This window comes from Hypanus sabinus, chromosome 6 (genome assembly GCF_030144855.1).
Source record: "Hypanus sabinus isolate sHypSab1 chromosome 6, sHypSab1.hap1, whole genome shotgun sequence".
Classification (NCBI taxonomy): domain Eukaryota; kingdom Metazoa; phylum Chordata; class Chondrichthyes; order Myliobatiformes; family Dasyatidae; genus Hypanus; species Hypanus sabinus.
Window position 1 is genome coordinate 117,721,689 of NC_082711.1, and position 72,089 is coordinate 117,793,777.

Genomic DNA, 72,089 nt, shown 5'->3' on the forward strand with positions numbered 1-72,089 from the left:
GAGGGATCTCAGTCCATCACGGATATCAGCTTCTTCTCCATGGACACTGTCGAGAATTAATGTTGCAGCTATATAGGACCCTAGTCAGACCAACATTGGAGTGCTGTGCTTAGTTCTGGTCACCTCACTACAGGAAGGATGTGAAAGCTATAGGAAGGATGCAGAGGAGATTTACAAAGATGTTGCCTTGGATTCTGAAGCATGCCTTACGAGAATGGGTTGAGTGAACTTACCTTTTCTCCATGAAGCGACGGAGGATGAGAGGTGATCTGATAGAAGTGTTTAAGATGATGAGAGGCATTGATCATGTGGATAGTTAGAGGCAGTTTCCCAGGGTGGAAATGGCTAACAAGAGAGGGCGCAGTTTCAAGGTGCTTGGAAGGAGGTACAGAGGGGATGTCAGGGATAGATTGTTTATGCAGTGTAGTGCGTGCGTGGGTTGGTCTGTCAGCGCCATAGTCGCAAATAATCCAAACAGAAATAACCCTTCACAGGAGTGAGAGGAGGAATTCGTAAACTTACTCGAGCTTCTCAGTTGTATAAAAAAAGACAATATTATAGATGTTAATTGATGGAGAGGTTATACAAATCTAGAACTAATGATCGTTAATCAGGAGGTTCTGACGGAATCAATGTCGATGTCTTCTGGAATCAGATTCGGCAGATATTTTAAGTCATTGAACAGTTATCAGTACAAAAGGCGACGTTTACCATGCCTGTACGCAAAATTCACAAATTCAGATTTTGTTTTTCACTGACACTCACCAATATCACCGGATAAAGTAATCTTATACCTCTGATCCCAGTGCACGTGCCCTTCAATATCTGGCCTTTTGAATAAATTATTATTACTGTATTTGTTTCATTTTACATATGCGCAGTTCATTCTTGTGCACACTAGAATGCGCAAGTTGGTTATGGTTATTATTCTTTCATAGGTTTTTTTAGTACGACCGCAAGAAAATCAATCTCAGGGAAATATATGTCAACATAAACGTACTTTTCAAAGCATGTCCTGGATTGTTAGGTACTCCACCGTCACGTGAAATCGCATGATACTCAAGATCCGACCAGATTCATCATTATACTGATTAGGAAAAACTATCGTGGGGCTTGAGACCACAATTCTTTAATCTTTAGCTTGATCACTCAGAAGCTGAAGACCAACATGCTAACTAACCATTGCGGCACAGAGCTCACAGGATCACTCTTCAGTGCAGAGAGATAAATCCGTTGAAGTAAGAAACATCGCATTTTTGAAACACGCACATTTTTCTCCGCTTTCCCTCGTTCTTTAACTGAAAAAGATACAAAACTGATACAACGATTCTCCTCTTCCTATGGCACCAGTTCCTAAATAGCATTTCACAAACAGTTGGACGGTAAGAATTTCGGATGATGCAATACAATTTTCAGTTTGTTCAGAAGGTTTCACACGGCTTTCGCCTCCTATAGAGGGCGTAACGATCTTCATCTTCCCCAGCACTCGTACCGTTCCGGGGAGAATTCCTTGAGCAGCTTACCTTGCGAGCACAGTGCCTGCTGTTGCCTGCAACACGTTGCCACGTTGCCGGCAGATTCAAGATTTGTTGCAAATTCCGCAGGGGCTAAAACAAAATTTGAAATACAATCAATTAGTCACTGCCAATGGTCCACCGTCTTTTGTGTTGCTGTATTTGCCCTTTTCACATGATATCCCCGTTCAAACACTGAATAGAATAACATTGCCTTTTTTCATTTTTTTGTTAATTTCTACATAAATGAATTCAGAGTGCAGTAAGATATATATTCAGATTCAGTTTATTGTCATTTAGAAACCACAAATGCAATGCAGTTGAAAAATGAGACAACGTTCGCAGGAATTATATCACAAAAAAGCACACGACAAAACAGACCACACAAGAAAAACCACATAACGTTTGGTAATCCTCATTCCAGAGTCCGGGAGGCTGCTGCGTATCAATATCGCGCTACCATCTTAGCACGTTCCCCAGAAAGGAACTTCAGACCCATCAGACAAAACAAGACTACCCAGACACACCAAGTCAAGAGACCAGCACTACCACCCAACAAACCAAAAACCTACACAAATCAACATAGTTATTATTAACATTTGGTTGCAACAGTGCAGACAATACCATAATTGATAAAAGACTGACAAATATCACATAATTATAATATAGTGACAACAGTGCAGACAATACCATAACTGATAAAAGACTACTGACAAAAAACACATAATTTAACATATAGTTCCAACAGTGCAAAGCAATACCGTAATCTGATAAAGAGCAGACTATGGCACAGTAAAAAAAAAAAGTCTCGAAGTCCCGACAGCCCATAATCTCACGCAGACGGTAGAAGGAAGAAAAACTCTTCCTGCCATGAACCTCCAGCGCCGCAAGCTTGCCGATGCAGCACCCTGGAAACACCCGATCACAGCCTACTCTGAGTCCATCAGAAAACTTCGAGCCTCCGACCAGCCCTCCGACACCGAGCACCGAGCACCATCTCTGCCGAGCGCTTCGACACCAGCCCCGCCCGCCAAGCAACAGGCAAAGCCGAGAATTCGGGGCCTTCCTCCCGGAGATTTTCCGATCGCACTGCAGCAGCGGCAGCGAAACAGGCATTTCAAGAGTTTCACCAGATCTTCCTCCGTGCTTCACCCGTCCGTCTCCATCAAATCACGATTGTACACGGCTCCCTACTTGACAAATTACAGATATTCATTCCGAAGTGGCCGCTGCGCGCTGCTGCGTCGCGCCGTCATCATAGTGTTAAAAGTCCAAAAAGGATAAAATATTATCAAATACATTATATCTGAATCACACTTAGAATCTCATTACCCATATTAATGTGAATTAAATTAATTCGTGATATTGAAATGTGATAATTTTATTATACAATACAAAATTATAATCCCACTACCAAGACCGAATCTGTTAGGTAAAAAAAGAAAAAAGGAAAATAATCCTTATCATATAATGAAATATGTTATTAGCCAACATTTGTGCTTTAACAGCAAATCAAAGGTATTGAAAACAGTTTTAAAAATGGTCCCCACAATGTCTGAAGTCTTACTAGATTCAGAAACTGAACAACGGGTCATCTCTAAATTTAAACATGAAATAACATCATGTAACCATTGAGCGTGAGTAGGCAGAATGACATCCTTTCATTTAAGCAAGAGCGCCCTCCTAGCTATGAGAGAAATAAAAGCTAAAATGTGCAAATCAGATGTCTCCAAGATAAAATCTTTTCCTCTAACAATACCGGATAAGGCAGTCAAAGGGTTAGGCTTAAAACTTACTTTGAAAAGTACAGAGAAAGTCCGGAATACTTCCTTCCAATATTTTTCAAGACTCGGACAAGCCAAAGCATATGAATTAGTTACGTTTCTCCATTGTTACATCTATCACAATAGGCAGATATATCCGAATAAAAACGACATAGTTTATCCTTGGTCATGTGAGCCCTATGGACCACTTTAAATTGTAGGAGGGAATGGCCGGCACGTAACGATGCAGTGTTAACCAATTTAAAAATTCCATTCCAAGTTCTTTCAGAAACTGAAATCTGTAAATCTTGTTCCCAGAGATTTTTAGTTTTGTCTGTAGGCGCATTTCTCATTCCCAGCAGAATGCCATAAATTTTGGATATTGAACCACTTTGAAAAGGTTTCAAGTTAGAAATTACATCTAATAAGTTCTTATCGGGACTTCTAGGAAATATATACATATATGTAATTGAGATCTCAGTAAGTCTCTAATTTGTTGATATCACAAAAAGTGCGTTTTTGATAAGCAATATTTAGCTGATAATTTCTCAAACGAAAAGAGACTTCCTCCAAAAAACAGATCCTGGAAGCAGTTAATACCCATTCTATCCTATTCTTTAAAACTGGATCGGTAATACGTTTTTTAAAAAAATAGAAAAAAATGGGACTTGAAAGAGAAAATGTCAATAAACCAAAGAAATTACTAAATTGTACCCAGATCTTCAAAGTATGTTTAACTACAAAATTGTAAGTTAGTTTACTTAAAGATAAAGGAAGTGAGGATCCAAGAAGAGAAATGATAGAAAATGGATTAAAAGAACTAGCTTCTAAAGAAACTCACACCGGACAGTCCTCATGATTAATGCAGAATGTCCAAAACATAACATTTCATAGAAACATAGAAAATAGGTGCAGGAGTAGGCCATTCGGCCCTTCGAGCCTGCACCGCCATTCAGTGTGATAATGGCTGATCATCCAACTCAGAACCCTGTACCTGCTTTCTCTCCATACCCTCTGATCCCTTTAGCCACAAGGGCCATATCTAACTCCCTCTTAAATATAGCCAATAAACTGTCCGCAACTGTTTCCTGTGGCAGCGAATTCCACAGATTCACCACTCTCTGTGTGAAGAAGTTTTTCCTCATCTCAGTCCTAAAAGGCTTCCCCTCTATTCTTAAACTGTGACCCCTCGTTCTGGACTCCCGCAACATCTGAAACAATCTTCCTGCATCTAGCCTGTCCAATCCCTTTAGAATGTTATACGTTTCAATAAGATCCTCCCTCAATCTTCTAAATTCCAGCGAGTATAAGCATAGTCGATCCAGTATTTCTTCATATGAAAGTCCTGCCATCCCAAGAATCAATCTGGTGAAAGAGGCCTGGGAAGGAGGGAAGATATAAAAAGAACGCGGCCTTTAGCAGCGGGCAGCTTCGTTTGCGGGCAGCGGAGTGAGCCGGAGCAGTGTGTAGGGTTTGGGCTCAGAGGGCTTAGGCGGAAGAGGGCACAGTAGACTTATCTTTTAGTTCTCCTTGTTATTTTCAGTTATTCGGAAAGTATAAGTGTAAAGGCAGCTTGTTGTCCTCGGTGTCGGATGTGGGAGATCCTGGTGTCTCCGAGCCTCCCGGACGTCCACATCTGCGCCAGGTGCGCCGAACTGCAGCTTCTGAGGGATCGAGTTAGGGAACTGGAGCTGCAGCTCGATTACCTTCGCCTGGTCAAGGAGAGTGAGGAGGTGATAGAGAGGAGTTACAGGCAGGTGGTCACTCCGGGACCACGGGAGGCAGATAGGTGGGTCACGGTCAGGAAGGGGAAGAGGCAGGTACCAGAGAGTACCCCAGTGCCTGTACCCCTTGACAATAAGTACTCATGTTTGAGTACTGTTAGGGGGAAAGCCTAACTGGAGGAAGTGACAGTGGCCGGGCCTCCGGCACAGAGGACGGCCCTGTAGCTCAGAAGGGTAGGGATAGAAGAAAGAGGACCATAGTAATAGGGGACTCGATAGTCAGGGGTTCAGACAGGCGGTTCTGTGGAGGTGATCGGGATCCTCGGATGGTAGTTTGCCTCCCTGGTGCCAGTGTTCGGGACGGTTCTGTTTGCGTCCAAGATATCCTGAAGTGGGAGGGTGAGGAGCCAGAGGTCGTGGTACATGTAGGTACCAATGACATAGGTAGAAAAGGGGAAGAGGTCCTGAAACGAGAGTACAGGGAGTTAGGAAGGCAGTTAAGAAGAAGGACCGCAAAGGTAGTAATCTCGGGATTCCTGCCTGTTCCACGCGACAGTGAGAGTAGGAATGGAATTAGGTGGAGGATGAATGCGTGGCTGAGGGATTGGAGCAGGGGGCAGGGATTAAATTTTCTGGATCATTGGGACCTCTTCTGGGGCAGGCGTGACCTGTTCAAGAAGGACGGGTTACACTTGAATCCAGGGGGGATCAATATCCTAGCGGGGAGGTTTGCTAGGGCTACAGGGCAGACTTTAAACTAGTAAGATGAGGGGGGCGGGAATCAATTTGAGGAAACTATGGGAGAGGAGGTTAGTTCACCAGTAGAGCAAGTAAGTAGACAGTGTGTGAGGGAGGAAAGGCAGGTGATGGAGAAGATTTAGGGAAGAAGAAAGAAAAGGAGAATAAATTTGAATGCATTGTTAGGGATGAAAAGAGAGGAAGAGGTGGAGAGAATCTTAAATGTATCTATTTTAGTGCTAGGAGCATTGTAAGAAAGGTGGATGAGCTTAAAGCGTGGAATGATACCTGGAATTATGATGTTGTAGCTATTAGTGAAACATGGTTGCAGGAAGGGTGTGATTGGCAAGTAAATATTCCTGGATTTAGTTGCTTCAGGTGTGATAGAGTAGGAGGGGCCAGAGGAGGAGGTGTTGCATTGCTTGTCCGAGAAAATCTTATGGCGGTGCTTTGGAAGGATAGATTAGAGAACTCCTCTAGGGAGACTATTTGGGTGGAATTGAGGAATGGGAAAGGTGTAGTAACACTGATAGGATTGTATTATAGGCCAGCTAATGAGGAGCGTGAGTTGGAAGAGCAAATGTGTAAGGAGATAGCAGATACTTGTAGTAAACACAAGTTGGTGATTGTGGGAGATTTTAATTTTCCACACGTAGATTGGGAAGCTCATTCTGTAAAAGGGCTGGATGGCTTAGACTTTGTGAAATGTGTGCAGTATAGTTTTTTGCAACAATACATAGAAGTACAGACTAGAGATGGGGCAGTGTTGGATCTCCTGTTAGGGAATGCGATAGGTCAACTGACTGATGTATGTGTTGGGGAGCACTTCGGGTCCAGTGATCTCAATAGCATTAGCTTCAATATAATTATGGAGAAGGACAAGACTGGACCTGGAGTTGAGATTTTTGATTGGAGAAAAGCTAACTTTGGGGAGATGTGAAGGGATTTAGAGAGAGTGGATTAGGTCAAGTTATTTTATGGGAAGGATGTAATAGAGAAATGGAGGTCATTTAAGGGTGAAATTATGAAGTTACAGAATTTTTATGTTCCTGTTAGGTTGAAAGGAAAGGTTAAAGGTTTGAAAGCACCATCGTTTTCAAGGGATATTAGAAACTTGGTTCGGAAAAAGAGGGATGTCTACAATAGATATAGGCAGCATGGAGTAAAGGAATTTCTCGAGGAATATAAAGAATGTAAAAGGAATCTTAAGAAAGAGATTAGAAAAGCTAAAAGAAGATACGAGGTTGGTTTGTCAAATAAGGTGAAAGTAAATCCGAAAGGTTTCTACAGTTATATTAAAAGCAAAAGGATAGTGAGGGATAAAATTGGGACCTTAGAGAATCAGTGTGGTCAGCTATGTGTGGAGCAGAGGGAGATGGGAGAGATTTTGAACGATTTCTTCCCTTCGGTATTCACTAAGGAGAAGGATATTGAATTGTGTAAGGCGTGGGAAACAAGTAAGGAAGTTATAGACCCTATGACAATTAAAGAGGTGGGAGTACTGTCGCGTTTAAGAAATTTAGAAGTGGATAAACCTCCGGGTCCTGACAGGATATTCCCCAGGACCTTGAGGAAAGTTTGTGTAGAGATAGCAGGAGCTCTGACGGAGATCTTTCAGATGTCATTAGAAACGTGGATTGTGCCGGAGAATTGGCGTATTGCTCATGTGGTACCTTTGTTTAAAAATGGTTCCAGTAAGCCTAGCAATTATATACCTGTCAGTTTGACATCAGTGGTGGGTAAGTTAATAGAAAATATTCTTAGAGAGAGTATTTATAATTATCTGGATAGACAGGATCTGATTAGGAGTAGCCAGCATGGATTTGTGCATGGAAGGTCATGTTTGACAATCCTTATTGAATTTTTTGAAGAGGTTACGAAGAATATTGACCAGGGTAAGGCAGTGGATGTAGTCTATATGGACTTCAGCAAGGCCTTTGACAAAGTTCCACATGGAAGGTTAGTTAAGAAGGTTCAGTCGTTAGGTATTAATGCTGGAGTAATAAAATGGATTCAACAGTGGCTAGATGGGAGATGCCAGAGAGTAGTGGTGGATAATTGTTTATCGGGATGGAGGCCAGTGACTAGCGGGGTGCCTCAGGGATCTGTTTTGGGCCCAATGTTGTTTGTAATATACATAAATGATCTGGATGATGGGGTGGTAAATTGGATTAGTAAATATGCCGGTGATACTAAGGTAGGAGGTGTTGTGGATAATGAGGTGGGTTTTAAAAGCTTGCAGGGAGATTTATGCCGTTTAGAAGAATGGGCTGAACGTTGGCAAATGGAGTTTAATGCTGAGAAGTGTGAGGTTCTACATTTTGGCAAGAATAGTCCAAATAGAACATACAGGGTAAATGGTAGGGCATTGAGGAATGCAGTGGAACAGAGAGATCTAGGAATAACAGTGCATAGTTCCCTGAAGATGGAGTCTCATGTAGATAGGGTGGTGAAGAAGGCTTTTGGAACGCTGGCCTTTATAAATCAAAGCATTGAGTACAGGAGTTGGGATGTAATGTTGAAATTGTACAAGGCATTGGTAAGGCCAAATTTCGTCACCGAATTACAGGAAAGATATCAATAAATTAGAGAGAGTGCAGAGACGATTTACTAGGATGTTACCTGGGTTTCAGCACTTAAGTTACAGAGAAAGGTTGAACAAGTGAGGTCTCTATTCATTGGAGCGTAGAAGGTTGAGGCGGGATTTGATCGAGGTATTTAAAATTTTGAGAGGGATAGATAGAGTTGACGTGAATAGGCTGTTTCCATTGAGAGTAGGGGAGATTCAAAAGAGAGGACATGATTTGAGAGTTAGGGGGCAAAAGTTTAAGGGAAACACGAGGGGGTATTTCTTTACTCAGAGAGTGATAGCTGTGTGGAATGAGCTTCCTGTAGAAGTAGTAGAGGCCAGTTCAGTTGTGTCATTTAAGGTAAAAATGGATAGGTATATGGACAGGAAAGGAGTGGAGGGTTATGGGCTGAGTGCGGGTAGGTAGGACTAGGTGATATTAAGAGTTCGTCACGGACTAGGAAGGCCGAGATGGCTTGTTTCCGTGATGTGATTGTTATATGGTTATATGGTTTTATACCATTTTGCCATTTATCATACCGCCTGCTGTACCTGCATGCCGACTGTCAATGACTTGTGTACAATGACACCCAGGTCTCGTTGCACCTCCCCTTTTCCTAATCGGCCACCATTCAGATAATAATCTGTTTTTCTGTTCTTGCAATCAAAGTAGATAACCTCACATTTATCCACATTAAATTGCATCTGCCATAAATTTGCTCACTCACGTAACCTATCCACGTCACCCTGCATCCTCTTTGCATCCTCCTCACAGCTGACACCGCCGCCCAGCTTCGTGTCAAACTTGGAGATGCTGCATTGAATTCCCTCGTCTAAATCATTAATATATGTTGTAAACAACTGAGGTCGCACCACTGAGCCTTGTGGTACCCCACTAGTCACCGCCTGCCAATCTGAAAAGGTCCCGTTTATTCCCACTCTTTGTTTACCAACCAATTCTCTATCCGTATCAATACCATATCCCCAATACCGTGTGCATTAAGTTTGCACACTAATCTCCTGTGTGGGACCTTGTCAAAAGCCTTTTGAAAATACAAATATACCAAATCCACTGGTTCTCCCCTATCTACGCTACTAGTTACATCCTCAGAAAATTCGATAAGATTCGTCAGACATGATTTTCCTTTTACAAATTCATGTTGATTTTGTCGGATGATTTCTCCTCTTTCCAAATGAGCTGTTATCTCATCTTTGATAACCGACTCTAGCGTTTTCCCCAACACCGAGGACAGGCTAACGAGTTATAATTCCCCGCTTTCTCTCTCCCTCCTTTTTTTTTAAAAAGTGGGGTTACATTAGCCACACTCCAATCCTCAGGAACTAATCCAGGATATAAGGAGTTTTGAAAATTTATCACAAATGCATCCATTATTTCTTGGGCTACTTCCTTAAGCACTCTGGGATGTAGACCATCTGGCCCTAGAGATTTCTCTGCCTTTAATGACTTCAGTTTACCTAACACCACTTACCTACTAACATGTATTTCCCTTAGTTCCTCCAAATCACTAGACCCTCGGTCCCCTACTATTTCCAGAAGATTTCTGTCTCCTTAGTGAAGACAGAACAAAAGTGTTTATTCAATTGGTCTGCCATGTCCTGGTTCCCCATGATCAATTCACCTGTAAGGGAATTGACTGTAAGGGACCTACATTTGTCTTAACCAATTTTCTTCTTTTCACATATCTACGAAAGCCTTTACAGTCAGTTTTTATGTTCTCTGCCAGCTTTCTCTCATAATCTTTTTTCCCTTTGTCCTCCTCTGCTGGACTCTGGATTTCTCCCAGTCCTCAGGGGTGCCGCCTTTTCTGGCTAATTTGTATGTTTCTTCCTTGGAATTCATACTATCCCTAATTTCCCTTGTCAGCCACGGGAGCACTACCTTTCCTGGTTTATTATTTTGCTAAACTGGGATGAACACTTGCTGTAGTTCATCCATGCGATCTTTAAATGTTTGCCATTGCATATCCACTGTCAACCCTTTAAGTATCATTTGCCAGTCTATCTTAGATAATTCACGTCTCATACCTTCAAAGTTACCCTTCTCTAAGTTCAGAAACTTTGTTTCTGAATTAACTATGTCAGTCTCCATCTTAATGAATAATTCCACCATATTATGGTCACTTTACCCAAGGGGCCTCGCTGAACAAGATTGTTAACTCAGCCTTCCTCATTGCTCAATACCCAATCTAGGATGGCCTGCTCTCTAGTTGGTTCCTCGATATGTTGGTTCAGAAATCCATCCCGTATACATTCCGAGAAATCCTCTTCCTCTGCACCCTTACGAATTTGGTTCACCCAGTCTATACGTAGATTGAAGTCACCCATTATAACTACTGTTCCTTTATTGCACGCATTTCTAATATTCCTGTTTAATGTCATCCCCAACCTCACTACTACTGTTAGGTGGCCTGTACACAACTCCCACCGGCGTTTTCTGCCCCTTAGCATTATGCACCTCTACCCATATCGATTCCACATCCTCCAGGCTAATGTCCTTCCTTTCTATTGCGTTAATCTCCTCTCTAACCAACAACGCTACCCCACCTCCTTCTCTTTCCTGTCTTTCCCTCCTGAATATTGAATATCCCTGGATGTTGAGCTCCCATCCTTGGTCACCCTGGAGCCATGTCTCTGATCCCAACTATATTATATTCATTAATAACTATCTGCACATTTAATTCATCCAACTTGTTACCTTTTGTATATTGACTGCCCAGTAATTAAACCTAAAATTTGGTAAACCTAAAACTCCATTCTTTTTAGCTTTTTGAAGATGAACTTTATTTAGTCGAGAATGTTTGTTTTTTCCATATATATGAAGATAGTATAGAATCAATAGAATCAAAAATGGATTTAGGAATAAAAGCCGTTAAGGCCTGTAAAAGGTATAAAAATTTAGGTAAGATATTCACTTTAATAGAATTATTTCGGACAATCAACGATAAAGAGATGGGCGACCAATTTGATAGTGCCCTTTTTACATAATTCAGCAGGGCAAGAAAGTTTTCTTTAAGTAGGTGTATATAATTCTTAGTAATTGTTACACCAAAATAGGTAAATTTATTCTTACAATTTTCAAAGGAAGGCTAGTATTAATTGTTACCAAATTATTCAAAGGAAAAAGTTCACTCTTATGTAAATTCGGTTTATACCTTGAAAACTGGCTAAAACAGGAGTCTGAAGAAAGCGCAGGAGATAACAAAGTCTACACATTAGAAATAAAAAACCAATAGGTTATCAACATAGAGCGAAATTTTGTGGGTAGTACCTCTCCTTAAAATACCAGTGATATCACTAGATTCTCGAAAAGCAATGGCTAAGTGTTCAAAGGGCTAAGGGCTCAAAGGGCCCAAAGAGTCAAATAACCCTAAGGGTTCTAAGAGCAAAGGGCTGAAAGGACAGCCTTGTCTGGTTCCACGCTGAAGTTTAAATGGTTTGGAATTCTGAAAATTAGTAAAAACCCGAGCAGAGGGTTATAAATAAAGTAATTTAATCCATTGAATGAAATCGGGCCCAAAATTATTTTTTTCTAAGTTTTAAATAAATAATTCTATTCAACCCGATCAAAAGCCTTCTCACAAAATGCTGGTAGAACACAGCAGGACAGGTAGCATCCATAGGGAGAAGCCCTGTCGACGTTTCGGGCCGAGACCCTTCGACAGGACTAACTGAAAGGAAAGATAGTAAGACTATCTGTCCTGAAGAAGGGCAAGGGGCAAGGGGGTTACTGGTGAGCTTTGTGTGCTCACGGCAAGGGTGTGGTTTTTGCTCACAGCGTAGACAAAGGACTGACTGGTGGGGAGCTATCGTGTGTTTAACCCTGGCCTGTGTTGATAGCTCACTGTGGAAAACCGGCATTCCACTTCCCGTGGTCACAAGTGGTGACTTTAACTAAGTTTTGGAAGCAGGAGGACGACGTGGAGGATTGGCATCTGCATCAGCATAGGAAATACAAACCAACTCTCTATCTCTCTCTGTCTCTCCAATTCCACCCAAATCAAATTCTAGAACTGAACTGATTACTTATCATATCACTGTAAGGCTGTATCGCCTAACCACTTGAGCTGGGAAGCTTGGGAACTTTATTCACTCACTTATATATGCATATACTCTGCTAATATGTTTAACTTATCTTATTTTATATTATTTTATTCACGTAGTTACTAATAAAATGGAGTTTATAACGGAAGACAGACTGCAGGTGTTTCCATTTCTGCTGGTTCTTTTTAACTCGTTACGGGGTACGTAACAACATTAAGTAAGGAAATTGGTTTGTATGAAGAGCATTCAGTTGGGTTCTTTTTCTTTTTAAGGATAAGCGAAGTAGAAACTTCATAAAAAGACTGTGGCAACCTACCCAAGTTAAAGGAATCCGAAAAGACGAAACATAAATGGGGTATGAACAGTGAGGAAGCAGTCTTACAAAATTCTCCAGAAAATGCATCTGAACTCCGAGCCTTCCCTGAGTGCAATGAACGTACAACCTCGGAAATTTCCTGATAAGAAATAGGTTGATCTATTTTCCGTTATCAAAAGGAAGTGTAGGAATGTTTAATTGGTCTAAAAATATTCATTACAGTATTATCTTTAGGAGAGTCAGAACTATAAAGTTTAGAATAAAATTCTCTAAAGGTGTAATTTATTTCTAAATGTTCAGTTGCCCTATCACCGTTATCTTTACAAATGTCCTTAACATGGGATCCGCCGTGAATTTGCTGTTTGGATTCAGAAGTGGCTTACACATAGATGACAGAGGATAATATCTGAAGGCTGTTATTCGAGCTAAAGGTCTGTAATTATTGGGGTTCTGCCGAACCTTTGCTGCCTCTGATGTATATAAATGACCCGGATGAAAATGTAGATGGGTGAATGAGTAAGATTCTGCATGATACCAAGACTTGAGAGCTGTTGATTGTGTAGAAGACTGACAAAGAACATATCTATTAACTTTATATGTGGGCAGAGAAATGACAGATAGACCGTAATCCAGATAACTGAGGGCTGTGTCAACTTGGTAGGACAAATACAAGCAGACATCATACTGTTAAGGGCAATGCCCTCAACAGTGTTACTGAGCAGAGAGAGATCTTGGGGTCCGTTGATTGTACCATGAAGATGGACACATAGGTTGATAGTGTGGTTAAAGAAGGCTTATGGAAAATGCTTAATTTTATTATCGAGACATTGAATTAAAAATTCAAGAGGTTATGTTGCAAATTTATGAATCTGGTTAAGCCACATCTGGAACATTGCATGCAATTCTGGTCGCCTCACTGTGGGAAGTGTGTTGAGGTTTTGGAGGTTTATCAGGGTGCTGCCTCGTTTAGCAGGAATGCGTTATCACGAGTAGCTGGACAAGAGTGGATTGTTCCCTTGGAGCGGCGGAGGCCGAGAGGAGGTATGATTGAGGATTATAACATTATGAGAAGCATTGATGGTTGGATGCCTGGAATGTCCTGCCTGGGTTGTGGTACAGGCAAATACATGAGAGGATTTTTTGGGACATTTAGATAAGCATGTGGACATGAGGGAGATGGAGGTATATGGATATTGTGCAGACAGGAGGGAATAATTTTTGTTTTAATTTACATTTGAGCATGTTCGGCACAACATCGTGTTCTGTTCCTGTGCTGCACTGTTTTGTTTCTCTGTTTCTATGTAACGCCATTAGGAAGACAGTGTCTAATTTATAACGTTCTTCATAAAGAACAGTGGTTACTCTATGTAAACAAAATAATATGCTTTCACTGAAGACTGCCCAGATGAGATTATGTTTGGGCAATTGCTGGGATACCCCATGTGAAGTATAATAGAACGTTTATTACACAGATCAGACTGCAGCCTATTGACAAACCTATCACCGCAGTCTTCACCGTGCAATTCTTTGTACTCAGCACTGTCCCCTCTAAGCTGCCAGTATGCATGGCCGCGCAGTAACTGAATTGATCCCGGCAATAACGACAGACGGAGAAAAAAAGATAAGGAAATGAGACAGATTTCCTTTATTGTAATATATTGCATTATTCATACTTATTAGCTGATTTTTCAGCTTTCATTCTAAATATCCGCAGTATGCGTTTTACAAAACCGAAGGATATTAAAGAGCCACACAGTTTTCAGGTCGTGTAAAATTTCATGCTTAGAGAAAAGGTTGCTTCGAGCAGTTATAAATAAAATACAGGCGACGTTGGTAAACGGCCTCTGGCAACAATTTGCGGCCAATTGTTCAAAGATTAATGTAACGGTGAGCCAGATCGAGCAGTCAGTAGCTGCACGAACCTGGACAAAGGTTGTGCTGTCCACGGGGGCGATACTGAGAACGCTGCATGGAACGCAATACAGTGCATTTAACGCAGTATAACCTATGTTATGATAATAAATAGGTCCGCCACTGCTGTGGCTAGCAAATTAAAAGTGGTGCAGGTGGAGAAACGACAAATTCTTCGCGAAAATTTCCCCGAATATCACAATGTAGTCATTAATTAGAAGCATTTATTATATTGATTCTTCAGAAATAAACCCCCAGGGAACTTACAAAAACGGAAGAATTGAAAATTCTTTATTGAAAATTTCCGCAAATATCACAATGTACAGTCATTAAATAGTAGCATTTATTTCATTTATTCTTCTGAGTGAAACCCCCGTGGAACTTCCAAAAATTGCAGAATTCGTAGTTACATTTTTCTAATGATCCAACCACCAGAACCCTCCGAACCGAAAATTGCAGAGATTAAAGGGAAGTGTGAGAAAATCCTCCGGTTTCCATAAGTTCTAAAAATTGAAATTTTATTTTATTCACTGTTCCGGCGATTGAAACAATCAAACCAGAAGTGTGTAATCTGCAATGTCCCATTGGATTGTACAAGTTTTGATAAGTTTACCTCTTATTCGGCTAAAATCCCGCTCCCTCCAAACATCGACTAATTTCATGACTTGTTAGTGATAGGTGAAGGTTATCATACCAGCAAATAGCTCGTGTATTTCTTGTCTCCAATGCCTATAACGACTTTATTAGCGGGAGGACCAGCCTTGTGGACAATAATACAGCTCCTATGGGGGGCACCACGGCACACCATCGGTTTTAGTACCTCAATCAAATGTAGTGTCAATATGGTAACAGGGGGAGACAAGTTTGCAATTCCAGATTGGCACGACATAGTTTAAGTACATTTGTATCACGTTTAGAGACGATGAAACGGAACTATTCAATTCCATAAATCCACACTGACAACGGCGCAAAATAATCTTTGGACTCTGCTACTGTGATCACATGAGTTCCAAAATTATAATGCTTCGTAATGGTTATTGGGGTTATTTATCAGTTCGATTATGATCCAAATTCAATGAAATACCGTAGCAACAGACGCTCGCAGTGATGTATGACAACTATGGTGAAGTCTTCCATTCCAATAGATAGAGATGGGGAAAGGAAAAGCAAAAACACCAGAAAGGGAGACGATGAGTGAGAAAGATGATAGAAACTGCTCAACCAAAGGATAAAACATGGGAAATGTTGGAATGATACGGATGTAATAGGAGAGGAAGAAATGCAGAAAGAGAAATGAGGTGGCGGTGAGATCACCTGCGCCATTTTTCCCAATTTGGATGTGCCAAATATGGACATTGGTTTTTGTTTTGTAGCACAGGTAAGCAGTGCCCTTCACACGAAGGCAATTCACAGTGGCCAGTGGCCAGTTTACCTCACCTGCGCGTATTTCGGTTTTTGGCAGGTAGCTGCAGTAACCGGAAGATATGCATTTGGTGCACAATAGCAGGAAAGCACAAATGCATCGCCTGGAGCCAATATTGAACCCACAAGGCAACGCCATTACCAGCTGCATCACTTTCAAAGCCTTCATCTTAAACCATGTATCGAAAAGGCGAACAGTAAATGAATGAGCCATAGTGTTAAAACCCCGGATTGAGCCGGAGACCTTTAGATCTTCAGTCAGCTGGAAAAATGGGCTGAGAGATGGCAGATGGAGTTTAATACAGACAGGTGTGAGGTATTGAACTTTGGAAAGAAAAAACAAAAGTAGAACATGAAAGGTAAATGGTAGGGCTCTGAGGACTGCAGTGGAACAAAGGGATCTGGGAGTACAGATTCAAAATTCCGTAAAGATGGCGTCACAGGTAGATAGGGTAGTAAAGAGAGCTTTTGACACATTGGCCTTTATTAGTCAAAGTATTGAGTATAAGAGTTGGAGTGTTATGGTGAGGTTGTATAAGGCATTTGTGAGGCCTAATTTGGAGTATTGTGTGCGGTTCGGGTCACCGAATTACAGGAAGGGTATCAAAAAGGTTGAAAGAGAGCAGAGAAGGTTTACAAGGATGTTGCCGGGACTTGAGAAACTGAGTTACAGAGAAAGGTTGAATAGATTAGGACCTTATTCCCTGGAGCGTAGAAGAATCTGGGGAGACTTGATAGAGGTATTTAAAATTCTGATGGATATAGATAAAGTGAATGCAAGCAGGCTTTTTTCCACTGAGGCTAGGGGAGAAAAAATCCAGTGGATATGGGTTAAGGGTGAAGGGGAAAAGTTTAAAGGGAACATGAGGTGGGGGGGGGCTTCTTCACACAGAGGGAGGCGAGTGTGTGGAATGGGCTGCCAGATGAAGTGGTAAATGCGGGCTCATTTTTTGCATTTAAGAAAAACCTGGACATGTACGTGAATGAAAGGGGTTTGGAGGGATATGGCCCAGGTGGAGGTCTGTGGGAGTAGGCAGAAGAATGGTTTGGCGCTGCTAAGAAGGGCCAAAAGGCCTGTTTCTGTGCTGTAATGTTCTATGATTCTATGGTTTTAACGTTAATCCAACTGACCCTTGTCAGATAACTTTGGAAAAATATTTCCTGTCGTTACCTGCGATCCTCGTGTACGTTGTCGTAGACAATCTGATAATGCGAGAACTGTCGATCGAGTTTTCATGAGCCAGAAAGCTCCCACCTGTCGCCTTCCAAATAATTCTCCGAATTATTTATAGTGTATGCTCTTTTTATTTATTTTCCGGGTGTTTCAGTCCTGCTCCTTACATTAACGTTGTAGCATGAGTAACCGGATCCCAACAAGGTGTCGCAGCCCGAAGTCCTGTGCAGTGACAGGAGTTCCCAAAACTCTCTTTCTGCAGAGTGAGATGACCAGACGACCGAAATTAATAAGATAGCTTACTAAATGAAGAGCAGAGGTCTTGGAACGAACATGAGGTCGAAATTTAGAATCAACAGCTTTACCACATTCTCCAACTCTTAGAAGGCAAGTGCTGAACTGAAAACCGCAACTTTATCCGCATTACTTGGAAAAGTTCACAGATGGCAACAGCCTAGAGAGCCGGATCTCAGAAAGAGACAAGGCGAAGAGATTGGTGAGCCCAGTTACATGCGGCAGACAACCAATTTCTCATCAATGTCATCATACCCAAAGACCTGGGTTCAGGAAGCGAGACGAAAAAAATGCCCCTGTATCTGCCATTGGTTCTGAGATGGACAGCTTTGACAGCTTTAACTTTCTTGGTGTAAATAACATCGATAGGTTGTCATACAAAAGCTGTTCAAAGCAACATCCTTAAGCAACACCAATGCGCCAACTTCCTCAGCAAGGAAAATTCAGCATGTCATGTCGACACGTACCAATTTTGAACTGCAAAAGCTAGGATGTTGGCTCTTGGGAGGATGCGCAGCTTGGTATGTAATCTACTCTGATCAAGACCGAAAGACATTGCAGAGAGATGTGGAGGGATCTCAGTCCACCACGGGTATTAGCTTCTTCTCTATTGATACTGTCGAAACTTCCCACTCCCTTCGTAAAGCAGTCAGCATAATTAAGGCCCTTCCCTCTTTGACACTCTCTGTTCTGCACGTGCTTCGAGCAGAAACTACAATAACTTGAAGACACGAAGCACGGGGCTTAGTAGCACCTCTTGCCCCGTTAAACGATCTCCTCACCTTTCAAGTTGAACTCTTGAACTCGTGTTTTTATAGATGACCTGTATGAGGAAGTGGGGGGATGGGTTAGTAAATTTCCTGATGACACCAAGGTTGGAAGTGTTATGGATAGTGTGGAGAGATGTCATAGGTTACAGCGGGACATCGATAGGATGCTAAACTGGACTGAGAACTTCCCGAAGGAATTCAACCCAGATAAGTGTGAAGTGGTTCAATTTGATAGGTCAAATATGATGACAGAATATACCTTTAATTGTCAGACTTGGCAGTGTGGAGGATCAGGGGAATTTTGAGGTCCGTGTCCATAGGACACTTAAAGCTGCTGCGCGGTTTAACTGTGTGGTTAACAAGGCATACAGTACATTGGCCTTCATCAGCAGTGGGCTGAGTTCGAGAGCGGAGAGGTAATGTTACAGCTATATAGATCCCTGGTTAGACCTAACTTGGAGTACTTTACTCAGTTCTGATCGCCTCACTACAGGAAGGATTTGAAAACTTTAGAAAGGGTGCAGAGGAGATTTACAAGGCCGTTGCCTTGAATTGGGGAGCAAGCCTTACGAGAATGGGTTGAGTGAACTTACCTTTTCTCCATGGAGCGACGGAGGATGAGAGGTGATCTGATAGAGGTATTTAAGATGATGAGAGGCATTGATCATGTGGTTAGTTAGAGGCATTTTCCCAGGGTGGAAATGGCTAACACGAGAGGGCGCAGGTTTTTGGTGCTTGGTGCTTGGAAGGTGCTTGGAAGGAGGTACGGAGGGGATGTCAGGGATAGGTTGTTTATGCAGTGTGGTGAGTGCGTGGAATGGTCTGTCGGCGCCATAGACACAAATATTCCAAACAGAAATAACCCTGCACAGGAGTGAGAGGGGGAATTCTTAAACTTACTCAAGCTTCTCAGTTGCATAGAAGTAAGATAATATCATAGACGGTAATTGATGGAGAGGTTGTGCATCTCTAGAACAAATGACCATTAATCAGGAGGTCCTAACGGATACAATGTCGATGGATTCCAGAGTCAGATTCGTCCAACGGTTTAAGTCATTGTACAGTTATCAGTATATACGTAACTCTGTTTTTACCACGCATATACGCACCATTCATAAATTCAGATATTTTTCCCCTGACACTCACTAATATCATCGCAAAAGTAATCGTATATATCTGACTCCAGTGCTCGTGCCCTTCAATCTGTGGCCTTTCAATTACGCTACGCCTTTCCCAACATGCTGCAAGTTACAACCCATCAGCCGGGAAAAGCATTTCACTTAACCTGCCAAAATGCTCCTGAAGTGTCCGAGCGCCATCCTGCCTGCACACATTAACATGTAGCCGAGCGTCATCAGCAAAGTTAGACACTTTTATCCCTTCATACTGTTTTGAAGTAAACGGACTTCAATACAATTCTCATAGTAGATAACAATGTCCAGCTATCCCAAACCATCAGCATGTTCTTATCTCGGATCTCTCTATATAAGGAAAGCGGAAGCAATCATTCCGATTCAATGAACATTATTTGAGATGTTAATGTGGCACAAAGTTCTTTATCCAGCGTTTCGCAACCTGAGACTTGAATTCAAGCCAGTAATCAGGCAGGGCTCTGTGATGCCGGTGATACTGTTTAACTGGCGATTGACTGGTTGTTGCGGCAAACAACGAAAGTTAAGCAGCGAGGCATTAGGTGGAGTCAATTTTGTATTTTTGAAGATCTTGACATTGCGGATGACCTCGTATTAGTAATGCATGGACACCAGCAGATGCAAATGCACCTGTGTGCCTTTGGAGGACAAGCTGACCCAGAGTCAGCCAGAGGAAGACTAAGACAACACCTTCAAGTCGAGGTATAAGGCAGCGACATACCCAACACTAGCAAATTGACCGAACTGAGCAGCATCTTTTGGCAGGATGGTGGGACCATGGACGACATCCAAGGCACACTCAGAAAAGCTAGACACGTCTTCCGATTAATGAGCAACATATGGAGATCAACTAAACATATGTCCACAACAAGGTCAAGCTGTACCAGAGATGAGCTCTGTCCACATTCTTGTAGGTGTCAGAATGCTGGCACATGACAGAGAGCTGTCTTGCCAAGCTGCCGTAATTCCACATCACGAGGCTCCGGAAGTTTATTCGTATCTTCTGGTCATGAAAGCTCTCTAAGCACGCCCTGCTATTTCTATGTCATCAAAAGCAGATGACCACAATCATCTTGAGGAAACGTTGGAGATGGATTGAGCACGTGATGAGAAGAGAGGAGTACATCATCATCCGGACTGCAATTCATTGGATCCCTGGAGGGCAGAGGAGACATGGAAGACCAAAGACATCTTGGCGCCATAAATGAACGGCAGGATATGGTCCGTGAACCACACCTGGGACAGAATAGAGGAAGCGGCCAATGGTATTGTGCGGCAAAAAATAGGTGTTCCAGAAGAAGTTCTTCTACCCAATCATTCGCCTTTATCTCTTTTGTTGAAAAGTACCGAACAGATAGATATAGCAGAGTTAGTTGGGTTCTTTTTTTCCTTTTTTCCCCAGGTCTGTCCAGTCTGGTTAGCTGGACTATTTCTTATATCTATGTCCTCAAATGTTTAGGTGCCTTCAAGTCTGACTCTTAAATGGACATTCCCCAGTTTCAACACTGGAATTTATTTTTAGACCAAGTACATTGGTTTTTCCCCTCGAGCTAGAGAGCCACGGCGAACACAGTATTGCTTGAAATCCACCTATAACGTTAATCAAAACGTGTTTAATCTGAAAAGGTAACAATTGCGTCTAGATTTCGGAAGAAAGGGAGAGGTAAATCCAGCGTCACGGAGCATTCATTTTGGGCAACACAACATTAAGTGGCCTTGCACACTTCCACACAGCTTATGAGGATTCACGGATCGTGGATCCTCCACTACGTTTCGGTTGAGTTCGGACTTGGAGCAATGTCGTGAAAACGAGTGAGCTGTGGAGAGAGTAGGAAGCCATACTATGTATGGAAACTATATCGGGATAAGTGTCTAAATACGGTCCAATGTGTTTTATCTCATTTACGCAGTCTCATTTTGACATATGCTGGTCAAAGCGCCTGTCTAGTAAACAGGAGATCCTGGGTTCAACTTCCAGCGGAGCCTTTACTTTATGGGACGAATTATCATGTTTGAGAATAAACTGCATTACAAATTACACTGCTCCTGTAATCGCAAAGAACAATGTCACAAAAAAGAATGCAACAATAACACAGTGCACATACTAAATATATTTCTCGAAAACTTTGCAGTTCTGATGTTGTCTGCCGGGCAAGATACGCGATGACGCATCAAACAGGCAACGTTTCTGGGAAGCTTGTTTAACTTTTTTATAGCATTTTTGGCAGTTCAGTGTTGGATTATGGTAACAAACGTTTCCAAAACGCTGTCATCACGTTCTTTATGAACTTCCCGTAGTATTAATGAGAAATGTTTTCACATCGCGTTGCAAAGATCTTTCCTTTCGAATTAGGACCAGTTCCCTGTATATTTCAAGAAACCGAAAAGATGTCGTAAAAGAAAGGAGCGAGAATACGTACAGCTGTTCAATACTCTTACACCCGCAATGTTCGTTAAATAGAGACCACGAACCCCATGTGTCCTCTGCACCACACCCCCCACGCCCAGTCTGGAGTGTTCTGTGACGCCGCAGTGTTATTAATGACCCAGGCAGCAATACTGGACCCTTGACATAATGATTTTTGGTTGTTACAGTTTTATAATGGAAAACATTCCGGAATTCACTTTAATACTGCAACAAAATATATATACACATGATGGCAGTGGTGGGATTCGAACCATGGCTCCTTGGCGACTGAAGCCTTAATCCAGCGCCTTAGTCCGCTCGGCCACGTATTTTTATTCTGCCGGGTGTCAAATAATCATACGCCAGATGTTAGTGCAAGGACGCTAATTATCACGAATATTGTCACTGTGTAACTACGCCCATTAGCTTTTAATGTTCATCGAATGCGAAGAGTAACATCACGGTTATCCACCTATGATGTCACGTTCAGTGATTTTTACAGGCCTACACAATATCTGCAAGGTTTTCATTCAGATGGAGCAGCCCCAGCGTCCGCAGTCGAACGCTGCAAATTAGAACGCTCACACCTGCAACCGTTCTAGAATATCTACACTTAACCCTTGTTTTATGATTCAGTACTGAGATGTAATTGTTCCGCAGTAGAAATTGTTTCATCAGCACTCTTTTTCCAATTGCCTTTTAAGAGATTTTTTTCAATCAGGGTTTATGTGTGGACTAGATACCCTGCAAACTGGTTTCTTGTGTGTGCTGTGGGGCAACAGAATCCGAGTTGAAGAGTACCGTTGTTTCCTGAAATATAAGAAACTCAAACATCTTTGCGCATGTGCAGGGAGTGGAGTTCACATTTCTATCAGTCGGTTACGTCCTGGTGGATATAATTTTCTGCGGAACTCCTAATGTCCACCAACCTTGTAACATATCGTTTTACTTTACTTAATATTTTACTTATTGTCTGTGAATAATCGACTACGCTGACCGCATTCATATTTTAGCCGATCAATTCTATGGACCACGGCAGACGACTATCATCTAATCGGGGTGTTACCATCATGCTCTTGAACCACAGGAGATAACTTCATTCAACTTCACTTGCTCCATCATTGAAGTGTTTCCACAAGCTACGGGCTCAATTTCAAGGACTCCTCATCTTAAATATTGATATTTATTGATTATTTGTTTATGATGATTAGCTTCATTTTTCAAGTGCACAGATCATTAGACTTGTGCACACTTGAACAGGTAAGTTGGCGCGGTTCTTCATTGATTGTATTCTGGTTATCATTCAATCATGGACATTAAGTATGCCCGCAAGAAAATCAATCTCAGGGCTATAAACTTCAAAATTTGACTCGACTTTTCAAGCAATGCCCTGGATTGCTAGGTACTGCACCGGCCACGTGAGGTCACGTGACACTCAAAATCTGGCCAGGTTTATCATTGTTATGAATGAGGAAAAAACACTGCCTCTTGTAGACTTGAAACCACAACACTTTAACCTTTAATTTGATCACTCAGGAGCTGAAGGCCAACTTGCTAATCACTGAGGCACCGAGCTCACAGAAATACTCTTTATTATGGTAAGATAAAATTGTTGAAGAAACAAATTGCATTTTTGAAACACACACATTTTCGCTGTTCTCTCTTGTTCCTACTCTGACAAAGATACAAAGCCAGTTCGCACGGTTCGCCTCATGTTATGGCAACAATTCTTTCATTGCATTTCACAAACAGTGGAACGGTAAGGACTTCAGATGACGCAGCATTTTTTTTCAGTTGGTTCAGAAGGAGTTCTACGGATTTCCACGCCTATTGAGGGCGTCAATGTCCTGATTTTCTCCAGCACTACTACCGTTCCAGGGAAGATTACGTGAGCAGCTTATCTTGGGAGCACAGTGCCTGCTGTTGCTTGCAATAGCTTCCTGCTCATTGACGATAGATTCGAGATTTTTACAAATTCCGCAGGAACTAAAATAAAAATTGAAACAGAATCAGTTCCCCACTGCTAATGGTCTACAGTATCTTGATTTGCAGTATTTCCCCTTTTCACATGAAATCCTAGTTAAACCTCTGAATAGAATGACATTCTCAAATCCTTCGATAAACCAGTCATCCTAGCGCAAACAGTCTTGTGGTGCTTGAGATCAAGGGAGACGTTGCTTGTGTGATGGGCAAACCAAGTTTGAAGCGGGGTCCAAAATTGACCCGATAAACTGTGCTGCTATTGAAAGAGAGAGGGAGAGGCGTCCAGTGCCAATGAAAGAGAGAGAGAGAGACACACAAAATATAATGCTATGGTTCCTCGGCTGATTGCTTACCTTTTCTCCAAGGACACTTCTGCCTGCTTGTTAAGATTCCTGCAGAGACAGCAGGACGGAGCCGGTTGATGGACAGCCGGTGTCCAGCATGTGGAGATAAAAAGCAGGTCTTCTAAGACATAGACAGACACACCACGGGACACTGAGCGAGCTTTGTGCACCCACGTGAAGGAGGGTTTAGGAGGATCGGTTCGAGGAAATCGATCAGTGGCTCACGTTGTGAAAAGGTGCCACCGGTGGGGAACTATTTGTGCGTCCTTCTTTGCCTGTGTGATAGTTCCACCACTGAAGAACAGTCGTATGTATCCTGGTCATAGTCGGTCACCATTACAGGACTTCGGAAGACAACGGGAAAGTCGACGGCATCACCTCTGAGCAGCTCTCTCTCTCGCTCCAACGATACTCAAGCAACTACCTCGACCTGAACTGAACCGAACACTTCATCATCGTAAGACTGGTGAAAGAGCCAGGTTTTGTTTCCTATTTCCACACTTCTGTATGTATCATTGCTAACCTGTTTCATATATCTGCATTTTATAGTACTGTATTGCTTAGTTTACTAATAAACACTATTAGTCACTAGTAATAACAGACTCCATTGTTTTTTCCATTTCTGCTGGATTTTAACCCGGTCACGGGGTACGTGACACTTGTCATGAGTAAGTGTCAGAGTGACGAAATAAAAATTGACAGGGTTTACCAGCCATTTTGCAGAACTCAAGATTGTTCGTGCAATGAGGCACTTTGCAATTAATGTGTGTGATTTGAACATAGAGATGATTATCGGCGCGGCTATATTGTAAGTTGGGAGCCGAGACTGTTCAAGAGACTTCAGAAGGCGAAAGAGGCAGTTAAAATAGGATTCTGATTTGCCTCCATCTCTATTGCAGAGAAGTATTCTCTAATCCTCCAAGAAGTATACGTCCTTGTAGTAGGGTTTGGAGGCTTGCGTGTCTCAATGAATCGAAGAGCTATGTTGGCAGAGACAGGACGTTGTGCTCTCGCTGTTGGTCGTGTCACCCAGGTTAACAGCACAAAGTGTAGAGATCTGACCAGGAGTGGTCCAAGAGACTTACTTCCATATCTGTGCGCGGTACCTCCATGGTTGAATGCTGCCAAAATCAGCGAGGAAGGTAATGGCACGGTTATGGAAGTCTGCACAACGCCAAGGCCAAGTCAAAAATTGCCTTTTTGACTGCTGGAGAAAATTGTTGGCATCAGGATATAAGACTACTTGGAAACGCGTGGCCTAAACAGGGAGAGCCAGCACTGGTTTCTCCGTGGCTTGTGTTTTTTAACAAGGTAAAGAGAGAGACTGATGAAGGTGGAGCAGTGGATGTTGTCTACATAGAATTTAGTGTTTGACAAAGTGCCTCATGGGAGGCTAATCCTAAAGAATAGAATGCATGGGATCCCCGGTGAATTGGCTGTTTGGATTCAGAAAGTGCTTGCATATAGATGACAGGGGGTGGTAGCTGAATGGTGTTATTTGAGTTGGAGGTCTGTAATTACTACATAATAAACAATATGAAGTTCACCTCTTTTACCACTTGCTGCATCTCCCTACGAGCGGTTTTCATTTCAGGCAACCTCATATCCTTCTGTAGTCCAATGAAGTGATATTTAACTTTATTTGTGTAATATCTGCCTATTGCATTCTCTTCCAGTACGGTATGATGTCATCAGGTTATTTATTAAACTCACTTTACAAAGTTTGAGTTCATTTTTTCAAACAGCATTTTGAGCCATGTAATATCATTTTTGAACTCCAAACGAGTGTTGTGTATTCAGCAAACTCAGGAGAGATTTCGATTTGCTCCGCCACCAGATGGTTGTCTGGAACCGACGGCACAATACAGGAATTCAGCCCACAAAGCTGTGCCAAACATGCCCATATCTTGGAAATTACCCAAGGTTACCCAAGGTCACCCATAGCCATTAATTTCTCTGAGCTCCATGCACCTGTCCAGTAGTCTCTTAAAAGACCCTATCTTATCCACCTCCACCACCGTCGCCGGCAGCCCATTCCGCGCACTCACCACTCTCTGCGTAAGAACCTTAACCCCTATGATCTCTTCTGCGTCTACTTCCCATTTCAGCACTGGGAAAAAGTTTCTGACTGTCCACAGATCATTATTGATAGATAAATAATATATGCTATTCAAGTGAAAATAATAATACATAGAAACAGCCAACAGCATATTCTTCGTGCTTAATAAAGACTCATTTAATTCTATTTGATTCTAGCACATTTCCCATATACCATTAGGTTAGATCTTGTCAAAGGCAATGTCAAAAGCTAATTGCTGGAGACATATTTGCAATTCAGGACTGGCACCGACCTAGTTTAAGTATATTTGTAACAAGTTTGTAACAAGTTTAGAGAGGATGAAACGGAACTATTTAATTCCATAAATCCATATTGATAACGGCACAAAATAATCTTTGAACACTGGTGGCACGGGTCTCTATTACTGTGATCACACACGCTCTAAATGTATAATATTTCATAATGTCTATTTGTGTTATTTATGCATTTCGATCAATATCCAAATTCAGTGGAATTCCATAGCAACAGACGCTCGCAGTGATATATGATAACTATGTTGAAGTCTTCCATCCCAATAGATAGGATTTGCGGCAAGGAAAAAAAGAAAGCGCTACAAAGAGAAATGATGGGTGAGTGAGATGAGAGAAATTGATCAACAGATGGTTAAAAAATGTGAAGTGTTGGAATAAGGATATGGAAGTAATACGTGGGGAAGAAATGCAGCGCCGTATTTAGTGTTATTATTTGTTGTTTGTTTTGTAGCACAGGTAAGCAGTACCCTTCACACGAAGGCAATTCACAGTGGCCAGTTTACCTAACCTGCACGTATTTCGGGTATGGCAGGTAGCTGATGTAACCGGAAGATATGCATTCAGTATACAATGGAACAAAATCACAAATGCATCACCTGGAGTCAATGTTGAACCGGCAATGTAACGGCATTACCAGCCGCATCACTTTCAAAGCCTACATCTTAAACCATGTATAGAAATGGCGAACAGTAAATTAAAACGCCAGACTGAGCCAGGGACCTTTCGATCTTCAGTCTAACATTAATTCAACGGACCCCTGTCAGTTACCATTGCAAAAATATTTGCTGTAGTTACCTCCGACCCTCGTATTTGGCCAGTACATTGTCACAGACGTCCGTTAATGCGAGATCTGTCTATTGAGTTTTCATGAGCCATTAAGTTCCCACGTCTCTCCTTCCAAATAGTGCGCAGATTTATTTAGGTTTAATGTATTTTGTATTTATTTTCTGGAAGTTTCAGTTCCCTTCTTTACATTGACATTGTAGCATGAATAACAGTCGCTTAACAAGGTGTTACAGCCCTAAGTGCTCTGCAGTGAGAAGAGTTTCTGAAATACACTTTCTGCGGAGTTCGATGAGCTGACACTTACTACTTTAAGAGCAGAGGTCATGGAGCGAACATGCAGTCGAATTTCGTATTCATCAGCATATGTTATCCAACGCGTAGAAAGCACGTGCAGAACTGAAAACCTCAACTTTATCCGCATTACTTGGAAAAGTTGGCAGATGGTAACACCATAGATGGCCGGATCTCAGAAAGAGACAAGACGAAGGGTTTGGTGAGCCCAGTTACATGGAGCGGACATCCAACATCTCATCTATGTTACCAAACCCAAAAACCTGGATTCAGGAAGAACAACGAAACAGCTATGATACCCCTGGGTCATCCAATGGTTCTGAGGTGGACATATTTGAGAGCTTTAACTTTCTAGGAGTAAATAACATCGATAGCTTATCCTAGTAAAGCAGGTCAACGCTACTTCCTTTAAGCCACACCACTGCGTCCACGTTCTCAGCAAAGAAAATTCATCACGACACGTTGACATGCACCAATTATGAAACGTACAAGGTCGAAAGTAGACTACTGGGAAGAAGCATAGTTTGGCATATCATCTGCTCTGATCAAGACCGAAGGACATTGCAAAGAGATGTGGCAGGATCTCAGTCCATCACGGATAACATCTTCTTCTCCATAGATACTTTCGAAACTCTCCACTCCCCCCGTAAAGCAGCCAGGATAATCAAAGTACCTTCCCTATCTGACACTCTCTGTTCTCCCCATGCTTCGAGCAGAATGTACAAGAGCTTGAAAACCCGAAGGAACGGGCTCAGTATCAGCTTTTGCCCCGTTAAACGATCACCTGCATTTTAAGTTGAACTCTTGTCCTCAGAGATTAGCTCGTCATAGCCTCTGCACGTTGTTGTCCGCCTGCACTGTACTTTCTCTGAATCCGTAGCCATAACACTATAATCTGTATTGTGTTTTTGTTTTCGCTTGTACTATTTGAAAATACTCGACATGAATGTCCTACAAATCTAAGGTTTTAGTTGTATCTTCCAATGTCTAACAGTATAATTCAACATTGAGCAGCAATAATGCCCTTGTGGGAGAAATTAATAGAATGGATACTGAGGAAATGTTTTAACATTCATCCCTGACCAGATCAATCCAACAGAGTGGGCAATACATTTCTGCGACTGACAACCCAAGAAGATCAATAGATAGATAGAAACATTCTTGATCCCAATGAATATTACAGTGTCACAGTAGAATTACAAGTGCACAGATATACATATCAGAAGAGAAGTCGAAAAAATAATAAGTACGTTACCACAAAATCTCCTGGTGTTTTTTGAAACACCTGTATGAGAAAGTGGGGGGATCGGTTAGTAAATTTGCAGATGAGACAAAGATTGGAAGTGCTGTGGATAGTTCGTTTCGGTAGGTCAAATATAGTAATAATGGTAAGACTTCTGGCAGTGTGGAGGATCAGAAGGATCTTGGGATCCGTATCCATATGATACTCAAAGCTGCTGCGCAGGTTGACTCTGTGGTTAAGAACGCATACGGTGCATTGTCCTTCATCAACCGTGGGATTGAGTTCAAGAGCCGAGAATTAATGTTGCAGCTGTATAGAACCCTGGTCAGATCCCAGTTGGGCGGTAATAAATAGGTGTCCCAGAAGCAGTTCTTCTCTCCAATCATTCGGCTTTATCTTTTCTGTTGAAAATTACTGAACTCCAAGATATGGCAGAGATAGTTAGCTTTATTTCCAAGTCTCTGCCGTCTGGTTCGCTGGACTGTTTCTTATGTCTATGCTCTCTAATGTTTAGGTGCCTTCAAATCTGACTCTAGAATGGACCTTCGCTAGCTTCAACTTAGGGATTTTTAAAGCCAAGGATATTGGCATTATCTCTCCAGGTTAGAGAGCCAGGACGACCACAGCATTGCATGGAAGCCACCTAAAACGAGCATTCTGTGTGAGAAACACAACACGGAGAGTCCTTGCACACGTCCACACATTTTATGAGGATTCGCAGATCGTGGATCCTTCACTATCTTTTGGCTGAGTGTCAGACTTGGAGCAATGTCTTGAAAACGAGTGAGCTGTGCAGAGAGTAGCAGCCCATATTTTGCATGCAAACTATATCGGCGTAAGTCTTTAAATTCGGTCTAAATGGCTTTATTTCTTCCAGGCAGTCTCATTATGCCATGCTGCCCAACGCAAGGGCTCCGTATCTTAAAGGGTCAGAACGTCTATCTAGTAAACAGGAAATCCTGGGTTCAACTCCCAACGGAGCCTTTAGTTTATGGGGCGAATTACAATGTTTCAGAATAAACTATACATTACAAATTACACAGCTTCTGTAAACACAAAAAGCAATGCTCAAAAAAGAGCGGAACAATGACATAGTGTACATATTAAACATAGTTCTCGAAAACTTCCGAAGTCTGATGTTGTCTGCCGGACAATAAACACGACGACGGATCAAATATGTGATATTTCTGAGAATAATCTTTACATTTTATAGAATTTTTGCAGTGTAGTGTTGGTTCATGGTGACAATCGTTTGCACAGGCCTTGTTCAAACTGCCGAAGAAATGACCAATCGAATTCCGACCAGTTCGCAGCATATTTAAAAAAAAACAGTGAGGTTCCGTTACAGAAAGGAGCGAAAATGTAAACATCTGTTAAATACTCTTACACCCATAAAGTTCGATAAATAGAGGCCACGATTTCCACGTGTCCACTGCATTCACCGCCCAATCTGGAGGACTTTGCGGTTCCGCAGTTATCATTGACTCAGGCAGCAAACCTAGATAATCGCCACGACGATTTATGCTTCTTACATTTTATATTGCAATACATTTCGGAATTCACTTTATACTGCAACCAAAATATGTATACATACTATGGCAGTGGTGGGATTTGAACCCACGCCTCCGATGAGACTGGAGCCTAAATCCAGCGCCTTAGACCGCTCGGCCACACTACCACGCACTTTTATTCATTACCTTATTGCGTGGATTGGTTGAATATGGTAATCATGAAGGCATTATAATATATGTTCAAAAAGAATGCTTTTAACATTCTTCCACCTACTTGCTTGATACTTGAAGCATTTTACATTTTCCAACTCTTCCAATATTTCGTTGCAGCAGACCGGAGAGAACAATGAGTCTGTTACCTTTTCAATCTGCCGAGAGTCGAACAACTACATCACATATGTCAGTGCAAGCAGGCTACTTATCATGAATTTTGTCAGTATGCACTTCTGTCCATTTGGCTTTAATGTTCACTGGATGCGAGGAGTAGAATCACGGTTATCTACCTATGTTGTCACGTTCAGGGACCTTTACAGGCCTACAGCAAGATGTACAGGGATTTCATTCAGATGGTGCAGTCCCAGCGTCCGCAGTCCAACACTGCAAATTAGAACGCATGCACTGGCATCGGTTCTGGAATATCTACACTTATCCTTCTCTGAGTAATTTAAAAGCTTTCTGAAATAGAATCGCAAATCTTCAATACCAACTGAAATAGGTTTTATGAAGTTGTTTTATGATTAAGTAGTACTGAGATGTAGTTGCTTCGCAGCAGACATTGTTTCGGCAGCACTCCTTTTCCCGTTGCCTTTTAGCCGAATTTTTTTTCAGTCAGGGTTTATATGTGGACTAGATACCCGGCAAACTAGGTACTCGTGTCTGTTTTGTAGCGACAGATTCCAAGTTGAATACTACTATTGTTTTCTGAAATATAGAAAGTGCAAACATCTGTACTGATCTGCAGGGAGAAGAATACTCATTTCTGTTAGTTGGTTACGTCCTGGCTGATCTGATTATCTGCGAGCCCCTAATTTCCACCAACCTTGTAACATATTGTTTTCCTTTACTTAATAATATATTTACAGTCTTATGAATAATCCAGTACGTTAATCCCTTTTGTATTTTATGCAACCGACTCTGCGGATGACCGCGGACAAAGATCATCTAATCAGGGTGTTACCATCATGCTGTTGAACCACAGGGGATAACTGCACTCAATTTCACTTGCTCCATCATTGATGTTGTCCCACAGCCTACGGACTGAATTTCAAGGACTATTCATCTCATATTCTGGATACTTATTGCTTATTTGTTTCTTATTATTTATTTCATTTTGAATGTAGGCAGTTCGTTAGACTTGTGCACACTTGAACGCACAAGCTGGAGCTGTCCTTCATTGATTGTATTATGGTAATTATTCTATCATCAATGTATTGAGTATGCCCAACAAAAATCAATCTCAGGCTTATATATGACGAGATCAGTGAACTTCCATAGTAAGTTTACTTCGAAATTTGACTTGAATTTTCAAACCATGCCCTGGATTGCTTGATATTCCACTGTCAGGTGAAGTCAAGCGACAGTCAAAATCTGACCAGGTTTATCATTGTTACGAATGAGAAAAAAATAGTGCTTCTCGTGGGACTTGTAACCAAAGCTCTTTAGCCTTTAACTTGGCGACTCAGGAGCTGAAGGCTAACATGCTAACCATTGCGTCACAGAGTTCACAAGAACTATACATAGTGCAAAAAGATAAAAATGTTGAAGAAAGAAACTGCATTTTTTATACACACACATTTTTCTCATCTCTCTTCCGTTCTTTCACCGACAAAGATAAAAGAAAACAGCCCCACAGTTCTCCTCCTGCTTTGGCACCAATTTCTTAATTGCGTTTCACAAACAGTTGGACGGTAAGAATTTGAGATGATGCTGCATATTTTCTTTGATTTGTTCCGAAAGAGCCGTGCTACTTTCCCTTCCTATAGAGGAATTACTGCGTCACCAATTCCGTGAGTTAAAGTATATTCATTAGATAATTATCAGTGTTTTGTAATGTAGCAGGGTCTCTCTCATTTATGCATGTCCTTTTAAATTCCTTCATTAAAATCAGCTTTTTCAATTCATTATAGTCCCTATTTACATGTTCGTGGAAACCCATCTCTCAAAACACACAGCTTTATCATAGGCAAATTCCACATACGTTTACTCCATAGATATCTTCAAATTTCTGAAACTTTCTCTATAAGCTTCTGGGACCAACTCATCTGCCTTCAATATCAGCTGTTTCACAATATCATAATCAAGTGCTTGCTCAGCAGTTAATGCTGTATAAATCTCTTGTGTTTTGCCTATAATTACACTCTGCAACAACATTGACAATTTCTCTTTCGGCCGCTCTGAAATCAGAGCAATAGTTTCAAAATGATGAAAATATATTTTCCACTTTTGTTTCACGAAATGGACGGACCAATTTAATTTCCAGACTAACAACAAACGTTTTCCTGTACCAGGAGACTGTTTCTCAGACCTTAACTCCGCCATCGCAAATTCAAATTCCCTCTTTTTTTATTTTCAGCTTCTAACCTACAACGCTCCAAGTCTGCTTTACTTTGTTCCAACTTCATTTGTTCGATTTGTAGCTGCATTTCTAGAGTACTTATTGGAAACGAATCTAAAACCGGTTCATCAAAATCACCCCAATCTACATAGTGTGACGCAACTTTTCTCTCTATTAGAGCCTTTGATGTAGACCTCGAAATACTTTAAAGTTGCAACCTACTAGCAATCTCAAAAACTACATTTTTTTGCCTTCGCTAATAACTCTCTGTTTGGTGAAGCCAGAAATCATCAATCTTCATTTGTTGCTGAATACTACTCACAAGCCAATCAAACAACAGAATCGAGTGTTTCCCTTTTCCAAAACACCGATCAAAAATGAAACAAGCATTTAAACCCGGACAATATGATATCGATCCCGGACGAGCCCCCATTTGTTATGGATCAGTAACAATGAATATATAATTGAGACAGGTTTTTATAACAAATAAACCATGTATTAAACACTGTAAAAAAACTTGAAAAGGAAACAAACGACTAACGTAACTGGTAGTGAGCTGCTATGCGGCAGGTTGAACAGATGTTAAAGTCATAATGCAAAAACAGTTCCTAGAAGTAGTAATGCGAAAGTCCAAAGTGGGAGAGGCTTTCTTTCCTGTACTTAAATCCTTTCCACTTTGTTACTGCTGATCCCAGCCAGAGTATGTTATTTCCCAAAAGATTTACAGTTGAAGGAAATAACACAGCTTAAAGGCATTGACCTTTCCTTGGCGAAATTCTGAATCCAACTCTTTCAGCTGTATTTTGGCAGAGCAGGAGTTAACATGGACACAGGTTACTAATTACTCGTGCGAAGATTAAACAAATGTCGAATCTGATTCACTGTCGAAATTAACTTTCCCAATCCATCGGTATTTCTGAACTCCTTTAAAATCTTCCCTCTCCACAGACTGGACTGGCAGTATTGGAGCGGAACAGCTGGCAATAACCTTTGAGACTTAAGGCAGAAAATAATACTCCACTTTAAAATAAAACTGCATCATACATCGAAATACACAGCAACGCGGAGTCACTAGTGAAATCAACCACCGACTGCCCCGCGTCACAGGGAGTGGTTCTCCTTTTATACCCTGTTGGAAATAAACTATCACATGACCTCTCACTGGCGGTAAAATGACGTCACTCCCCCATCACAAGAGCATTACCTCATGTTCACCATAGTCTCAATTACATCACGGTTACGTGACAGGTACAAGATACCCACGGGTTCTTAACAATGCACACTTGCAGGTGCAAGTGAAGACAGCGCCTGTGTGACTTTGGAGGACACGTTGACTCAGGGTAAGCCAGAGAAAGATTGAAGCCAACACCCTGAAGTCAAAGTATGAGGAAGCGACTTACCCAGCACCCACAGACTGACCTAACTAAGCAACAGAATTTGGAAGGATGGTGGGACAAAGGAAGACACCCAGTTCACAGTCAGCGAATTTAGATACGTCTTCCGATTAATGAGCACGATATGGAGATCATAAATACAGTGTCCACACGAAAGTCAAGCTGTACCAGAGCTGTGTTGTGTCCACATTCTTGCAGATGTCAGAATGCTAGAGCATGGCAAAGAGCTGTCTTGCAAAGCTGTCGACATTCCACACCACGAGAATCAGCAATTTACTTCGTACCTTCTGCGCAGGAAAGATCTCCAAGCACGCCCTGCTCTTTCAATGTCATCAAAATCACATGACCACAATCATCATAAGGAAACGTTAGAGATGGATTGAGCACGTGATGAGAAGATAGGCAAACTCCAACATTAACACAGCAATTCATTGGATCCCTGCAGGGTGGAGGAGACATGGAAGACCAAAGAGATCTTCGCGCCATACAGTAGAGGCAGAATACTGCCTTGAACCACACCTGCGACACAATAGAGGAGGCAGCCAAGGACAGGACCTTCATTGCTGCCCACAGCGCCAGTGGCGTAATGGGCGGTGTTCCTGAAGAAGCTATGCTGCCCGATAATTCGGCTTTATCTCGTGTTGAAAACTACCGAACACATGAATATGGCAGAGATAGTTGTTTTTTTTTCCCCCAAGTCTCTCCAGTTTGGGACGCTAGAATGTTTCTTATGTCTATGCACCCTAATGTTTAGGTGCCTCCAAGTCTGACTATTGAATGGACCTACCCCAGTTTTAACTTCGAGGATTCGTTTTTAACCCAAGTATAATGGTTTTACATCTCCAGCTTAGAGCGCCACAACGACCACAGCATTGCATGAAAACCACCTAACATATTGATCAAAACGTGTTTAATCTGAAAAGGTAACACTTACGTCTTTAGTTCGGAGAAAAGGCAACTAGCATGATGGAGATTTCACGTTGGGAAACACAACATTGAGAGTACTTGCACAATTCCACTCTTGTAATGAAGATTCACGGCTCGTGGATCCTCCACTATCTTTCGGCTGAGTGTCGGACTTGGAGCAATGTCTTGCAAACGAGAGAGCTGTGGAGAAAGTAGTAACCCATATTATTCATGCAAGCCATATCGGGATGTGTCTAAATACGGTCCAATGTGTTTTATCTCATTTACGTAGTCTCATTTTGACATATGCTAGCCAGCGCAAGGGCTCCGTGGCTTAACTGGTTAAAGCGTCTGTCTAGTAAACAGGAGATCCTGGGTTCACCTCCCAGTGGAGCCTTTAGTTTATGTGGTGAATTAGAATGTTTCATAATAAACTGCACATGAAATATTACACGGCTCCTGTAATGACAAAAATAATGTCACAAAAAGGAACGGAACAATAACATAGTCTACATACTAAGCATACTTCTCGAAAACTTTGCAGCACTGATGTTTTCTGCCAGGAAAGAAACAGGACGACGGATCAAACTGGTGACATTTCTGAGAAGCTTGCTTACCTTTTTATAGTATTTTTTTTTCAGTGTAGCGTTGGTTTATGGTGTCAATCGCTTGCAAAATGCGGCCGTGTCCTAATCTATGGTTTTACCTGGTCTTAATGAGAATAGTCCCGTTTCAAAGTCTTTCCAACCGAATTCCGATCAGTTCGCTGCATATTTCAAGAAACCGGGGCGATACCGTTACGGAAAGGAGCGAAAATACACACAGTTGTTAAATACTCTTACACCAAAATGTTCGCTAAGTAGATGCCAGGAACTCCAAGTTTCCACTGCATCGCCCGTCCAGCTGTAGTGTTCAGCATCTCCGCAGTGTTAGCAATGACCCACGGACCAATACTGGATCGTCGCCACGATTATTTATGATTCCTACATTTTATATTGCAAAATATTCCGGATTCACTTTAATATAGCAACAGAAATATGTGTACATAAGATGGCAGTGGTGGGATTGGAACCCACTCCTCCTTAGAGACTGGAACCTAAGTCCAGCGCCATAGACCGCTCGGCCACACTACCACATATTCTGGATTACGTGGATTACGACGTGGAATCCATCAACTGGATTGGTTGATGATGTTACTTGAGAAGGCTTTAGACCGTATGCTCAAAAAGTATGCTTTGAACATTCTCCCACATACTTGTTGATACTTGAAGCATTTTCCATTTTCCAATTCTTCTAATATTTCGTTGGAGTAGACCAGAGAGAAGAGTGGGACAGTGTTTCCTTTACAAACTCCCGGGAGTCAAAAAACAATATCACAGATATAGTGCAAGGCCGCTAATTATAACTAATATTGTCAGTATGTACATCAGAAATTCGAATTTAATGTTCACCGCAGGCGTGCAGTATTATCACGGTTATCTACCTATGTTGTTACATGCAGTGACCATGGCAGGCCTCCGCCAAGACGTACAGGGATGTCATTCAGATGGAGAAGTCCCAGTGTCCACTTACCTGATCGTCTGCCGAAACTCTAATTTCCACCAAACTTGTAACATATCATTTTCCTTTACTTAGTAATTCATTTACAATCTTATAAATAATCGAGTACACTGACATCCTTCGTTTGTTATCCGATCAATTCCGCCGCCGACGGCGGACGGCGATTTTTTAGTTGGGGTGTTGCCGTCATGCTCTGAAACCACAGGAGTTAAATTCACCCAACTTCACTTGCTCCATCATTGAACTTTTCCCAAAAACTACGGACACAATTTCTAGGGCCCTTTATCTCATATTCTCTATATTTATTGCTCATTTGTTTATTATTATTTGTTTCTTTTTGCATGTGTGCAGTTCGTTAGACTTGATTAGTCCTTCACTGATTGTATTATAGTTATTATTCTTTCATTGATTTATTGAATATTCCCAGAGGAAAATCAATCTCAGGGCTATATACCTCGAACTTTGACTCGACTTTTGAAACCATGTCCTGTATTTTATAAAGACAGACATTTTACTCTGCTCTCTCTCGTTCCATCACCGACAAAGACGCACAACTATCCCGCCGGTTCCCCTCCTGCTATGGCACCAATTCTTTAATTGTATTTCACAAGCAGTTGGACGGGAAGAATTTCAGATGACTCACCGCATTTTTCACTTCATTCAGAAAGAGTCGCGCGGCTTTTATTGACAATACGTACATTGCGAAGGTAGGAGGGATTAATTCTCTTTTTACTTATTTTAATTCTGAGCTGTTTCGGCAAAACATCGTGGCCTGCTTTTTGTGCTTCTATGTAATGAGGAAGGCAGTCTCTAAATTGTAAAATTGTACAAAAAAATGGTATTTGTATTTAAACAAAGCAATGAGCCATCACTGAATGCAGCCCAGCAGAGAATATTTTGGCCAGTTTCTAGAATATCCCACGTTAAGTACAATAGAGCGCTCTTTACACTGATCAGACTGCAGGTTGCTGACAAAGCCGATCACCGCAGTTTTCAACGTGCAATTCTTTCTACTCAGTGCTGTTCCCTCTGAGCTGCGAGAGTGAGTGGCCGCGCAGTAACTGAAATGCTCCCGCGCACTTCACCTTTGTTGCCTGATCCCGGAAATAAAGACAGACGGGAAAAAAGGATAACTAAGAAAACTAAATGTGACAGGTTTTTTTTATTATGATATATTTTCATTATTCCCACTTATTAGTTAATTTTTCAGCTTTGATTCTAAATATCCACAGTATGCATGTAACAAAAACGAATGAAATTAAAGTGCCACAGAGTGTTCACGCCGTATTAAAAATTTCCTGCTCAGATAAAAGGTTGATTCTAGTATCTGGAAGTAAAATACAGGCGGCGTTGGAAAGTGGCCTCTGGAAACATCTGGCGATCAAATGGTCTAAGAGTAATGTGACGGTGAGCAAAATGGAGCAGTCGGGAGCTGCATGAACCAGGACAAATGTTCTGCTGCCCACGAGGGTAACACTGCGAACGCTGCATGGAATGCAAAACAATGCATTTACCTCAGTGAAACCTCTATCATTATGTTCAACAGGTCCGCCTAGCCTTGGCAAGCAAGTAGCGAGTGGTGCAGGTGGAGAGGCCATACTTACTTCGCGAAACTTTCCCCGAATATCACAATACACAGTCATTAGATAAGATCCGTTATTCTGTGGATTTTCCTGACAGAAACCCTCCAGAGAACTTCAAAAAAGGGTGGAATTCGCAGTTACATTTTTATAATGATCCCATCTCCAGAACGCTCTGAACCCAGAAATGCAGAGATTAAAGGGAAGTGCAAGAACTTCCTTGTGTTTCCATTAGTTCTGAATATTGAAATTTGAATTTATTCACTAAGTCCTGGCGATTGAAGCAATAAAACCGGAAGCATTTAACCTATAATGTCCTATTTGATGTCTCAAATTTACCTCTTATTCGGCTAAACTCACCGCCACAAATAAATCGCCATTTTCATGATGTTACTGATAGGTTAACCTTGTTATAACGAGAAATAGACAGTGAATTTCTTGTGAACTGTCTCCATTGCTGGTAACAAAAAAATAAACTTTATTAGTGAGAGGACAGGCATCGTGGAGAGTGATACCGCTATTATGGGCGCACCAAGCACACCACTTGATTTAGTACTTCCTATTCCTAGACTCCAATCATTTGTCTAACAAAGAATATGAAATTTGCCTTTGTTGCCCCTTGCTGCATCTTCCTGCCAACCGTTTAGTTTCCAGAAAACCTCATGCCCTTTTGTAATCCAATGAAGTAATATCTCTCAAAATCCGTGTAAAACTCCGCCATTTGCGTTCGCTTCCCGTCGTGCATGACACAAAACCAGGATGTAGGAGAGTGAGAATTGGAATCGGTATACTTACCAGAGCTTCTTATGTACATAAAAGTAGGACAACATTACAGATGGTAGTTGTTGGAGTTATTGTATAACTGCAGAAATAATCATCATTAATCTGGGGGTCCAAATGGATACACTGCCGCTGGAGTCCGCAGTCAGATCCGTCAGACGTTTTAAGTCATTGCACAGTTATCAGTATATACCTGGATTTTTAACATGCATGTACATACCATTCACAAATTCTGATTTTATTTCTCTCTGACACTCACTAAAATCACGGGAAAATGTAATCGTATATTTCTGACCTTAGATGTTATGCCCTGCAATATCCGGTCTTTTGAACAATGCAACGCGATTCCCAGCATGGTGCGAGTTACAACACAGCAGCCGGGCAAAGCTTTTCACTTAACTTTCCTATTTGCTCGTGAACTATCCGAGCGAAATCTTCCCTGCAAAAATTAATATGTAGCAGAGCGTCATCTGCAAATTTAGACATGCTTATTCCTTCATTCTGCTTAACGTACTTCAAAACAATTCTGATAATAGCCGATGATCGTCAATACGTACTTACCTCGGTTCCGTCTGTACACGGAACACCTATGCAATTATTCCGATTCATTGAATCCCTGCAGGGCGTTGAAGACCTGGAGAGCCAAAGACAACTTGACGCCGGACAGCAGAGGCAGAATACGGTACCTGATCCACACCTGGGTCACAATAGATGAAACGGCCAAAGACAGACAGAGATGAAGGATCTTCATTGCTGTTGTCAACGCCAGCGGCATAATGTGAAGTAAGAAATAGGTGTTTCAACAGAAGTTCTTCTACCCGATTATTCGGCTTTACATCTTCTATTGAAAAATACCGAAGAGATAGATATAGCAGAGATAGTTGGCTTTTTTATTGCAAGTCGCCGAAGTCTAGTAAGCTGCACTATTTCTTATGTCTATCCCCTCTAAGGTTCATGAGCCTTGAAGTCTGATTCTCTAATGGAACTTCTCCAGCTTCATCTTCACGATTCAGTTTTAAATCCAAGGTATTGGTTTTACCTCTCGAGTTAGAGAGCCAGAGCGCCCACCGCATTGCATGAAAATTAACTAAAACGTTGATCAAAACGTGGTTAATCTGAAAACGTAACACTTGCATCTTTAGACGGAAAGAAAGCGAGTTAAATCCAGCGTCATTGAACATTTAAGTTGGAAAGTACAATATTAAGAATCCTTCCACACCTCCACGCTTGTTTTGAAGATTCACGTCTGGTGGATCCTCCACTACGTTTCGGCAAAATGTCGGACTTGGAGCAATGTCTTGAAATGGAATGAGCTCTGGAGAGAGAAGGAGCCCAGATGATGCATGCAAACTACTTCGGGGGAAGTGTCCAAATACGGTGTAATTTGATTTATCTCATGTAGGCAGTCTCATTATGACGGATATTGACCAGCGCAAGGGCTCCGTGGCTTAACTGGTCAAAGCGTCTGTCTAGTAAACAGGAGATCCTGGGTTCAACTCCCAGCGGAGCCTTTAGTTTATGGGGCGAATTGCCATTCTAGTGCGTATGTTAATCAAAATAGCTTCTTTGGTTGCCAAAAGTAAAACTGCTTCTTTGTTATGTTAACTGGAGTGGGAGCGTTTTCTTCCAGAGCATTCTCGAAGCTTCTCGCAGCTTGTTTAGGATAAAATTGCAGATAATGGGGATTGTATTCATTTGTTAACCAATTGGGTTGGTTGTTATTTTCTCTTGTGGGTCTGGGGGCTGGGATTTGGCTGTCTTTTCGAGAGTTGGGGAGAAGACGGCGCAGAAGGTGGACGCTTGTCGCACTGCTCGGTTGATACTTCGGGTGGTCCCAGGTGCGAGGTTGTGGAGGTCGGAGGAGAGCGAAGAGGGGTCGAACAGTTCGATGATTGAGCTCCAACGATGTGCACTAAATTACCTGAACTCTGATAAGTTTTGGCGCCTTTTCTTTATTTTATTTTCCTTCATATATGCTGTATCGTTATTAATCACTTAGTTCCAGTAAGACTCGTAAAGTGTATGCTGTAACCGTATTTGGTGTGAGCTTGATATTGAGTGTGCGACGTTGCATTAACGTGTATTCCACAGCATCTGCGTAAACGGGAGGCGGGGTTTGGCGGGTGGCTGGAATTTTCCCCCGAGACATATACCAGCCTGTCGCGTAAGCGTTACACCATGTTTGAGAATGAACTGCACATTACAATTACAAGGCTCCTGAAATCACAAAGAATGTCACAAAAAGGAATGGAACATAAATAGAGTGTACATATTAAACATAGTGATCGAAAACTATGTAGGTCTGGCATTGTCTGCCAGGCAAGATCCACGTCGACGGATCAAATAGGCGAAATTTCAGAGAAGCTTCTTTACCTTTTTATAGCATTTTTGCAGGGTAGTTTTGGTTTATGGTGACAATCTTTTCCAAAACGCTGCCGTCACTTTATGAACTTATGAACATACTTTATGAACTTGCCGTGGTCTTAATGAGAAACGATGTCGCTTCTCGTTTCAAAGTTCTTTGCAAACAATTCCGACCAGTTCGCGGCATATTTCAAGAAACCTGAGAGATGTCGTTACAGAAAGGAGCGACAATACATACAGCTGTTAAATACTCTTACACCCACAATGTTCCCCCACAATGGAGGCCACGAAACCCACGTGTCCTCTGCAACCCCGCATCTGTAGCTCTGCAGTGCTATCTATGACTCAGTCACCAGTGGTCGTTGCCACACTGATTTATTATTCTGACATTTTATACTGCAAAACTTTTCGGAATTCACTTCAGTACTGCAACCAAATTACGTATACAGATGATGGCAGCGGTGGGATTCGAACCCACGCCTCCTTAGAGACTGGAGCCTTAATCCAGCGCCTTCGACCGCTCGGCCACACTACCACGTTGCATAAATTGGTTGGCCACGTTAATCGAGAAGGCGTTATACCATATGCTCAAAAGGTATGCTTTGAACATTCTCCCACATACTTGCTTGAAACTTGAACCATTTTCCATTTTCCAACTCTTCCAATATTTCGTATTGGAGAGAACAGTGAGACAGTATTGCCTTTTCAAACTGCCGGGAATCAAGCAACCATATACAAGATGTCAGTGCAAGGACGCTAACTATCACGAATATTGTCAGTATGCGCATGGGCCATTCGGCTTTAATGTTCACCGGATGCGAAAAGTAACATCTACCCATGTTGTCACGTTCAGTGACCTTTACAGGCCTACAGTAAACGTACAGGAATGTCATTCAGATGGAGCAGTCCCAGCGTCTGCAGTCCAACACTGCAAATTAGAACTCACACACTGCAACGGCTTTAGAATATCTACACTTAACCCACTCTGAGAAATTTAAAGGCGTTCCAAAATACAATCGTAAACCTTCAATACTAGCTGAAACAGGTTTTATGAAGTTGTTTTATGATTAAGTAGTACTGAGATGTAATTGTTCTGCAGCAGACATTGTTTCCACACCACTATTTTCCGGTTGCCTTTCAGCCGATTTTTTTTTTCAGTCAGGGATTATGTGTGGACTAGATACCCGGTAGACTGGGTACTTGTGTGTGTTTCTGGGGCGACAGATTCCGTGTTGAATAATACTGTTGTTTCCTGAAATATAGAAAAAGCAAACATCTGACCCATCTTCAGGGAAATACTCCTCAGTTCTGTCACTCAGTTACCTCCTGGCTGATCTGATTGTCTGCCGAACTCCTAACTTAGACCAACGTTGTAACATATCGTTTTCCTTCATTTAGTAATTTATTTACAGTCTTATGAATAATTAAGCGGACAACGGCGGACAACGATCATCTAATCGGGGTGTTACCATCATGCTCTCGAACCACAGGGGATAACTTCATTCAACTTCACTTGCTCCATCATTGATTCTTTCCCACAACCTACGGACTCAATTTCAAGGACTCTTCATCTCATATTCTCTATATTTATTGCTTATTTGTTTATTATTATTTGTTTCATTTTGCATGTGCGCTGTTCGCTAGATTTTGGCGTACTCGAACGTGTAAGTTGCGTGGTCCTTCATTGATTGTATTATGGTTATTATTCTATCATGGATTTATTGAGTGTGCCCGCAAGAAAATTAATCTCAGGGCTATATACTTCGAAATTTGACTCGACTTTTCAAACCATGCCCTGGATTGCTAGATACTCCAACATCACGAGAAGTCACGTGACACTCAAAATTTGATCAGGTTTTCCAGTGTAAAGGATGAGGGAAAATACTGCCTCTCGTGGGATTTGAAACCACAGCAAAAGAATTTTAACTTAATCAGTCAGGAGCTGAAGGCCAACATGCCAGCAATTGCGCCACGGAGCTCACAGGAACACTCCCCAGAGCAAATAGATAAAATTTTACAAATTTGATTATCATTAATTAGGAGGTTCTAACGGATAGAATGCCGATAGATTCCATATAGTTGAAATAAGTGCATTTTATAAACACACACATTTTTTGCGCTCTCTCTCGTTCTTTCTCCGACAAAGATATAAAACGGTTCTCCTCCAACTATGGTACCAGTTCCTAACTTGCATTTCACAAACAGTTGGCGGTAAGATTTTTAGATGGCGCAGCAAACTTTTTTTCAGTTTTTTTTTTAAGAAAGTGCAGTGCACCTTTTCCGTGAGACTTTACCTTGGACGCACAGTGCCTGTTGTTGCCTGCAACAGGAACCTGCACGCTGACAGCAGATTCGAGATTTGTTACGAATTCCGCAGGACTAAAATAAAATTTGAAACAGAATCAATTAGTCACTGCTAATGGTCCATCTTTTGTTGAGTTGCAGTACTTCCCCTTTTCACAGGAAGTCCCAATTAAACATCTGAATGGAAAGACATTTTTATATCGTTCCGTAAACCAGTCATCGTAGTGTAAACAGTCTTGCGGCAGTTAAAATCGCGGGAGATGGTGCTTGCCATGAGTAAGCGTCAGATTGACAAAGAAAAAAATGGACAGAGCTTTCGGGCCATTTTGAAGAACTCAAGATTGTTTGTGCAATTAGGCACTTGACAATTATTATGTGTGATTTGAGCAGAGTGGTGATTATGGGCGCGGCTATGTTGCAAGTTAGGAGCAGAGACTGTTCAAGAGCCTTCAGAAGGAGAGAGGGGCTGCTAAGGTGGGATTCTGGTAAGTGTTCTTCTCTATTGCAAAGAAATATACTCTACAATCTTCAAGAAGTTACATCATTGGAATAGGGTTTGGAGGCTTGCGTATCTCAATGACCCAAAGAGCTATGATAGAGACAGGACCTCGTGCCTTCGCTGTTGGTCGTGTCATCCATGTCAAAAAGCACAAAGGTTAGAGAAATGACTAGGAGTAGTCAAAGGGACTTCCTTCCATATCAATGAGCGGTGACGGTGTTCCTGAGTCTCTACCAGGGACTTCCATGGTTGAATGCAGAGAAAACCGACAGGAAGCTAATGGCACGGTGCTGGAAGCCCTGCCCACCACTGAGGCCAAAACCAAGATTGCTTATTTTTTGAATGCACCAAACATGCTAGCAAAAATATCTGCAGGAGCGCGTTTTCACAACCTACGTACCTGGGAGTCAGTGAAAGCAGATGGACAGGGTTTGACAGACTAAGGGCAGCAACCGGTGAAACAATTTAGGCTGATCAGAAGAAATTAGTCAGTATCATGATGGTGTAGCTGTCCTTTTGAAGTAAGGCATCGAGAAGCGTTAGTTAGAGTTGAAATCAATCAACTGTAGGCTGGTGAGGGTCCGACTGAAAGGAAAGCACGTCAAGATGACAGTGCCATGCTCCAATAACGATGGTGACATTGAAGAAAAGGACGTCTTCACCGAGCAGACACAATCGGAGGTGGTGAGTTAACTTCATGACATTATCATCACGATGGGAGATATAAACGCCAAAGGAGGAAATGGCAACGCACACTTAAGTTGGGTCATGGACACACAGTGATGTGGAACGGTGAATAACAATGGTGAAAGGCTGGTGGAATTCTGTGCCAATACCAACCTGGTCAGAAGAGGATCTCTCTTTCCAGACAGTGAAGTCCACAAAGTACAATGCTGCTCACCCAATGGATGCGACAAGAACCAGACTGACCATTTGATGATCAATGGTTTTGGAGACGATGCTTGTGGGGTGTAGAGATGAAGAGAGATCAGATACATGAACTGATCACCACCTTGTTGTTTCAGTGATGAAACTCAAGCTGAGAAGCATTGGGAGCAGAACAAATGCACAGAGACGTGTTGACATTGAGAAGCTCACCAGTGTGAGATTTACCTTCAAAATTTTACTTAGGACGAGGATGTGACAGTAGACAAGATCAACCCAATGTGGAAATGGATTGGTGCAGTCGTCCAGTGAGCAGCGAGGCTTGTCTAGGATACAGAGCTTGAAAGAGGAAAAAAAGAATGGAAGCAGCAGGATACATGCACAGCCGTAGTAGGAAATCAGAATATTTAGAAGAGAGTGCGAAGCAAATCAACATGATTTAAGGTGCAACTTCAACCAGCATACTCTGAAGCCAACAAGAAAGTGAAAAGATTTACAAGAAAGAACAAGCAAATCTGTGTGGAAGACCTTGCAGTGGAGACGGAAGCAGCAGCCAATCGAGGTGAACCCAGGAATATTTATAGGATTTCCGAATTGTTATGCCGAAAGTTAAGGGCCAGATGCAGGGGTCCCGTGATAGATAAGAACAGTCTAATATTGGCAACTGAGAAAGCGCAAATAGGCCGAAGGGCAGAGAATGCCAGTCAATTAATGAATAGACCCCCACCAGAGGAAGAAATTCACATACAGGAGACAAGAGAAGACCTCGACATCAACACAGATTCATCCAGGAAAAGTGAGATTGATGCTGCAAATGAATCCCGAAAGAACATCAAAGCTCCAGCACAACACGATCTGAACACTGCACTGTTCAAAGTGGAACCGAAATTTGCAGTAGCCATCCTACATCCATCAGTGTAGAGTCTCCTCCTGCGGCAAGGCCTATGAGTTTGACATCCCCAGAACCCGCAAATTCACCTTCCGGGGGAACACCATTGGACAGCACGTTGGGACCAAGGACAATATCTAGTGCAAATTCAGCAAAACTAGCAACGTCTTCAGATCAATGGGCAACATATGAGGATCAACCAAGTACAGAGTCCGCATCAAGGTGAAGCTTCGCCATGCTGTGTCCTGTCCACAGCACAAGGCTCCAAACGATCCTCCTACTTTCCTGTCAAGAAGTCTAATCACACACTACTTCTTCAGTGTCATCAAGAGGACATAGTTCTAATCATCATGAGGAACGGTTGGAGAAGTGTGATGAAAAGAGAGAAGGCAGACATTGATAATAGGTGGAACGGATTCTGCCGGGATTTCCGTGGCTCGTGGTGTTCTGCAGAGATCTTTTATGTGACCTCCCCCTTTGTTATTTTTTTAAAGGTGAGCAAGTAAAAGGGTGCTTTAGTAGTTTTGTAAATGACACAAATGTTGGTGGCTTCCTGGACAGTGTAGACGATTGTCGTAGGTTACAATGAAACACTGAAAGTATGCAGTGCTGGGCTCAACAGTTGCGGATGGAGATCAATCCAGAGAAGTGTGAAAGGATTTACTTTTGAAATCTGAACTTGAAGGAAGAGTACAAGGTTTAAGAGAAGATACTGAACGACGCCGAAGAAGTGAGGAATCCTACAGTCCACGTCCATCGGTCCCACAAACCTGTCAGTTGCTTTGATATTTAAAAACGCACATGATGTTTTGCCCTTCATTAGTCGGGTGATAGTTTCCAAGTGATATATAAGACAATTTCACCCCTCGGCAGAATATTTTGCTTATCTACCGTATCTATGCCTCTCATGATTTAATGTTCCTCCATCAGGACTTCCCCTCAGCTATAGGGAGAATGCACACTTATAAATGGGTGTTATGTAATTTATAGATGCCCTGGAGTTTGTCGTATTTGGCCTCTTAGAATATCGTTACTGAGGTATTAAAAGCACATTGCATAACTGAGGTAAAGCTTTTGCTGTTTCCATGTTTTGCTTCCTATGATGTTTGGCGTCTCAGCTAGCCTTATTATAGACAGTGGACAACAGGGTCCCGAATAGAAGTGAGGAATTTCACAAAGTACCGATCCTTGTGATTAACTTACTATAGAGAAATAAATACAGGAAATTATTTAGCAATGATTCATTGAGTATCCGCGCAAGAAAATTGATCTCAGGATTTATGCGGTAACATATATGTGCTTTATATAAGCACATATACGTCACTTGGAACTTCGAATCAGATATGGAAATATCCTAGCATGAAGCCCAAGACGGATGATAGTTCAGGATACAGCTATATTATGGCAAAGCAGAGAAAATCTGGAGAGCCACATCGGTGACGGAGTTGTGACCTTCCAGAGCGTTTATAAAATTATAAAGATCATAGATAGGTTGGATAGTTTTTATTTCCTTGGTGGGAAAAGTCTACCACTTGGGATTATAGGTTCAAGCTGAGGGTGCAAAATGGAATTCGGAAGACAGCTATACAACGGAAGACAGCTATACAGACTGAATTGCCAGAAAAATTGATAAAGGCAAATACGGTGACAACATTTAATAGGGATTTGGACAGTTACTTGGAGAGAAAACGATCTGATGGCTTGTGTCAATGTGCAAGAACAGATTAGCGCAGAAATACTTCGTGATTGATATGGCAGCACTGGCCGAACGGCCTGTTTTTGTGCTGTAAACTCTGTGAATTTCTAAACATACTCTCCTTCGAAAGTTGCATTTATTTTGCTGTTTTGATTTAATTAACGTTATCAGCTGCGGAAGGACACAAAAGGCTTTGTGGCAGCATTCATTACTTTACCGGACTGTTTCAAAAGGAATGGTTTTACAGCACTAATTTTGGGCTGGCAGATTGCTACAGTTTTCCCTTAAGTGGAGGAATTGAAATAGTTTTTTTTTCACAAATTTGAACAGCAGATTTTTTGTGTGTTCTTGGAACAGTGGACAAAACATTCATCGCCATATCTGTGAAAGGTTCATGCAGGCTCATGCAGGCTGAGAAATCTTTCAAGGTAGCTCGGGGGCTACGCAATAAGGACGCTCAGGATCTCATTCAGTGGAGGGATGCTCCGTGACCACAGAGACTGCAAAGAAGTGCGCCCACCTTTACTTCTTAACCTGCAACAGTTAATGCTACTGTACCGAACCTCATGCCCTTTTCAATGCTCCCCTCCAAAGCAGTAACTCTGTCAAACACGTACACATGAATATGGACTGAGGAAAAATCTCATATTTTTTTAGTTTCGCCGTGCTGTCCTCAGGATTGAGAATGATGGATGTTGATGAATTTTTTATGCTTTTCCAGGACATTGTACTTAGTCTCTCAAAACACCGTTTCGACATCAATTGAAATTTGTAACTTGAAATTCAATCGAGACCTGGGGATTGTTTTAATTCGTGTAAAATCCTGAGCAGTAGAAACTAAAAGAAACTGAAAATCCTCAGCAATTGTTCTTAGACAGATTAATACAGAACGGAAGCATGTTCTTCGGCCTTTCTCATCCTTACCGACTATGGTCGTGTTATTCAAATTGCTTCTACGTAGAATGTTTGGTGCTAGCGTGCACTCTGAAAAAAAATCTTAAAATGTCTGCCGATATTCGTTAATGGCCCTATTGGCACTTCATGATTCTTGGAGCTGCAGCATGCTTTAGACCATAGCGACATGTCAAAACCGTCATACTTCACTAAGTGCAGGTTTCTGCCAGTGGTGTGGCAATGGAGATGAAGTTCGTATAAGAGATCACTGCAGAGTAAGTGGAATTCTTGGCTGCCTACAGGGGTTATAGGTTGTAAACTGCGTAGAGTTAGGGACAGGTAAAGCCTTAGAGGCTTTATTTTAATTATGTGTATTTATATGTTAATACATGAATATTTTGCAACTCTAACTACATTAATGATGTAATGTGAATTATTTTAATTTATTTGGTTGGACATCCGATAATCTCACTAACTAAACAGTCAATATTTTTGAGTTGATATACATTAGTGCTGAACATTTCCCTTGCTACTCTCGAGATGTAAGATCCTACAAAGTGACCATTTTGGTGTCTTGTGTTCCAGCGCCTTAGGTATAGGACTTATTTTGCTGGACGAATACCCCTCTCGATGTTGCCGTAGGACCTGATTTGCCGAACTAAGCAAATATTTGAAATTTGGTTTTAAGCAAGTGAGGTATAAGCGGAGTGATCATTGTGTTAGTGGACAGAGTCAGAGTGCCGTTGACTCAAGAGGCATCGACGAGAATAGTGTGAAGGATGTTTTTGGAAAGTCATTATCTTTCCTTCTCTAATCATGCCTAGCTGGTGTAGTGAGAATGTTTTCAGGGTTAATGGCGTCATGTGAAAACTGGGAGTACAGGGAGACCTAGTGCATGCACCTGCAGCTCCGTTAGACACTGTGAGGAAACTGGAGATGTTTATGAAGAAGAACCAGAGAGCTGTAGATAAGAACTACTGGGGGTACTTACTTTTCAGATGCAGGACCCGAATAACTGGGTAACTTCTAGGAGAGTGGAAGGTAATAGGCCGACGATGCAGAGTCAGCTTGTCGCCGTTTCACTCAAAATCAGTTATGCTGCTTTGGGTACAATTATGGAGATAACCTACTACGGGACTGGAGCAGTGACCAGGTTCAGCAAGGAAGTGATGTTGAAGAGAAATGCAGTGCTAACATGGGATTCAATAGTTAGAGCAGCAGACAGTGGCTGTGAAGGAGGCAGTGGGATGCTATGTTGTTTCTCAGGCGCTAAGGTCAAGAGCATCTGAGATTGGGTCCACAGCATTTTACAAGGGGTGAAGAACCTGCAGTCCTGATACGTATTGTTACCAACGACATAGGTGATTAGGGCCTGAGGATTCAATATCGAAAGCTAAGTAGGAATATGAAAGGCAAGACGTTAAGAATATAAAGCCCTGGTTTCCTTCCTGTACCACTGTCAGTGATGATAAGAATAGGATATATTGGCAGATGAACGCATGTCTGGCATTGATAGAATGCGCAGTTTTATAGTTTTGTGTATCATTGAGTTCTCTTCTGGGAACCTATGGCATTTACTATAAGAATCACCCGACATGCCCTTCCTCGTTGTCTCATTGACGGAAGAGGTACAGAGCCTAAAGACGTGTTCTCAAAGTTCCTAGAGTAGCTGCCTCCTCTCCGATATCAGATTTCTGAATAGACGAATAACCCATGTATCCTACCTCACTATTGTTTCTGCTTTTGCTCTTTTTTGTGCACTACTTACTTAATTATACATTCAACCTGATTATCGGTCGTACTGTACTACTGTTGCAATAAACCACATTTCACAACATACGTCAGTGATTGTAAGACTGATTCGGATTCCAACTCTGAAAATAAGACAGGACAATAGACAATAGGCAATAGACAGCAGGTGCAGGAGTGGGCCATTCGGCCCTTCTAGCCAGCACCGCTATTCACTGTGATCATGGCTGATCATACACAATCAGTACCCCGTTCCTGCTCTCTCCCCATATCCCTTGACCCCGGGAAGTTATCGGGAAAATAACTGTGTGACAGATTTGCAAGAGCAGTTTTGATCGATTAAGATAGTTTTGCAGGGAGGTAGAACCTGTGTGATACGTCAGACGATGAGGTAATTGGCGTGCAGATAGATACAGTATAGTTAGAAAGTGTGAGGAAAAATATCGAGTTGATAGGGCCAAATTGTCGTCAGTGGGGTGGGTTGAAGTGTGTCAATTTCAATGCAACAAAGTATAATAAACATGTGTGACGAACTTAGAGCCTGGGTCATTGCAGGGAATTGCGATTTTGTAGTTATTGCGGTGATTAGCTTGTGACGAGAGCAGGACAGGCAGCGGTGTGTTACGAGGATTAGATATTTCAAATGTAGGGCTCTCAGTACCAATAACTGTGGTGTAAACTGTTCAGGCTAACAAAATGTTATAATGAAATAGTTTCTTTTCAATGTTACTTAATGCAGTAATGGGTTCCTGTAGCTGGAATGTTTGGGTTATAACTGCAGGTAAGTGGGGAACCAACCAATGGAGAATTGGTATACTATCTTGTATGTGTGAGCTGAGCGGGAGTTCGCCGTCTTTTTTGGGAGGAGGGTGAGGAGGACGGGCGTGTGAGGAGCAGGCAACGGTTCCAGGGCGTCGGATACTAGACGTCGGCGGTTCTGACCGTGGCCGAAGGCTCGGAAGGTCGCTGTGGATGGAACCGGAGGCGTGAGCTCCAACGTATTCAAATATTATGCTCACAAACTGTTGAACTTACTGATTTGGCGCCTTAAGTTATCGGTTTCTACCAACCCATCACTAACTATAAAGTTGTAGTTATTTACTCCTCTTTGGTGTATTGTCTGATGCAGTGTTTGTGTTGCGAGCGTGCACTATGGAGGCATTACACTGTACTGACATCGAAGCGTTGCATTGCTGGCGGTGCGACAACGGTTCACCCTAGGCGACCGGGGTAAATTGGGGGCAGGGATACTATACAAATGTGACAGGAACAAGGTACAGGAGAGGCATTGCAAATCAGGAATAGTAGCACTGCTACAGAAAGGGAAGACGTTGTGTGGGTGGATGTCAGAAACTGGACGGGAACAATCACCCGATTGAGAGTTTTCTATACAACTCACAACAGCAACAGAGACACAGAGGAACATATCTGGCAGCAGATCTCGTAAAGGTGCAAAATTATATGCTATTTGCCATAAATGTATTCCCTAATTTTGATCCGGACATCCTTTGCAAAAGGTTCAGGTGGATGGAATTTATTAGGTTGCATCAGAAGGATTCCTGACATAATATTTTGAAACAGTGAGAGAGGAGAGGAGGTATTGGATCTAGTACTAAACAATAAACCAGGCCACATGTTAGATATCCCGGTTGGTGAGTATTCCAAAGACAGTGACAGCGAACTGTTGATCTTTACCGTGAACAAAGGCAAGGATAGCACCAGACGGTATGACAAACATTTATTTAGTGGAGGGAAATAATGCTACTATTAGAAATGAACTCAGTAGCATAAGCCGGGAACGGATATACACAGGGAAATGGATAATGGAAATGCAGAGTTTTCTTTGGGAGCATTTGCATGGGGTTATGCATAGATTTGCAACAGAGAGGCAAAGAAAATTGGTAAGGTGAAGGAAACATGGTTGCAAGAGATGTGAAACATCCAGTTAAAAAAGGAAAGGAGCTTTTTTAGAGTTTAGGAAGCAAGGATCAGAGAAGCTTTTTGAGAGTATCAGGTAGCGAGTCAGGAGCTGAAGAATGAAATCAGGAACATTGAGCGACTTGAAAGAGACTTGGCCAGTAGGACGTAGGAAACCTCAAAGACGTTCTGCACGCATGTGGACACCAGCAGGCTGATTAGATTGAGGGCACAACCGATCAGGGATAGAAGTGCATATATATGTCTGGTGCCGAATGATGTAGCGATGTCTGTAATGTATACTGGACTTCAGCATTCACCAATGGGAACATACCCCACTCTGTGAGAACATCATGAAACAGAATAACATAAGACTATAAGATATAGGCGCAGAATTAGGCCACATAGTCTGTCCAGTCTGTCCTCCTTAGCTGATCTAAGTTTCCTCTCAGCCCTATTCTTCCGCTTTCTCCCTGTCATGCCATGACCAATTAAGTATCTATCAACTTCTGCCTTAAATGTACATAAAGACTTGTCCTCCAAACCTGTTTGTGGAAAATAATTCCACAGGTTCATCACTCTCTACCATAATAAATTTCACCTTATCTCCATTTTAAAAAGACATCTTTCTATTCTCCCACCAAAGGAAACATTCACACAATCAAGGTTTCTCGCCATTCGATAGCTTCCAATGAGGCCACGCCTCATTTCTCTGAATTCCATTGAATACAGGCCTAGTGCCATCAAGCTCTCTTCATATGACAAGCCATTCAATTATGGAATCATTTTCGTAAACCTCCTTTGAAACCTCTCTAGTTTCAACACGCCCTTTCTCAGATGAGGATCCCAGAACTGCTCACAATGCTCCGTTAGTTCTCACCAGTGCTTTATAACGTCTCAAAATTACATTCTTGCTTTTATATTGTAATCCTCTTGAAATGAATGAAAGCATCGTATTTGCCTTTGCGCCTCAGTTTTCTTTATATTTTCTCCATTTAAAACTAATCAGCCCTTTTATTACTTCCGCCGAAGTGCATAAATATACATGTCATGACACTGTATTTCATTTGCCATTTCATTGCACATTCTGCGAATCTATCCAAGTCCTTCTGTAGCCTCTCTAATTCCTCAAAATTACCTAACCCTCCATGTATCTTGATATCGTTTGCAAGCTTTGCAAAAAAGCCGTCAATTCCGCTATCGGAATCATTGACATATGACTTAAAAAGAATTGGTCCCAACTGAGACCCTACGGATCATCACTAATCATCAGCAGCCAACCAGAAAATGCTCCCTTTATTCCCACTCTCTGCCTCTTGCCAATAAGCCACTGCTTAATGTATGTAAAATATTTTCTTTAATGACATGCACTCGTAGCTTTTCAAGCAGCCTCATGTGCGCCACCCGGTTAACGACTTTCTGAAAATCCAAATACACAACATTACTCGATTATCTGTCCTGCTTGTTGCATTTTCAAGGAATTCCAACAGATTTATCAGGCAAGAATTTCCCTTGTGGAAACCATGCTTATTGCGGCTTGTCCTGTACCTCCAAGTACCCTGTGACCTCATCTTTAATAATCGACTCGAACATTTTTTTTTACCTACTGAGGTCTGACTAATTGGCCTATAGTTTCCTTTCTTCTGCCTCTTTCCCTCTTTGAAGAGCGGAATGACATTTGCAATTTTCTAGTTTTCTGGAACCATTCCAGAATCTGGTGATTCTTAAAAAGATCGTCACTAACACCTCCACGATCTCTTCTGCCACCTCTGTTGAGTACACCATCTGGTCCAGTTGGCTTATCTACCTTCATACCTTTCTGTTCCCCCAGAACGTCATGGCCCCTGAGACTTGGAAAGTCCGCAATACTGCTAACATCACCTACAGTGAAGACTGACGAAAATTACTTGTTCAATTCGTTCAGCATGCCATTGTTCCCCATTACTACCTTTCCAGCATCATTTTCTGCTTTTGCCTCTCTTTTACACTTCATGCATCTGCAGAAAAAATTTTGGTATCCTGTTCAATGTTATTGGCTCGCATACTTTCATATTCCATCTTTAGCTTTTTAATGACTTTTTTAAGTTCCCTTCTCTTGGTTTTAAGAGCTTCCCAATCTTATAACATCCCACTACTTTACCTCTTTTGTATGCCCTCTCTTTGACTTTGACTTCTCTTGTTAACCACGTTGTGTCATCTTTCCTTTAGAATACTTCTCCCTCGTTGGGTGGTGTATACCCAGTGCCTTTTGAGTTACTTCCCTGAAATTCCAGCCATTACTGTTTTGTCGTCATCCCTGCCAGTGTTTCCTTCCAATCAATTCTGGCCATCTCCTATCTCATGGCTCTGTAATTTCCCTTACTCCACTATAATACTGTTTCATCTGAGGTTTGCTTCTCCTTCTCAAATTTCAAGCTGAACTCGATCAAATCATGATCACTTTCCTCCAAGGTTTCTTTTATCTTAAGGTCTCTAACCAGTTCTGGTTCATTGTACAACTCCCAATCAAGAATAGCTGGTACCTTTGCAATATCAACAATGATCTGCTCGAAAAAGCCATCTCGTTGGCATTCTAGAATCTTTCGGCTCCTGGGACAACCAGATTTTCCTAATCTACTTACATATTGAAGTCCCCATGACTCCTATAACTTTGCCTTTTTGTCATCCATTTTCTAACTTCCGTTGTACTTTGTAGAGCACACCCTTAAACGAGTCCGTTTGCACTTTGAACCACTTCGAGCTTCAAAGAGCCACCAGTTTCCCTCCGGAATGTAATAGCAACGGAACTGGCCCCACTACTTTGCCGCATCTACTGACAGTCGGAAGTGATCGGAATTGTGCGTAATGCTTTCCAATTCGTCGGGAATGCAGGTAACAGCACAACTGACACCCTTCGATGGAAGCAGAAAATGTAAGGTCCACCGATACTGCAAGGTAACAACTCGAATAGCTATCAATTCGCCCGATATTTGGCTTAGCACATTCTTCGTGTATTTGAGATTGATGGCGCTTCCATCACAGAGGTCAAACAGCTCACAAGACACAAGTTCACAAGACAGCTTGGCTTTACTAAACTGGGGAAAGGTTATCACCCAAATCCTTTCTGCCCCTGTGATAGCCCTCACATTCCGCCGAAAAACACGGACAGGTGCTAATCCAGGGCATGGAGATGGTGTATTTACGGTTTCACGGAGCCCCGACATCAGCAGCCATGGGAAGCCGCACATCAAGTAAGCGCCATTCAGAGAGTGCAGACTGCCACATTCACGGCGCCGTTCAGCGTGTACACAGTATTCCCTGCATATCGCTCCTGCTCAGACTTGCCGTGTCTCTCTGAATGAATGGACGTGTTACTGGGGACGTGTCCCCAGCGCACAGGGGAAACACTTTCAGATTCCAGACCTTTGGGTAAAACAAATCGTACGTGGGGAAGTGCTAGCTCATAAACACCTACTCCAACGTGGGGGGCGGGGTGTGGAGGAATGCCACTGATTCTGAATTTTTATACTATACTATTAAGCGTACTCCCTTCCGGCTTCCATCACTCCACAATGCCTAAATTTAACAAGCTGGATAAGTGCCCCCGACAGTCGTCATTGAAAGAGTTTGGTATTAATTGTATCCATTTTGCGGCGTGGTTAGGAGTACAAATCGGATAATATGACACGTTGGTCCTATTTGCATACTCAAACGACATCCACAGGAACGTGTTATAGGGCTACTCACTATAACTCAGCGCCATCATTGTTGCCGTCAGCATCCACCACGTTGCCATTCTGTAAAGTAGAAAGACACACACGGACTGTCTCCAGGTTCAACGTTGGGTACTTAGACAAAGGTCAATCTTGTTAGCGAAAACAGCAACTTTTAAGATTGCTTCCCAAATCTTCCAGTCTTTTGAAATATATCCACCAATAAACAATTCCCTCAAATTTCCATTTCCCTTGGAAATGTAGACGTCTCATATCCGGAACAAAGAGGAACAGATTTTTATCACATTAACACGGATTCCACGTGGCCAGTGTCTCTCTCTAAAACCAATTTAATTGAAAACAGATAAAGAAGCACACACAGAGAAGTCAAGCAAAAACCTATGCTTGTACTTTGGTTCCTTCAGAACCGTTGCACGTAACTGCAAAACTTTAAATAAACGGTCTGATAATAATTTAACACATCTGCAAAGAACAAAGTAAAACAAAAGACTGCTGGGGGGCGGGGTGAGCTACTGGATGCAGTCCCACAACCTCTTCTCCATCTTTCGAACGGTACAATTAACGATCAGTAAATATGTCAGAACTTTACTTTACAGACCTCTCCAGTAAACTTTCCTCCATTCGCCTCACATGTTCAATGCTACTTCGATGTAAATAATGTACCTGTCTCTGGAAGTTGATCCACGGCTTTACAACCACCTGTATAAAATTTGACCCTCATGTACTTATCCACCCTTTAGTACCAACGTTAGAAAGGTGTGTCCTCCAGTTTTTGATTTACAATCCTGGACAAAATATAGTTCCTACTGCCTGTGCCCCGTATAATTTTATACATGTCTTGACATCACCCCTCACTCTACCACATCACTACTCTATTCCCTACATTCTTTTTTTTTTTTTTTGTCGATGACTTTCATACTGTTGAACACAGACGAAACTTGAATCCCTCACTTATCTCCGATGGCTCCATATATAGAGGTCACCATTAGTCCTCAATGGGAAATATTCTTGCACTGATAATCTCTTCTCGTTTAATTTACGATTAAAACCTCCTAGGAGTGTTATTTATATTGTCTGCCAAAGTTACGTATTATCTATTTGTTTACGCTCAGAATTGCTCTCTTCATTCTATTGTCCCAGTCGTGAGGCTTTGCCTTGATCCCAGCTCTCCATACCAGCCTCAGGTTTCCATCTATTTCCTAATTAGATCCTCATTACCCTTACCCGCCGGTGTTTCCAACCACTGTGAGCACTGCCTTCCACTGCAACAGAAATACTTCAGAGGAATTGAGACAGATTGACATTTGGAAAGAAACTGTGATGAGTAGACTGGTAGGACTGAAGGCTAATAAATCCCCGGGTCCAGATGGTCTGCATCCGAGGGTTCTAAAAGAGGTGGCTCAGGAAATTGCAGATGCATTGGTAATCATTTACCAATGTTCCTTAGATTCAGGATCAGTTCCTGAAGATTGGAGAGTGGCTAATGTTATCCCACTTTTCAAGAAGGGAGGGAAGGAGAAAACGGAGAACTATCGCCCTGTTAGCCTAACTTCAGTCGTGGGGAAGATGCTTGAGTCCATTATTAAGGACGAAATAGTGGCACATCTTGATGGCAGTAATAGGATTAGGCCGAGCCAGCATGGATTTACCAAGGGCAAATCATGCTTGACTAATCTGTTGGAGTTTTTTGAGGGTGTAACAAGGATGTTATTCGAGGGTAAGCCAGTGGATGTTTATACCTAGATTTTCAGAAGGCATTCGATAAGGTGCCACATAGGAGATTGGTGAGTAAAATCAGAGCTCATGGCTTTGGGAGCAGGATTTCAACATGGATAGAAAAGTGGTTGGCAGATAGAAAGCAAAGGGTAGCAGTGAATGGGTGTTTCTCGGACTGGCTGGAGGTGACTAGTGGGGTACCACAGGGCTCTGTATTGGGACCACAGCTCTTTACGATTTATGTCAACGATTTAGATGAGGGCATTGAAAACTATATCAGCAAGTTTGCTGACGATACTAAACTGGGTGGCAGTGTGACTTGCGAAGAGGACGTTAGGAGAATACAGGGAGACTTGGATAGGCTGGGTGAGTGGGCAGATACTTGGCAGATCTCATTCAATGTGAATAAATGTGAAGTTATCCACTTTGGAAGCAGGAACAAAAGGGCAGAGCATTGTCTGAACGGTGTAGAGTTAGGTAAGGGAGAAATGCAAAGAGACCTAGGAGTCCTAGTTCATCAGTCAATGAAGGTGAATGAGCAAGTGCAACAGGCAGTGAAGAGGGCAAATTGAATGTTGGCCTTTATTACAAGGAGAATTGAGTACAAGAGCAAGGATGTCCTTTTGTATTTGTACAGGGCCCTGGTGAGACCACACCTGGAATATTGTGTACAGTTTTGGTCTCCAGGTTTAAGGAAGGACATTCTGGCTGTAGAGGAAGTGCAGCGTAGATTCACTAGGTTGATTCCTGGGATGGCAGGGCTGTCTTACGCAGAGAGATTGGAGAGATTGGGCTAGTACACGCTGGAATTGAGGAGATTGAGAGGGGATCTGATTGAAACGTTTAAGATAATTAAAGGATTTGATAGGATTGAGGCAGGAAATATGTTCCAGATGTTGGGAGAGTCCAGTACCAGAGGGCATGGATTGAGAATAAGAGGTCAGTTATTTAAAACAGAGTTGAAGAAGAGCTTCTTCTCCCAGAGAGTTGTGGAGGTGTGGAATGCACTGCCTCGGTAGACGGTGGAGGCCAATTCTCTGGATGCTTTCAAGAAGGAGTTAGATAGATATCTGATGGATAGGGGAATCAAAGGATATGGGGACAAGGCAGGGACTGGGTATTGATAGTGAATGATCAGCCATGATCTCAGAATGGCGGTGCAAACTCGAGGGGCCGAATGGTCTACTTCTGCACCTATTGTCTATTGTCTATTGATTGTATTCAGCACATCCAACATTTTCTTGTCTCCATTCTTCAGCTCCTGTTCTTCCCCACTAATGACTTCCAATAACTCATTAGCCTTTTTTGTTGAAAGGTGATTCTCATGGCCACAGACTTGATATAGGAAAAAAAATCTCTGCCTTTCCATTGACTGCAGACTTACAGAATTCGTCCAGCAGCTTTCTTTATTTTCTCATGGCCATTCTGTTTTTTTTTTTCTCTCTCTTTATCAGTGTCATCTCACCTCATCTTCACACACTTCTTTTGTCACTTTCTCAGCTCTGTGGGCGGATCACGTACATGAAATTTAGACCATTTTTCTCCTGTCACAATAGTGGCTGGCCTGCTGAGTACTTCCAGTACTTTATGCACATGCCTCTGCAGAAGAGCCGTAAGGCAGTGACAGCCATTGACTGAGTCGCAAAGTGCCAGAAGTTTTGACAACAGAAGCCGCACAACTGAAGTCTGGAGCCGTGATCTTATAGTGGTTAGTACTCTGCGTTGTGGCCGCAGCAACCTCGGTTGGAATCCGAGTCACGGCAGATAGGTGTTCACACATTTAACTTACCGGGCCTGCAAATTAAATGTTTTTCTTTTGCTGAATTTCCATCCGTCGCTGCTCCCAGGAAATATTGTCTCCTGTGTAACAAGTAGTTTTCCCTTGGATACACTAGCCCTCTCACTAATACATTTGCAGATTAACTTTCTCGATAGATCACCAAACTCTGAATATAATCGGGCTATGATCGACCTCCGGGGCTGAGGACTGCAAGAGATAGAAAGTCGCATTGACTCAAGAAAAGCGGAGGCTCTCCACTCTCTGTTCCAGGCACTGTCATTACCTGCCACCTCAGTTTCTGTGATATCAGAGAGGAAAAGTAAAATGATATGCATTTATTATAGTAGCTTGGAGTAAAGTTAATAAAATAAAGTAAAATTTATCTATCGATCTATTTATTTATTTGACTAGCCCTTTCTCTCTCTGAGACTAAGTGCCGTTGTCCAAAACCAGCCAGAATTAATTTTGTTGGCGACACTACTGTTGTTCACCAATGAAAGATGGTACTGAATCAGGAGAAAGGAGGGGGATTGAAAATCTGGCTGAGTGACGTCACACCAGCCTCTCACCTAATGTCAGCACGACCAAGGAGAAGACTGTTGACTTCAAGAGGAGGAAACTGGAGGTCCGTGAGCCAGTGCACATCGGGAAATTGGAGGTGGAGAGGGTCACGAATGTTAAATTACTTGTATTATGATTTCAGTGGATTTGTCCTGGGCCCAGCCCGTATGTGCCAATACGACAGAAGCACGGTATAACGTCTATTTTCCTGGAGGTTTGTGAAGAGTTTAAAAGAGGCATCTAAATGCTTGACAAAGTGCTGCATATGTGCAATGGAGACTATACTGATTTGGTGCATCACAGCCCGGTATACAAACACCAATTTCTCTGTAATGATAATCAGGAAGAAAGGATATGAGGTTCAGGATCTGCATCACCAGGTTCAGAAACAGTTATAACCCCAAACATCAGGCTCTTGAACGAGAAGCAATAACGTCACTCAACTTCGCTCGGCCGATCACTGAGCTGTTCCCGCTACCATTGGAGTCATCTTCAGGACGGTTTACCTCACGCTTTCGATCATTATTGCTTATCTGTCTATGTACCTATCTATCCAGCCATTTATTTATCTATCTTTTTATTCATCAATCTATCCTCCCATTTTCAAATGCATTTATTTATTCGTTCATTCAGTCTTTTATCTATCTATCTATTAAATTTATTACTATTGAAGTACTATTAGCTTTGAAGTAAATTCAATCTACGGTTTTCCCTTTATCGCATTCTGATCTGCTTTCTTTGCGTATTGATAGCACAGAAGCGTTTACGTTTCATACACATCCATCGGCTCCATTGCATCCTCCTGCTCTGCCTTATATTCAACCAGCGCTGCAGTACCTTCCTTACGTGTAATGTTCTACAGCTTCCTCGTCCGAACTTTATTTTATGCATCTGGAGAAAATAGTTCTATTAATTTAAGTAATTGCTTTAGCTTTACTGATGAAAGGCCGTTTTTTTTTTTGCACAACATTACAAAACTTTCAGTTGACAGATAGATTTACATTTACATTTATTCCCCTCAGAGGTATCAGCTATCAGAACACTTCCATCAAAATATAGACATCACCACATCATCCTGTAGATAAGCCCTTATTAGTATAGCAGACAGGTTTACATCTACATACTGCAGAAAAGATTGCCATGTTTTATAAAAACTATCTGTTTTTGAGTGTACCTTACATGACAGAAAGTCCAAAGGAATGTATTCCATGATTAATTTATGCCAGCCTAAAAGTCTAGGGGTCTTGTCGGATGCCTAACAAAGTAAAATGTTCTTACTCGCACAAAAAGTCAGGAAGTTAAAAAGATTTTTCCTATGTGCATTAATAATACGACTGCTGGGTAGGCCTAAGAGAAAAATATACTGGATCCAATTCAAGCTCCATCTTCAGGATCTTTTCCATTTCACCCAAAATATCACTCCAGTATGCCTGACGATTGGGATAAGTCCAAAAACAGTGGGTGAAAGTTCCACTATTTACTTTACATTTAGAACACATTGGAGAAACCCCAGTCCTAAGTTTCAAGAGACAATCTGGAGTCAGACGGGCTCTATGCAGAATTTTCAGTTGTAATGCTTGAGTTCTATTACAAACTGAAACATTATTTGCATTATCACATATGTCTTTCTATGTTTCAGTTGTAAGTTCTACTCCCAGCTATACCTCCCAGACCCTTCCCACCACCTCAGCCTCTCCACAAGAACATTCTGTCAGGATGCTGTAAGAAGAAGTAATGGAGACTTCACCCTTAGAACAAAATACCCTCTTCACCCTCAGAACTATAGAAATCAGTTAAAAATGATGTTTGTATTCTATACATAATCTCTTATCTGAAAGAAACGAAAAAGATCCTTGTTGGGTATGTTAAATTTCTGAACTATTTGACTAAAATACATCATCGTTCCTTAATCAACAAATCTCCTAGATGGAAAATACCCTTAGAAATCCAAAGTTTAAATCCAGAATCCATTATGCCAGGCTGAAAATCTGGACTGCCGGTTATTGGAGTGAAGAGTAATATTTTTGCTGCGTTGCCCTCAATTTGTGGCACCGCCCTCCAAGTTCTGACTGTATTAAGTGTTATTGGACTGCGACAATATTCCTTAACTAGTTTCATCTTATTGAGGAAAAGCAAATTAATAAGAGGGCTAGAAGAAGCTTGTGAAGCTTCCTTGTCTAGCCAAACTGAGGAGGGGTCCCTGCAAACCAAGTCAACCACATAAGATAAAAAGGAACTTAATTGATATTTTTGGTGTCTGGAAAATCCAGACTCCCTAGACTACTGGGAAGCTGTAACTTAGACATTTTAATACAGGGCATTTTTGTTCCATATTAAAGTAACAAACTAGCCATTTTTTTTGAAAAATGACTGGAATCGTTCGTATTGTGTAGAGCAGACGAGGAAGAATGTTCATTTTGAGCAAGGATATTCGGCCAACCTAAGACATGGGAAGAGTGCGCCATCGCTCAAGATCCTGTTTGATTTTGTCAAATAACTGCGTATAGTTAGCTTTCAACAATTGATCAAATGTAGGTGTAATAAATATGCCTAAGTGAACAGAACCAGTCTGCGACCATTTAAAAGGGAAAACACCTTGAGTATCTGGCGCCTGCTGCAGATTCCCCAGAGGCATAGTCTCTGATTTAGTAAAGTTGATTTTATAACCTGAAAAGGCGCTGAATGAATTGATGCATTGTATAAGGTGGTGCACTGATATAGCAGGGTTTAATAAGAAAATTAGAACAGCATCCGCATGCAATGAAATTTTATGTGACTATGTCTGGAGCAGATATTTTGGGGTCTCGTCGAATAGCCTCAGCCAATGGCTCGATCACTAGTGTGAAAAGCAGTGGTGATAAAGGGCAGCCCTGCCGACTGCCCCTCAGAATACTAAGATTATCCGGCCTAATACCATTAGTGAGAATCGCAGCCAAAGTGTCATTATAAAGAACCTTCACCCAATTAATAAAATTATTGCCCAAGCTAAATCGTTGTAACGTGAAATAAGAGTTCTGGCCATTCGACACATTCAAAGACATTTTCTGCATCTAAGGAAACCACGAAGCCGTCCACTGCCTGTTGCTGACATGCCTGAATCACATTAAGTAATCTTCTGATATTGTGAGATGATCTATGGCCTTTTACAAAACCCTTTGATCCTCTTTTATGATAAAAGGTAACGCAGTTTCTAATAACAACGCTAAGATTTAGATAAGATTTTAAAGTCAACATTTAACAATGAAATAGGCCTGTAGGAGACACAATCTTCAGGGCTCATTCCTTTCCTAAGAATTACGAAAATATGAGTTTCTCTCAATGATGGTACGAGGAGACCACAATTAAATGCATGATTGAACATGCTTAGCACAGGCTCTGATGATAACCCTGTGAACACTTTATAGAATTCACTAGTGAGTCCATCAGGACCAGAGGCCTTCCCACTTTGGAGCTGTCTCACAGTTTCCTGTATCTCATTTATAGGTAACGGAGCACTGAAGAGGGATTCTTGTTCAGAAGAAATGCCTAGGAGATCGAAATTGCTGAAAAAGCAGTCTGTCCTAGATTGTCCATAATTACATTGCACAGATTGATACAGTTTAGAGTAAAAATTCTTAGACACAACATTAATCATTTTAGAATTATTATTGAGGGCTCCTGTCCCATCCCTAATTGAAGCAATAGTCATTTTTCTTTCTAGCCAAATACCTACCTGGCTTTTTCATCACGTTCAAACAACCGTTGTTTCACAAATGTCAATTTTCTTTTGGCTGCTTGTATAAGCAAAGAGTTCAGTGTACAGCGTAGGGCTGTGATGTTCTGTAACTTCGCTGCAGAAGGCTTATTAATATAATCCTTTTCAGCTGCCACAACCCTTGCTTCCACTAGGTGCTGCTGTTCGTTTAACCTGGGCATTTTCTCCTCAAGTCTCCAAGCGCAATCCTTCCTAACAATCCTTCCTAACAGAGTGTCATCAGCAACTCTGAACACATTCATTACTTCATTCTGGTGAAAGAATCTAAAAATAAAATCTCAGAGTAGTCGACATGTGTAACTTCTCCAAACCGTCAACGCCCACTTACCCCTCTTTTCTCTGTTTAAGAAGAGCAACATAATAAATCCGATTTATTGGACCAACTTTAAAACCATATTTTGTGGCACATTAACTAGAGTATTAATCTGTCACAGAACTTTCCATCCAGAGTTTCTAAGCTAATTTTGGGGACTTCCGGTAAGATGGCGATTGTTTAGTCGCTTAAAACGTTCGCCCCGTTACATTTATTACCTTCGCACTATGTATCTCCCTTTTTTTTTACTTCTGTTTCTTTATTTTTTGTCTTTCTCATCTGTCTGCGAATACGCTTATCTCACAATGGCTGCAAAGCTTCCTAAATCTGGGAAAAAAGAAACCTCCACGTCTCTGTCTGCCGAGATTCTCTCTGTCCTGGAACAGAATCGACAAGACATTCTAACTGATATCAAGTCTGAATTTAGGTCTTCTATCAGTCAGTTGGAGTCAAAATTGGATCACATTAACGCTAGAGTGGCTGAACATACCGAACGTTTATCTCGCATTGACTTAACTTCGAAGATTTAAAACGCGGCGTGCACTTCCACTTCCTTAACCCCATTGTTTTTACTTCTTGATCAATTCAGCCAGTTCTCTGGCTATAAACTTAACCTACACAAGAGTGATTTTTTCCAATTAATAAAGAAGCACAAGCATTAGCATTTCACGACCTCCCTTTTAAAGTAGTTAGTAATCAATTTACTTGGTATTACAGTTACGAGGAATTTCAAGCATCTTTTTCATGAAAATTTTGCCAATCTTTTGAATTCTACAAAACAGAGTTTGTCACAATGGTCACCCTTATCGATGTATCCTTCCTAAATGTTTATACTTATTTCAATCTATTCCCATTTTTATTTCTAAAACCTTTTTCGATTCCTTAGACTCTATTATTTTGTCCTATCTATGGAAGGCTAAGCTTCCATAACTTAATAAATCTTACCTCCAAAAATCTAAAAAAAAGAAGGTGGCATGGCTCAAAGCTCTTTGAATCTGCGTAATCTGACGAATTCTCCCGTCAATGTGTCAATGTCCTCCAAGGTTTAACTTCATTCAAGTCTAACTGTTGAATTTTACAACCAATATTTTATTAAAGCAGACCGGAGAGAAGAGTGGAACAGAGTGTCCTCTTCACAATGCCGGGTAGCAGACAATAGCTTTCCAGGTGACAGTGCCAGGTCTCTAATTATCGCAAGTGTTCTCAGTTTGCACATGGGATATGAGACTTAACTGATCACATTTCCTGAGGATGCGAAGAGTAAAGTCACGCTAATCTATATATGTTGTCACGTACAGCAACCTTTGCACGCCTCCACCAAGGTGTATAAGGTTTCCATTCAGATGAAGTAATCTCAGCCTCCGCGGCATAACATTGCAAATTAAAACGCTCACGTTGGCAGCCTTTGTAGTATATCTGTACCTAGCCCCCTCTGGGATATTTAAAGCCGTTCTGAAAGGCAGACGCAAGCCCCCGATATTAGCAGACACAGTTGCTATGCACTTGTTGGCTGACGAGCAATTGCGCCTCAACCGAAACTTCCATCAGCATTCTTTTATCTAGTTGCCTTCTGACTGCGGGTTTTCAATTTTAAAGAAAACGAAAATTATCATCTTCAATCATGCTTTATGCGGGGATGAGATATCAGGTAAACTGAGCACTTCGCTGTGTTTCTGAGTGACGAATTCCAAGTTGAATCATAGAGTTGTTTCTTGAACTACAGGAATCGCACTTACCTTTGAGTATCAGCAGGAAGAAGCTATGGCCGATTAGATTGTCCAACTCCTAAATTCCACCAATCTTGTTAACATATCGCTCTCTTTCGTTAATAATTTATTTTCTTTTTATGAATAATCTTGTACAGTTTCCCATCCGCATTGTCCCGGATGAATTGAGCGGACGACAATTGTTGTAGACAAAGGGAATCATCTGCAGGTCGTGTTGCAATTAGGCTCTTGTAACACAGGGAATAACTTCACTCAACTTCATTTTGCCACATTATTGAAATGTTCCCACAACCTAAGGACTCACTTTCAAGGACCCTTCAACTAATGTTCTCGATATATATTGCTTATTTATTTATTATTATCACTTCTTTCCGGGTTTTTTGCATTTGCATTTGCATTTGCGAAGTTGAATTCTGAATGCATTTATTATTGTACCGAATGCGGAGAAATTAGCGTCTCTGGTGGAATTCTTCTTACTTATTATTTGATCATTCAACTGTAAAAGGCCATCAAGCTGACCATTGCGTCACAGAACTGACAGTAACACCCGTTAGTGCAGAAAGATAAAAATGCGGAGGAGAAAATTGCAAATTGCAGTTTAGGAACAAAAAATTCGCTTGCGCTTTCTTTTTCATTCTTTCTCGGAGGAAGAGACAAAACTACTCCAACAGTTGCAATCCAGCTGCAGCACCAATTCATAGAAGCATAGAGCCATAGAACATTACAGCACAGAAACAGGCATTTTTGGCCCTTCATGGCTGTGCCGAACCATTTATTTCTGCCTAGTCCCACTGACCTGCAGCTGGGCCATATCCCTCCAAACCCCTCTCATCCATATACCTGCCCAAGTTTTTTTTTTTAAATGTCAAAAGTGAGCCCATATTCACCACTTCATCTGGCAGTTCATTCCACACTCCCACCATCTCTGCGTGAAGAAGCCCCCACCCCCAATGTTTCCTTTAAACTTCTCCCCCTTCACCCTTAACTCACGACCTCAGATTTTTTTCTTTCCTGGCCTCAGTGGAAAAAGCCTGCTTGCATTCATTCTATCTACACCCATCATAATTTTATACATCACTATCAAATCACCCCTCATTCTCCTACGCTCCAGGGAATAAAGTCCTAACTTATTCAACCTTTCTCTATAACTCAGTTTCACAAGTCCCGGCAACATCCTCGTAACCCTTCTCTGCACTCTTTCAACCTTATTAATATTCTTCCTGTAATTAGGTGACCAAAACAGCACACAATGCTCCAAATTCGGTCTCACCATTGTCTTATACAACCTCACCATTACATTCCAACTCTTATACTCAATACTTTGATTTATAAAGGTCAATGCACCAAGAGATTTCTTTACAACCCTATCTACTTGTGAAGCCACCTTTAGGGAATTATGCATGTGTACTCCCAGATCCCTCTGTTCTACTGCACCCCTCAGTGCCCTACCATTTACCTTATATGTTCTACCTTGGTTTGACCTTCCGAAGTGCAATACCTCACATTTGTCCGCATTAAACTCCATCTGCCATTTTTCAGCCCATTCCTCCAACTGGTCCAAATCCTTCTGCAAGCTTTGAAAACCTTCCTCTCTGTCTACTGCACCTCCAATCTTTGTATCGTACCATCAGCAAATTTGTTGATCCAATTTGCCACATTATCATCCAGATCATTGATATAGATGACAAACAACAATGGACCCAGCACTGATCCCTGTGGCACACCACTGGTCACGGGCCTCCACTCAGAGTAGCAATCCTCCACTACCACTCTCTGGTTTCTTCTGTTGAGCCAATGTCTAATTCAATTTACTATCTCTCCATGTACACCTAGCGACTGAATCTTCCTAACTAACCTCCCATGTGGGACCTTGTCAAAGGCCTGCCAAGTAGAAAACATCCACTGCCTTCCCTTCATCCACTTTCTGGTACCTTCCTCGAAAAAACTCTAACAGATTGGTTAAACATGACTAACCACGCACAAAGTCACGCTGATTTTTTCTATTAAGTCCCTATCTATCCAAATACTTGTAGATCCTATCTCTTAGTATTCCTTCTAATAATTTACCTACTACCGATTTCAAATATACAGACCTATAATTTCCCTGCTTACTTTTTGAGCCTTTCTTAAACAACGGAACTACATGAGCTATCCTCCAATCCTCCAGCACCTGACCGGTGGATAACAACATTTTAAATATTTCTGCCAGGGCCTCTGCACTAGTCTCCTTCAAGTTCTGAGGGGATACCCTGTCAGTTCCTGGGGATTTATCTACTATGTTTTGCCTCAAGAGAGCAAGCAGCTCCTCCTGTTTAATCTGTGCAAGTTCTGTGATCTCCCTACTTGTTTGCCTTGTTTCCATAGACTCCATTCCAGTTTCCTTAGTAAATTCAGATGCAATACAACCATTTAATATCTCTCCCATTTCTTTTGGTTCCATACATAGCCGACCACTCTGACCTTCAAGAGGACTAATTTTATCCCTTACTATCCATTTGCTCTTAGCATACCTGTAGAAGCTCTTAGGATTATCCTTCACCCTGACTGCCAAAGCAACCTCATGTCTTCTTTTAGCCCTGATTTCTTCCTTAAGTATTTTCTTACTCTTTTTATAATCCTCAAGCGTTTTATTTCCTCCCTGTTGCCTATACAGGTTATACATCTCTCTCTTCTTCTTTATGAGATTTCCAATATCCCTCGAAAACCAAGGTTCCTTACTCTGTTTCATTTTGCCTTTAATCCTGACCGAAGCATACAAACTCAGCACTCTCAAAATGTCTCTGTTGAAGGCCTCTCACTTCCCAATCACATCCCTGCCAGACAACAACCCGTCCCAATCTATGCTTTTTAGATCCTTTCTCATTTCTTCAAATTTGACCTTTTTCCAGTTTAGAACTTCAAGCTGAGGACCAGAACTATCCTTATCCATGACCAAGTTGAAATTAATGACGTTATGATCACTGGAACCAAAGTGTTCCCTATACACACACTTCTGTCACAATCCCTAACTGATTTCCTAATAGGAGATCTAATATTGCATCCTCCCTAGTTGGTACATCTATATATTGATTTAGAAAACTTTCCTGAACACATTTCACAAACTCTAACCCATCTAAACCTTTAACCGTATGGGAGTCCCAATCAATGTGTGGAAAATGAGACTCCCCTACAATCACAACTTTCTGTCTCCTGCAATTGTCTGTTATCTCTCTGCCGATCTGCTCCTCCAATTCTCGCTGACTATTGAGTGGTCTATAATACAAACCTATTAATGTGGTCATACCTTTCCTGTTTCTCAGCTCCACTCATATGACCTCAGTAGGCAAGCCCTCTAATCTGTCCTGCTGAAGAACTGCTGTAATATTTTCCCTCACTAGCAAAGCCACCCCCCCCCCCACCCTTCATCCCTCTGTCTCTATCACGTCTGAAACATCGAACATCGGAACCCTGGAACATCCAGCTGCCAGTCCTGCCCCTCCTGCAGCCAAGTTTCAGTAATGGCTATGATGTCATAATTCCACGTGTCAATCCAGGCCCTCGGCTCTTCTGCCTTTCCCACAATACACCTCATATTGAAATATACACACTTCAGAAGATTATTACCACCACACACAAACTTACCATTTGTGACTTTGCAGGAACTACTAACACCATTTATGTTTGCCCCCGTTCCACTATCTACTCTAGCAGTCTGGTTCCCATCCCCCTGAAAATCTAGTTTAAACCTTCCCCAATAACATTAGCAAACCTCCCTGCAAGTATAGTGGTGCCCTTGTAGTTCACGTGTAACCCGTCTGTCTTGTACAGGTCCCACCTGCCCCAGAAGAGGTTCCAATGATCTATAAATCTGAAACCCTGCCCCCTACACCAGTTTCTCAACCACGTGTTCATCTACCAGAGCATCCTAGTCTTACCCTCACTGGCACGCTTCACAGGCAGCAATCCAGAGATTACTACCCTCGAGGTCCTGTTTTTCAACTTCCTACCAAACCCTCTGTACTCACTCTTCAGGACCTCCTGACTCTTTCTAATATGTCATTGGTGCCGATGTGCACCACAACATCTGTCTGATCATCCTCCTACTTCAGAATGCTGTGCACGCGATCAGAGACATCTCTGAACCTGGCATCCGGGAGGCAACAAACCATCTGGAAGTCTCTGTCACGACCACAGAATCTCCTGTCTGTACCCCTGACTATGGAGACTATGGAGAGACTACCGCTCTCTTCGTCTTTCTCCCTCCCTTCGGCACTGCAGAACCATACTCAGTGCCAGAGATCCGGCTGCCGCAGCTTGTCCCCGGTAAGCCATCCCCCCCCCACCCCCCAACAGTATCCAAAGCAGTATACCTGTTTTGGAGGGGAATGGCCACAGGGGAACCCTGCATTACCTGCCCTTTTCTGTTCCGTCGCCTGACGGGAACTCAATTACCTGTACCCTGCTGGAAGCTGCTATCTATAATCTGCTCCGTCTCCAGAATAATCCGGAGGTCATCCAGCTCCAGCACCAGTTCCCTAACGCGATCTGTTAGGAGCTGCAGCGGAGGTCTTCCTGACTTCCCACATCCTGCAAGAGGAGCATTCCAACATCCTGCCTGGCATATTCTCTAGTCTAAACCAAAAAATAAAAAAGAAGAAAAGCAGAAATTCACCAGAACCTACCCTCACCTCTGCCTATTCTCGCCAAAGCCTGTTTGAGCCAAAGCCGCCCCACTCTGAATCAGTCCAATCCAACAATGGCCGCTGTATATGTCCGTCTTTCTTTTAAACCTCAGCGCCCTACGTCACGCGCCTGCGCGGTCTAGCCTCTGTTCCCCGATCAGTTAGACAAGACAAACGGGCTTCCCTCCGCGATGCCTTTTGCTTCGATTGAAAATAAATCCTAAAAACATTTCACAAACAATTAGACGGCCTGAATTTCACACGACGCAGCAGCATTTTTCATTTTGACCAGAATAATTCTTGTGGCTTTCCCATCCGAAGGAGGGCGACACGATATGCAGATCTTCCCCAGTACCTGCCTAGTACCAAGGAAGATCCCGTGAGCAGTTTTCCCCGGGAGCACAGTGGCTGCAACTGCTTTCTACACGATGATGGCAGAATTCGGGATTTTTTGCAAATTCCGCTGGGTCTAAATTAAAAATAACATGTAACAGAGTCAACGAGTTCCTGGAGGAATGACCTATCAGGAAAACCTGATCAGACTGATCTCTGTGGGATTTATTGGTTAAGGGAACCGACAGAAGTTTCGGTAGACGAGAACAGGATTCTCGCATTGCAGGTTCGCGCCGAGTTTCCAGGGTTAGGGAGAACTTGACCGAGAATTATACATTCTTCCGGTGGAAGGTGTGAACATCCAAAGGTCGTTGTCCACGTCGGTACCAGTGAGATGGTTAGCAAAGGTGAAGAGGACTGCAAAGTGAGTTCTGGGAGGTAGTGCGGAATTAAAGGACAAAACTTGGGGTAGTGATTTCGAGATTTCAACACGTATCACGTGCAGGCGAGGGTAGAAATGGGAAGGCAATACAATTTAGTACGTGACGAAGATGCTGCGGGAGGTTGTAGTTTCCTTCTATCCTTCTGGCTGATGAACCCCTCTGGAAATTAAAATTCAAGATCTTGGAGCCTGATTACAGTATTATAGGTCCATCAGGCATTGTTGTGTATTCTGCTTTACAGCGGCCGCTGCAAACATCGCGAGATGTCGTTAATGGAGTTTGAAAGCAGCTCGGTTGCTTTCGGTACGTTTCAGTAGGCGAAGGCGTTAAGTAAGTTTCAAGCAACTGTTTCGCGTTTATTAGTATGTTATTAGTATGTTTATTAGTATGCTGGTATGTTAAGAATGGACCCATTGTTAATTGTATGCTCCTTGTGCGATATGTGGGAAATTTGGGAGACCTCCAACTCCCTGACAACTACGTCTGCACTAAGTGCAGCGAGCCTCAGCTTCTGAGAGACAGTGTAGAGGAATTGAAACCGCAGCTGGATGGCCTTCGTCTCATCTGAGTGTAGTTTCAGGGAGTAGCTATCTGGGTGACTGTCAGCAGAGGGAAAGGTAATAGGCAGACTGTGCAGAGTACTCTTGTGGTCGGACCCCTCAATAATAGGTATGCAGCTTTGGATAATGTGGGGATGGGATGGGGAATGGATCATGTGGGGATGGGGTGGGGAATAGATAATGTAGGGATGGGGTGGGGAATGGATAATGTGGG

The 72,089-nt window shown here is 42.0% G+C and overlaps 5 non-coding genes across 5 annotated transcripts; 2 read left to right on the forward strand and 3 right to left on the reverse strand.

Moving 5' to 3' along the window:
• Positions 1 to 30,428: 30,428 nt before the first annotated feature.
• On the reverse strand, positions 30,429 to 30,510 carry trnal-uag (transfer RNA leucine (anticodon UAG)). Its single transcript has one exon. It is a non-coding gene; the product is annotated as a tRNA-Leu (tRNA).
• A 5,010-nt stretch (positions 30,511 to 35,520) lies between these two features.
• trnat-agu (transfer RNA threonine (anticodon AGU)) lies at positions 35,521 to 35,594 on the forward strand. The gene has a single exon. It is a non-coding gene; the product is annotated as a tRNA-Thr (tRNA).
• Positions 35,595 to 36,248: 654 nt separating this feature from the next.
• trnal-uag (transfer RNA leucine (anticodon UAG)) lies at positions 36,249 to 36,330 on the reverse strand. Its single transcript has one exon. It is a non-coding gene; the product is annotated as a tRNA-Leu (tRNA).
• Positions 36,331 to 40,554: 4,224 nt separating this feature from the next.
• trnat-agu (transfer RNA threonine (anticodon AGU)) lies at positions 40,555 to 40,628 on the forward strand. The gene has a single exon. It is a non-coding gene; the product is annotated as a tRNA-Thr (tRNA).
• Positions 40,629 to 41,934: 1,306 nt separating this feature from the next.
• trnal-aag (transfer RNA leucine (anticodon AAG)) lies at positions 41,935 to 42,016 on the reverse strand. Its single transcript has one exon. It is a non-coding gene; the product is annotated as a tRNA-Leu (tRNA).
• Between the last annotated feature and the right edge of the window lie 30,073 nt (positions 42,017 to 72,089).